Consider the following 72,089-nt stretch of genomic DNA (forward strand, 5'->3'; position numbering starts at 1 on the left):
AGCACAGGAAAGGAATTCGTGGCGGGCCGCATCAAACCAGTCAGTAGACAGAAGGAAAAAAAAAAAAAAAACGACGGAAGCTATTCCAAAAAAGGAGACAAGTGACATTGGTCCTATTAAGAATATGAAGTGTAAGATGGAAAGAAACAAAATATAGTTATTGATTGCATGGGACTATGCCCATTATGCTGCATTGTAGGAGTAGGAGACAATTAACAATGTCTGCTTCCAAAGACGTATTGTAAAAATATCTAAAATTATGCGATTGTATTCTTTCTCAGCGTATTCCAATGATGAATTCATCTCGGGTTATCAGCAGAGTGATGGCGTCGTCTTGTCGCAACGTTTCGATGAGTTTCGTACTCATCATCTTCTGGTGAAATGTCGGGATGTGGTGCTGAACACCGCCCGCCATAAACCAAGGTGTTCTACAGATACTTGTAGCCCGATGGCAAGGAAAAACTACAGGAGTTCCTATGCCGTCTCAGTGGCATACATGACAGCATCAGATTCACCATGGAGGTTGAAGAGAATGGCTACCTTCACTTCTTGGATATTTTGATCAAGAAAAATTCGGAGGATATTTGAGGCATTCGGTGTACAGAAAGAGGACGCACACGGACTTATATCTCAATGCTCGGAGCTGCCACCATCCAGCACAACGTAACTCGGTACTAAACATCTGAGAACAAAGAGCCAGGTCGATCTGTAACAGCGAGAGTTTGCCGTGTGAGTTAGCGCATCTGCGGGAAACCTTCCGCAAGAACGACTACACCGAGACTCAAATAAAATGCGCCTTGCAGACAAGAGGCGGAAGGAAAAACCAGAAGAAGACAGAGCAAAACCTGTGGTGTTTCTGCTATTTGCTGGACCACCGACAGCCAAGATCGCAAGAATACTAAAGAAGCACGAAATAACGACCTTTTTTCGCGCACCGCAAAAAGTTGTAGATATATTTGGCTCAACCACAGACCATCTGCGGTTGCACACGCTGGACATTTACAGTACTGAGTGCAAATGTGGGATGGAATATATCGGGCAGACACAACGATGTATCTGCCAGCGCTTTACTCAACACATCGGGAACGTACGACTAGCTTCTCGCAGCCCTATTACTCGGCATCGTTCAAACTCAGAGGTGTTGTTAATGACGTCATTGCCGCCTTAAAGGCATTTTTCACCAAGATCAATATACCACTTCTATTGTCTAAGGTAACTAACACTCACGACCGTTACAGCGCATATATAAAGCATGTAGTGTCGGCTGCTTTGGGGGTAAGCACCAACGCGAACAAGGAAGGAAAAAGCTGCGATGGCCTGAGGCAGGAATACAAAATGATTATTACACACAGCTCCAAATTAAAGGAATTTTTTATTTCGGGGGGGAAAAGAAACCTTACTGATCTTGTTATGTAGTGGCTTCCTGTGCCTCTTACATGCAATAACTTTTCATCATCACTACTCGCAGAACGGAGGCTAGGTATCCGCTTCCTAGTACTGACCATTACTGACCTGTGATGGGCGGCTGGTTAAGTCAGCGTTGACAGGATGCACTGCAATTTGTTTTCTTAGAGATGTGGCGCTGCCTACTCTTTGCAATGGCGCACGGGGCAGCACCTTCTTGATGCTGATTCGCTGTGCTACACTGGTTGGTGCGCAGTCCATGGTTTAGGACCGCACGATCTCCTCCTTCCCTCCCCCCCCCCCCCCCCCGGCCCAAAATGCAGCACCTTTGTCGTGTATTGACCCGTCTCACAATAGCGGGTGGGGGGGTGGGGGGGGGGGGGGCCGGAAACTGGCTGGCGCAACTCTTACTGACGCCGACCTCCTGGCATCGTTGCGACATCCGTCTTGCACTCCGAGGGCAGTCGCTTGGATAACTCCCGAAAAAGCGCCTATCCTCTTCCTCAGCTGGTCCGCTGAAAAACGGAAAGGTCGGCGGTGACGATGATGACGAAGACGACAGCGGCTCGGGATCCGTGGCGGGCGCCGGGACGAACGCCAGGAAATGAACCTGCTGCAGCGGCAAGGCGAGAGGTCCTGCTCCATCGGGTCCGCAGGCGGTGCCGGCCACAAGCTCTCGGGAGGATGTGAATCTGTGAACAGAAAATCTATCGAAGAATCTCGCAATCGACAAGCACGATTCTGGTTCTGATAGCGGCGCAGCAATCCAGCAGGACCTTGAATTAGATGCATGGAAGTTCCCAAACTTCAAAGAATCGTTCCTCTGTCCCAGCGTCAGGTTCGAACAAAAATTCTGAAAGGAACAGAATCATTAGGCACAAAGCGGTATTTGCTCAACGTCTGAGGCGCCATGCATTGCGGTGGCACCGGCCATATAGAAGCTCAACCGGCGACGCACCGTCGCGGCGGTGGGAGCGGTACGTTGCGAGAAAGAGCAGCAGCGATTGGTCTCGTATGTGGGAGGCACGTAGTTCGTCCATTTGTTGCTTGAATTTCAACACAAAGCATCCAATTTCTCTGTTCGACTGGAGATGAATCACAGCACTGGTAAGGTGAGTCATATCACTGAATGTACAAAACGGTAGAAATTATTGAGCCATTAACTGTGGACCGTTGTCTGTTCCGGCATACCTTCCAAGCAGAAGTAAATGATAAAGCCTGAATAGCAATACGCAACGTAGTTGAGTTCATGGGCACTGCAAACAGATTTTCGCTACATGAGTCCACTACAATTAGCAAACAAGTGTTCTGCAAGCAACCAGAAAACTCTGTATGCCCTCGTTTCCACGGCGTTTGAGACTTTGGCCAAGCTGAAAACGCTTGCGATGAGACCGATAGATATTCAGCCTAAGCGTGACAGTGTGATGTCATCCGTTCAATGTGGGCGTCCATGCCCGGCCACGTAGAGTGCCGACGTGCAAACTGCTTTGTGTATACAATGTAGAGCAATCGAAACACACCTTTTTGTAACACTTTCGTAATAAGCACACGTGAATATCCAAAGTCATTTCACAATATAATTCATGGTCATGGATGGAGAGGCTAAGGCTACGAGAAAAATATCAGTGCAAAAAAGAGTTTTCACTGAACGAGACCTAACCTTACGGATGTAGTGCAGCAAATGGTTCAAGTCTGGATCTGCTTCTGTGGCCCGTGCAATTTTCCTATAGTGCAGCGGAAAATTCTGTAAACGTTCAGTATCCTGCGCATCGATCTTACAACAAGATGTTGCATTAGGGTCGAATTCAGAAACAAGTCCAACAGGAACGAGAGAAAGGGCGTCAGCATTTGCATGCTTCGACGTGGGCCGGTACAGTATTTCGTTCTACTAGCAGCTTCTGAGGCGTGCGTGGTAGAACAGGTTTCACTTACGGTTCGTCACTAGGAAAAACTTAAGACCAAACACATAACAGCGATCACTTCTATCTCAATCTGGGAATAGTTGCACCGAGTCTTGGTCAAAAACTTGCAAGCAACAGCAATCGACTTGTCCTGTGGACCAAATCTGTGCGACGGTACAGCTCCGTCTCCGTACGGAGAAGCGACCACTGCCAAAACCACAGACTTAGTGAGATCGAAATAAACAAGGTGCTGTTCACTCAACGAGGCATTTTTTCACTTTCTGGGATGCATTCTTCTACTCTTTGGTCCCAACATAAGGCACATTCTACTAGCGCTACGATGCAACGGAGCCGCGGGATAGGCTACGTTGGGTATAAACCGGACACAGTACCTCATCTTCCCGAGAACTAACTGCAGGTCCCTCGCGTTCCACAGGGCAGGGAGGTCCCGAATGGCCTGAAAATCTAAGTGAATGGGATGAGTATCTTCGCTATAAAGAACACAGCATAAGTACTGCACTTCAGTGTGAAAAAGGCATTTTTGTCCAGGTGGCACTTCAAATCTTCTGATGAGTGTACTAGAAAAGCATAGGAACGTTACTTTTACGTCCCTCCGGTGTACGTGCTGACGTCACAATATCATCGTAATAAACTAAACAGAATGGAACTTTTTGAAATGAATATCTCCAACCCGGCTGGAAATCGAACCAGGGCCCGCTGCAGTCAGCTAACCTGGCGTCAGCTACAGTCAACAACCACTTCCCTACGGTCGACCATCACGCGAGAGAGTCATCGGCGCTTCCCTGCACCTTTTCGCGACTAGAAGTGCAGACATGGCACATACTCCAACTTCTCCCTGCCCTTTCATGTCAGCCATCGATGAAGCTCCCGTAATCGCCCAGAGGACCCGGTTTTCTCTGCAAGAGGTGAGCTCTAATCTGTTTGCAAGTTAACTGTAACTTACTCACTTATTTACTCCTCGGCTCTACAGCCCGTGAAGGGCCTTGGCCTGCATCACAATATCCTGGCATTCGGTTCGATCCATGGCTTTCCGTCTCCATCCTCTTACACCCAGCTTTTTCATGTCTTCTTCAAATCCATCCACCCATCTCTTTCTGGGGCGTTGCCTCCGCCGTCTGCCTCCAGCCTTGCCATCAGAAATCCTCTTACATGCTCCGTCTTCTTCCATTCTGCCCACGTGCCCTGCCCACCGCGGTCTTCTTAGTTTAATGGTAGTAACAAATTCTGGCTCTTCAAAATGGTGTTGTAATTCTGCGCCAACCGTCTTGCTCATATAATTGGCCATATATTTTATGTATCACCTTTCTCTCCCATATGTTAAGGATCTTTTTCTCATTTACAGTCATGGTCCACGTTTCAGCACAATACATAAAAACTGGTCTCATAATTATTTAGTAAATAAGGATTTTGTATTTTCGTGATAGAAGCGAATTCCTAAACATGGGTAATGCGGCAAAGTAGCATCTGTTACCTGCTGCTACTCTGGCTTTCACCTCACTGCCAATGTATTTTGTCTCGTTGATAGTCTACCAAAGGCACTTGAATTCTCTCACCCTTTCTAACTCCCTGTCAGCTATCCTGAGATTTAGTAGGTTTCGTTGGTTCGTCATTGCCATATACTTGATCTTTTCGATGTTGACTGTCAGGCCAAGTTGCCTTGGACCTTTTTCCAGTAGTTGATAGGCTTCACCTAGCACAGCAGTGTTTCGTGCGAGTAATGCCAAATCATCAGTGTAGAATAGGTACTGTAGTTATCGATTTAAGAAGGTTCCCCCTTTATTTAACTCTGACATATGACTTTTTCTAGGCAAAGGTTGAATAGCAAAGTGGAGATATTGCAACCCTGTCTAATTCCCTTCTTCACTTCCACTTCTCTGGAGATTTCACCCTGTATTTTTTACTTTACAGTTGGTTTCGCTGAGGGTCATCATCATAGAAAGTTTAATGAGCGTCTTAGGTATTCCAGCCTCTTCCATTACATTCTGCAATGCCACTTTTGGGATGCTATCATAGGCTTGTTAAAGTTCATATAAAGCTGGTGTATGAGTTAACTGTAACAGGTATAAGAAATCCTATGACTTCCATGGGTCCCTTGACACACAACCGCAACTTTTTAGAGATACTCTGCAATGCCTTACTGATTCCTTGACAGTTCTTAATGAACACGTGTTCCCAAATTTGGTACGCCCATCTCAGAATGAACGGAAGTTCTGTAGCTATGTAGAGATGAGAAGGGTAGATTAATGTGGAGAGTTGCACCAAACCAGTCTTCTGACTGAAATCCATAACACACGTGTAATTAACAAGTTTGAGGCATGTGGCTGTAACTTAACGAACCAGAACATTTTGTTGTTCAGAAGCACTGATCATGCGGCAGTGCAGGACTGGAACACATCAATGACGTCATTAAGTTCACGGATGCTTTCTCAACAGCCGAGGCCCGCTGAACAGGGAACGCATTGCCATCAGCTGGGTTAGAAGGGGGGTGAAACCTGGGGGACTGCGAGACTCACGTTCTCCCTTGACGTATATCTCGGCTCCCAGGCGATACCAGCCGACGTTCGTCATCCGTTAAGCGGCGCGCCTGCGGCCTTCCTTGCTTCCCCCTCCCTGTTTATCTGCCGCAGGAAAGTTGGAAGGGCGGTGAGGGACGGGGGAGGAGACGACTGAAATAAGGCTGCTGCGACCTCTGGCGGTGGTCGCCTTGTCGCGACGGCAGGAATGCCAGATTTAGTGCGACGTTAACGGAGTCACGGCCGCCTTTACGGGCGCTGCTGGTTTACGACTGGGCTCGGTGCGCGCGCCTCTTGACCGTCATTGTTTGCGCTCTGTCTGCTGCGCGACTGGGGAACGAGGCAGCGATATGGCGAAATGTCCCGTAAGCGACCGCTGAAGTATTATTGTCCTAGAAATGGAAAGGAACCCGTTTTGACAGATCGCCTTTTCTTTTCCCATTTCATTCAAGGTCTCATATCAAAGTTAGAGCGTTGTACCACACGTCGGGCCGTGTCTGGGGCGCCTTGTAATGGTCTGCACGGTTTCCCGTCGGAGGTTCGTGTCCTCCATGGGGCATGGGTGTCTGTGTTGTCCTTAGCATAAGCTAGTTTCAGTTTCATTAAGTAGTGTGTAAGCTTAGGGACCGATGACCTCAGCAGTTTCGTCCCATAAGACCTTACCACAGGTTTCCTAATTTCCCCACGTCGGCAGTGGGAGCGAGAACTGTGTTAATAAGGTGGATAATGATTGTATAACATTCATCAATTAAAGATACTGCAATTGCAAGGAAGTCGTAATTTAAATAATCATCTGTCACAAAAATTGGCACTGCCGCTGTGGCCGAGCGGTTCTAGGCGCTTCAGTCAGGAACTGCACTTCTGCTACGGTCCCAGGTTCGAATCCTGACTCGGGCGTGTATATGTGTGATGTACTTGCTTAGTTAGGGTTAAGTAGTTCTAAGTCTAGGGGACTGATGAAATGGCTCTGAGCACTATGAGACTTACCAGATGAGGTCATCACTCCCCAACAACTTAGAACTACTTAAACCTGATTAACCTAAGGACATCACACACATCCATGGCCGAGGCAGGATTCGAACCTGCGACCGTAGCTGTCGCGCGGTTCCAGACCGAAGCGCCTAGAACCGCTCGGCCACACCGGCTGACGGGACTGATGACCACAGATGTTAAGTCTCATAGTGCTTAGAGGCAGTTGAACCATTTGAACAAAAATTGAACTTTTTTACAATTTACAATAGTGGCTTGATAAATTCCTTTGAAACAACGTTCCTTCACCAGTTGTAGGCAGCCAATACTAAAGGTGCTTTGCAACCACTCCCAAAATGTTGTATACAACAGATACTCTGATGATCTGCAAAATAATTCACACGGGCAGACGGATGATTTGGGAATGGACATAAGTCAGAAACTAGTCACCAACAGTACATATAAGGAGACTTTCTAAATCAATTTACGACAGTATTGCCACCACTTATTTCATTAAATCACATTAGGATTGGGCCTACACAAGAAGTTAGAACCCGGGCATGTGACATTAAAATTCTTTCTGTCTACATAATCAAAGTGCTAGGAATTTATAATTAAGCTGCCAGTGTCACAAGCGCTGCAGTACGGGCTGTATAAATTGCAACGGAGCTGGAATGTAGTAAGTATATTCATTAATCAGTACACTCGCAGAGATTTCTGATAAAAATAACAGTTCTATTTTCTGCCACCAGGTGAAAACAAGGCACTGTAGGTAGTCAGATTGTAAATTGGATGCAGGAAAAGTGGAGAAATGCGGTCAATATGGACTTCCAACTCTGCAAAATTTTGCACCTCTAACGCGGCATGGTCGATAGTTGCTAATAGCATATCCTGTGAAATCAGGACTATATCTCGTCGTATGATATCCTTCAAATCAGGAAGAGTTCAGATGCATTCCTGACAGATACGATTTTTCAGATATCACCAGAAGTCACATTGATTTGGGCTTGGGGATCTGGAAGGCAGATTGAAATTACCCAGAGATGATATGTTCGTATAGAAGAAACACAGTTGCGTTCTCAAGTGTTGCACAGGGAAGTCATCATAACTTATAGATGTCGCTGTACACCAAGGGGCTCAAAGAAAAACAGACTGTGAGTGAAGGAGCTTGTGGAACCGCACCACACAATCACATGAGCTGAAAGCAATGGATGTTCCTGAAACGTGTGTCCTGGTAGACTCCACAGTTCTGTGCGTGCATGGCACAATGTAGAATAAACTCTGCCTCTTCTTCACTTAGAACTTTCGTACTGATAGGCCTCCCCCCCCCCCCCCCTCCACCTGAAGTTTCTTCTCCGACTGCGAGAGACATCCTCCGAAGTGAAGCGGCGAGGTCCAAAGAGAAGCCGAGGAAGCGCTGATTATACAGGCACGGCAGAGGGCGCCGGCTTTGAAATCCTACATTATATTATCAGCCTCTTCTGGCCACAGAAGATTCCCAGGCCACAAGCCCTCCATTTCCACCCGTGTTAAAAAAGGAAAGGTAAAGTCACGGATTTGTAGCCCATCAGCTGGCCTCATTTTATGCACATTCCGTAACTTGTGGGCGAGGCAAAATCTTTGGACTGTTGACCAGGCACTGGCTACTGAATGTGAGGCATGTGGTGCGCGGACGGCTGTAGCAAACTTCGCGATCGCACCGATAAATGTACGTACCTAAGATGTATAACGTCCATGATGCAGCACTCGAAACTACGTCACTTTAATTATAACCACCCCGTAGTTTGTATCTTAATAGCATACTTCAGGCTCGAAGTTTTAAGGAAACACTGCACGCTAGGGAGCAACCAAATAACTCATCATAAAATGATTAGCATTTGCAGACGAACATGGCTTTGAAAAACACCCTTCTAGCTCAGAGTTAACGTTTATCTGGCGCAGAGAAGTAAAACATAAAATATAAAAAATACCGCTACATAAAATAACTAACATGTGGATCTTCACCTTTATTTCAAAACCCACAACACATCTACTTTTTAAAAAAGCTAATGAGAGACTGAAGACTAATATAACGGTTCCTAGTCACCCTCTGTGGCTCAGAATTTTAGAAAAGTTTCATACAGGAAGCTGTTGGTTACATTTTCGAGAAACAGACCTCTTCTTACTTGTCGACCACGTCCCACTCAGGCACTAGGCCTACAACAGCAACAGAATCCATCAGTATTGACTCCGCCGCTGTTTAACTGCGTACTTAAGGACTATAACCAGATGGGAATGGCGCCAGATGCATTCCGATATAATTCAGTCGCCCATGCATTCTATACTTGTGTGTAGTGTATATCCACCCACAACCCATCCTCTCCTGGAAATTCGAGTGTTCGCAAAGAGATGGGCCAGGATTTCGCCAACAAGCTTCTTTGTAATATCCACAGCGCCGGGCGATAACTGCAATACAAGTGCAGATGAAAACCATTACCTGCTGCAAATGCCGTCCTCGGCATTCACGCCACAGTGTCGCTCCACTTCATGTACAGTACAATAACACCACTCCTCGCATATTACTTGGGATGAATATACCGTTTATCAGCAGTCCTTCACGAACAACAGAGACATTTAGACCATGAGAAATACTGTGATAAGCGGTAGTAATCATAATGTAACAATGGTGTACCATACTGGATCGTGCAATAAACCACCATCAATCTGTGATGACCTGAAGAAATAAGCTACAGTTTATTATGGCAGCCCCAACAATTATTTTGAGTTCTGTGCTAACTTCAAATCGACAAAAACAAGGCACTATTTTTCAAACTAGTCAAACAGGCTCCGTAAACAGCAGTCCTCAAGATCTACAAATCCAATCTGACCCTTAGGTTATTATCAGCGATTATTTGCTGATGACATCTATATCTATATGTGTATGGATACTCTCAAATCACACTTAAGTGCCTTACATAGGGTGAATCCAACCACCTTCACAATAATTTTCTATTATTCCAATCTTGAACAGCGCACGGAACAAAACGAACACCTATATCGTTCTGTGCGATCTCTGATATCCATTATTTTACAATGATGATCGTTTCTCCTTGTGTAGGTCGGTGTTAACAAAATGCTTTCGCTTTCGAAGGAGAATATTAGTGATTGAAACTTCGTGTGAAGATTCCGTCGCTACGAAAAACCCCTAGTTTTAATTATGTACACTCCAAATCCCGTATCATGTCAATAACACTCTCTGTCCTATTTCTGCATCATACAAAACGTGCTACTCTTCTTCAAAGTTGCTCAATTTACTCCGTTAAATCTCTCTGGCAAGGATCACAGTCCGCGCAGCGGTTGCGCAAAGAAGGGTAGCAATCGTGGCGTAGGCAGTCTCTGTAGTCTCTCTTTTCGAAGTGTTCTGCCAGTAAAACGCAGTCTTTGGTTTGCCTTCCCCACAACATTTTCTATGTGTTCTATTTCCAGTTTAAGTTAATCGTAACTGTTATTCCTAGGTATTTAATTGAATATACGACCTTCAGATTTGAACGATTTATCGTGTAACTCAAGTTTAACGGATTCGTTCTGGTACCCATTTGGATGACCTCACACCTTTTATTATTTGCGACCAGTTTCCAAGTTTATCACCACACAGATATTTTTTCTAGATCGTTTTACAATTTGTTCTGATCTTCTGATGAATTTAATGGTAATAAACAATGTTTTCTAAATGAGTGTCCACCTCTTCGAGGTAATTAGAACTGTTTGAATACAGTACATGTACCCCTAGAGCCCGTGGTCTAGAGGTAACGTCTTTGATTCATAATCAAAACGTCTTCGGTACCGGGTTCGATCCCCGCCACTGCCTAAATTTTGATAAATAATCAGCATTGGCGGCCGAAGACTGCCAACGGCCTTGTCAAAGAGGGCGGAGGAGCGAATAGAGGTTCAGGGCACTCTCTTGTCCTAGGGGTGAGAAATTGCCACTAAAGGTGGAAGAATCAGCAATGATCAACGACACGAGGATGCAGAAGGCAATGGAAACCACTGCATTAAAGAGACGTAACATGTATCCACAGGACATGTGGCCTGTAGTTGAAGAAGTGTCATGATGATCTCTCAATTGGCAAAAGATTCTGGGATAGTCCCCCATTCGGATCTCCCGGAGGGGACTGCCTAGGGGGAGGTTACCGTGAGAAAAAGATTGAATAATCAACGAAAGGATAATGTTCTACAAGTCGGGGCGTGGAATGTCAGAAGCTTGAACGTAGTAGAGAAACTAGAAAATCTGAAAAGGGAAATGCAAAGGCTCAATCTAGATATAGTAGGGGTCAGTGAAGTGAAGTGGAAGGAAGACAAGGATTCCTGGTCAGATGAGTATCGGGTAATATCAACACCAGCAGAAAATGGTATAACATATGTAGGATTCGTTATGAATAGGAAGGTAGGGCAGAGGGTGTGTTATTGTGAACAGTTCAATGACCGGGTTGTTCTAATACGAATCGACAGCAGACCAGCACCGACAACGATAGTTCAGGTATACATGCCGACGTCGCAAGCTGCAGATGAACAGATAGAGAAAGTGTGTGAGGATATTGAAAGGGTAATGCAGTATGTAAAGGGGGACGAAAATCTAATAGTCATGGGCGACTGGAATGCAGTTGTAGGGGAAGTAGTAGAAGAAAAGGTTACAGGAGAATATGGGCGTGGGACAAGGAATGAAAGAAGAGAAAGACTAATTGAGTTCTGTAACAAGTTTCTGTTAATAATAGTGAATGCCCTGTTCAAGTATCACAAGAGGAGGAGGTATACTTGGAAAAGGCCGGGAGATACGGGACGATTTCAATTAGATCATGATCAGACAGAGATTCCGAAATCAGATACTGGATTGTGAGGCGTACCCAGAAGCAGATATAGACTCAGATCATAATACAGTTGTGATGAAGAGTAGGCTGAAGTTCAAGACATTAGTCAGGAAGAATCAATACGCTAAGAAGTGGAATACGGAAGTTCTAAGGAATGACGAGATACGTTTGCAGTTCTCTAACGCTATAGATACAGCAATAAGGAATAGCGCAGTAGTCAACACAGTTGAAGAGGAATGGACGTCTCTAAAAAGAGCCATCACAGAAGTTGGGAATGAAAACAAAAATTCAAAGAAGGTAGCTGCGAAGAAACCATGGGTAACAGAAGAAATACTTCAGTTGATTGATGAAAGGAGGAATTACAAACATATTCCGGGAAAATCAGGAATACAAAAATACAAGTCGCTGAGGAATAAAATAAATACGAAGTGCAGGGAAGCTAAGACGAAATGGCTGCAGGAAAAATGTGAAGACATCGAAAAAGATATGATAGTCGGAAGGACAGGCTCAGCATACACGAAAGTCAAAACAACCTTTGGTGACATAAAAGCAACGGTGGTAACATTAAGAGTGCCACGGGAATTCCACTGTTAAATGCCGAGGAGAGAGCAGATAGGTGGAAAGAATACATTGAAAGCCTCAATGAGGGTGAAGATTTGTCTGATGTAATAGAAGCAGAAACAGGAGTCGATTTAGAAGAAATAGGGGATCCAGTAATAGAATCGGAATTTAAAAGAGCTTTGGAGGACTTACCGTCAAATAAGGCAAACGGGATAGATAACATTCCATTAGAATTTCTAAAATCATTAGGGGAAGTGGCAACAAAACGACTATTCAAGTTGGTGTGTAGAATATATGTGTCTGGCGACATACCATCTGACTTTCGGAAAAGCATCATCCACACAATTCCAAAGACGGCAAGAGCTGACAAGTGCGAGAATTATCGCACAATCAGCTTAACAGCTCATGCATCGAAGCTGCTTACAAGAATAATATACAGAAGAATGGAAAAGAAAATTGAGAATGCGCTAGGTGACGATCAGTTTGGCTTTAGGAAAAGTAAAGGTACGAGAGAGGCAATTCTGACGTTACGGCTAATAATGGAAGCAAGGCTAAAGAAAAATCAAGATACGTTCATAGCATTTGTCGACCTGGAAAAAGCGGTCGACAATATAAAATGGTGCAAGCTGTTCAAGATTCTGAAAAATGTTGGAGTAAGCTATAGGGAGAGACGAGTCATATACAATATGTACAACAACCAAGGGGGAATAATAAGAGTGGACGATCAAGAACGAAGTGCTCGTATTAAGAAGGGAGTAAGACAAGGCTGTAGCCTTTCGCCCCTACTCTTCAATCTGTACATCGAGGAAGCAATAATGGAAATAAAAGAAAGGTTCAGGAGTGGAATTAAAATACAAGGTGAAAGGATATCAATCATACGATTCGCTGATGACATTGTTATCCTGAGTAAAAGTGAAGAAGAACTAAATGATCTGCTGAACGGAATGTACAGTCTAATGAGTACACAGTATGGTTTGAGAGTAAATCGGAGAAAGACGAAGGTAATGAGAAGTAGTAGAAATGAGAACAGCGAGAATCTTAACATCAGGATTGATGGTCATGAAGTCAATGAAGTTAAGGAATTCTGCTACCTAGGCAGTAAAATAACCAAGGACTGATGGAGCAAGGAGGGCATGAAAAGCAGATTCGCTATGGCAAAATAGGCATTTATGGCCAAGAGAAGTCTACTAATATCCAATACCGGCCTTAATTTGAGGAAGAAATTTCTGAGGATGTACGTCTGGAGTACAGCATTGTATGGTAGTGAAACATGGACTGAGGGAATACCGGAACAGAAGAGAATCGAAGCATTTGAGATGTGGTGCTATAGACGAATGTTGAAAATTAGGTGGACTGATAAGGTAAGGAATGAGGAGGTTCTGCGCAGAATCGGAGAGGAAAGGAATATGTGGAAAAACACTGATAAGGAGAAGGGACAGGATGATAGGACATCTGCTAAGACATGAGGGAATGACTTCCATGGTACTAGAGGGAGCTGTAGAGGGCAAAAACTGTAGAGGAAGACAGAGATTGGAATACGTCAAGCAAATAATTGAGGACGTAGGTTGCAAGTGCTACTCTGAAACGAAGAGGTTAGCACAGGAAACGAATTCGTGGCTGGCAGCATCAAACCAGTCAGTAGACTGAAGACAAAAAAAAAAAAAGAATATTTAGCAGACTCTCCCTACTTGCTGACGGTAGTGATGTAAGCCTGTAATTAGGGCATTTCTCCTACTACCTTTCTTGAATATTGATGTCATTTGTGAAACTTTCCTGTGTTTGGGCATGGACCTTGCGTCTACCTAGCGGTTGTGTTTGATGGTAAAGTATGGAGCTACTGTATCCGTATACTCAGAAACGAACCTAGTAGGTATACAGTCTGGACCGGAAGACTTGCCTTTACTAAGTGATTCAAGTTGCTTCACTAATCCGAGCATATCAACTTCTAACTTATTCATGCTCGCAGCTATTTTTGATTCGAATTGCTGAATATTTACTTCACTTTATTTATTAAGAGAATTTCAAAAGACTGTAGTTATTAATTACACTTTAGTCCCACTGTCATCGATAGTATATCCATTGCTATCGCGCTGAGTAGGCATCGATTTTGTCTTGCCTCTAGCATACTTTACATATGACCAGAATCTGTTTGGATTTTCTGCCAGGTTTCGAGAAAAAGTTTCGTTGTGAAAGCCAATACAAGCATCTCGCATTTAAGTCCGCGCTAAATTTCGAGTTTGTGTAAAAAGTCGCCTGTCTTGGATATTTTGCGTTCGTTTAAATTGGGCAAGAATTTTTCGTTGTTTCTGCAACAGTGTTCTGACCCGTTTTCTGTACCATAGGGTATCAGTTTCGTCGTTTGTTAATCTATGTGAAATAAGTCTCTCAATTACTGTCCACACTATGTCTTTGAATTAAAACTTTACCAGGTCTTCATTTCCACTGCTAATTTGGAAGGGGTGGAGATGGTCTCTCAGGAAGCCGTCAGGTGAGTTTTTATCTGGTTTTTTGAATAGGTATATTTTTCCTTTATTTTTGGGGTTACTCTACTCAGTCTCGGTATGTCAACGCTGTGTTCATTAATTCCTGTATCCAATTTGAAGCTCGCTTTTAGGTCAGGGTTATTTGTTGCTTAGAGGTCAAGTGTTTTTTGACCGTTTACTATTCGCATGAACTCACAAACTAATTGTTCAAGATAATGTGCCAGAATGTGTTTAACACAATTTCCGTTGATGTATTATCCATACCTCGGGATTTAAATATGTATTCCCGCCAACATACCAATGGTAAATAAGAGTTACCACCAACTATAATTTATGAGTGGCGTACGTTTCTGAAATTAAACTCAACTTTTCTTTGAACCTTTCAGCAGTTTTATCATCGGAGTTGGAAAGTCGGTAAAAGAATCCAAATATCTGAATATTTTTATCATGATGCAGCAGAGTCAGTAACTGTTAAATGTAATTATATTAAATTTCAGCCTCCAGTCGTAACTGCTACAGTTACGACTCAGGGTCCGTGCCCGCCTGTCTCGCCTGTTGGTGTAACCTATCAGCAAAACGTTAGTAGAACTGACGCAGTCTTATGACTGTGTAATGTCGTATTAACGTTTAAGATTAAAAAGGCCAATGTCTTTTATGTTTTAATTTAATTTTATATTGTGACATTTCTTAAGAAGGCTACATTAGCATAGCCGAAACCTAGGTAAAGTTTCTTTGCTAATGCAACTGGAAGCTGAAATGTAATATAATCGAATTACTATTTTATTCCGTTTGCAGGAACGACCCCTGCCCGTATTAATTCATAGGAAGTGTCTACTTCAATTTCGCTACAAGCTAAATTACTTCTAACAGCAACCAACACACCACCGCAAACCATGTTTAGCCCATCCTTTCTGAACTCCGTTAGTTCATTGGTTAAAATTTTGGCTGAACTCAACTCCGGATTTAGCCAACGAATTGAGCATCAATGCTTTCTATTAACGTGTGGAGCTCTCGTACTTTCCCAACACAGGTACGAGAATTTAGAACTGTTATACCATTGGTTCCTTTATCTACGTTCTTCCTGTGTTTGACCTGCTCTCTTTGAGACAGAAGCTCTCTTTGTGTTACCCAGAGACCCTCTAATCTAAAACACCTCCCCGTACACGCCATAGAGCCCCTGCTACCAGTGTAGCTGCCGCCTCCTCCATACCATACGAGAAAGTATCGGCGTTGAATGAAGTGCGGAAGGATCATGATGATTCAGATAGAATTCCTTTTTAGTATGATTAATGGAGCTCACTCTGAATATACACTCCATGAAATGGAAAAAAGAACACATTGACACCGGTGTGTCAGACCCACCATACCTGCTCCGGACACTGCGAGAGGGCTGTACAAGCAATGATCACACGCACGGCACAGCGGACACACCAGGAACCGCGGTGTTGGCCGTCGAATGGCGCTAGCTGCGCAGCATTTGTGCACCGCCGCCGTCAGTGTCAGCCAGTTTGCCGTGGCATACGGAGCTCCATCGCAGTCTTTAACACTGGTAGCATGCTGCGACAGCGTGGACGTGAACCGTATGTGCAGTTGACGGACATTGAGCGAGGGCGTATAGTGGGCATGCGGGAGGCCGGGTGGACGTACCGCCGAATTGCTCAACACGTGGGGCTTGAGGTCTCCACAGTACATCGATGTTGTCGCCAGTGGTCGGCGGAAGGTGCATGTGCCCATCGACCTGGGACCGGACCGCAGCGACGCACGGATGCACGCCAAGACCGTAGGATCCTAATCAGTGCCATAGGGGACCGCACCGCCACTTCCCAGCAAATTAGGGACACTGTTGCTAATGGGGTATCGGCGAGGACCATTCACAACCGTCTCCATGAAGCTGGGCTACGGTCCAGCACACCGTTAGGCCGTCTTCCGCTAACGCCCCAACATCGTGCAGCCCGCCTCCAGTGGTGTCGCGAGAGGCGTGAATGGAGGGACGAATGGAGACGTGTCGCCTTCAGCGATGAGAGTCGCTTCTGCCTTGGTGCCAATGATGGTCGTATGCGTGTTTGGTGCCGTGCAGGTGAGCGCCACAATCAGGACTGCATACGACCGAGGCACACAGGGCCAACACCCGGCATCATGGTGTGGGGAGCGATCTCCTACACTGGCCGTACACCTCTGGTGATCGTCGAGGGGACACTGAATAGTGCACGATACATCCAAACAGTCATCGAACTCATCGTTCTACCATTCCTAGACCGGCAAGGGGAACTTGCTGTTCCAACAGGACAGTGCACGTCCGCATGTATCCCGTGCCACCCAACGTGCTCTAGAAAGTGTAAGTCAACTACCCTGGCCAGCAAGATCTCCGGATCTGTCCCCCATTGAGCATGTTTGGGACTGGAAGAAGCGTCGTCTCACGTGGTCTGCACGTCCAGCACGAACGCTGGTCCAACTGAGGCGCCATGTGGAAATGGCATGGCAAGCTGTTCCACAGGACTACATCCAGCATCTCTACGATCGTCTCCAAGGGAGAATAGCAGCCTGCATTGCTGCGAAAGGTGGATATACACTGTATTAGTGTCGACATTGTGCATGCTCTGTTGCCTGTGTCTATGTGCCTGTGGTTCTGTCAGTGTGATCATGTGATGTATCTGACCCCAGGAATGTGTCAAAAAAGTTTCCCCTTCCTGGGACAATGAATTCACGGTGTTCTTATTTCAATTTCCACGAGTGTATAAATATGTACGTTTTGTACATTAGTAGGGAAAAAATCCTTTAACGATTGAATAAGCTACTTGTGGTATGTTCTTGACACAATCGTGTAGATTGAAATCCAGGCGTGACATTGCAAAGCGGTATAAAATGTAAGGAGCACATAAGGACGGCAGTAGGAAAAGCGAATTGTTTATTGGGAGAGTTTTAGGAAAGTGTAGATATCTATAAAGGAGGCCGCGTACTGGGCATTCGTATTTTACATTATTCCGTACTGCTGGAATCCTCACCAGGTTGTATTGCAGGAAGACATTGAACCAACTCAGAAGCGTGAATCAACCCGCAGGTGTTACGAAGATGCTTCGTTAACTCAGAGGGATATCCGTTGAGGGAGGACGGCGGTCTTTACGTGCAAGACTACTGAGAAAGTTTCGAGAATCAGGACTTGCAGATGACTGCTTAACAATTCTGCTGCCGCTAAGGACAGCGAAGATAAAACGGAAATTATGAATCATGCGGAGGTGAATGCTCCGTCTGTGAGTGGATAGAGAAAGGAAATGTGGTACCCTCCACCCTACACCTTTCTGTGGCTCCCGGGGCTCTTTTGCACATCAACATGTAGATTCATCGTTTCTATAAATATGCTCGTTCGTCATGGAGCAGTTCGGTAACCACTGTGAGAATGCCATCATAGTTGAAAATCTTTCCCCCAGTTTCTCTATCAGCTTGTGCAAAATCGTGACCTTGCATCTGGTCCATTTTAAAAAGTACTTTGAAAAACGCTGCGATTTTTTATGAATGTCAGAGTAGCTATTGTGTCAAAGTTGGTGCTGCTAAGCGCTGGTTGTTTATTTTTCTCTCTGCTACAGTTAATTTGTTGCGGAATTCTCATCAAAAAGAAGATGGTTCTAGAAGATTTACTCTGGCCTGGTAAATCGTTGTAGCAGGATGTGTATTTCAATGAGACACAGAAAACGCCATTTTATCGCATATCATATATTGACGGATTTAATTATTTGCGGGGAACAATAAACTTCATCGTTATATTCTGGGAACGGTTGAACAACTATCCGACCGTGTTACGGACTTACCTCTTCATCAATAAGAAAAATGGCTAGAAACCATGTGCAGTATGTAAAGGTCATGACAATATATTCAGTGGAAAATATAATGCTGGAAGAGGTTTTAAACAGGGATTACAAAAGAAATAAAGTGTATTGTAGTCCCCCCATCAGCGTAATGCATGTGGAGAAAGGAACTGGCCAAGGTCAAGGAAATGTACTAATAGAAGGAAGACTGATTGTGATTGAACACTGACAATTTCATATTTCATCACCCAGCATCAAAACCAATCATGAGGTCATTTCCGTGTGTACATTATGTGATGGACTATTCCTATCGTGGAGTGCAGTATAAAAAAATAACACATGTCAGTGAATGTTTCCATGGTTATCTCGCTCTATGGCCAGAGGAAGCAACCAAATTATGCGATGCTTGTGAGGAATTTGGAAGACGATTTTTAGCTAAATATTCGTCTAGTGGCATTCAAAAACATCTCAGAAAGGACGTCTTGAACCCTGAGATGTTTAACTTCAGACATTGAGGATATATAAGTAAAACACGATACTGGGAAGAACCAATGTGGCAGCGAGCCTAATGAGAACTTCTATCGCAAAATGCCAATTGAGTTTTGGTGTAAAAGTAATACAAATGTAGAAGATAATCTCGAAGAGATTATGTCACTTCTTGACTCGTTATTTGTTAAACATAATATATTAAGACGTCTCAGGCGCCTTGTCTCGATTCGCAGGGCTCACTCCCCACCCCACGCCGCCGCCACCCTCATCCCTGTCGGAGGTTCGAGTCCTCCCTTGGGCATGGCTGTGTGTGTTGTCCTTAGCGTAAGTTAGTTTAAGTTAGACTAAGCAGTGTTAAGCCTAGGGACGGATGACCTCAACAGTTTGTTCCCATAGAAACTTACCAGAAATTTCCGAGAACAGCACAGCGTCGAATCAGGGATTTGCATCTGTTGACTGTTGCAAGCAACTATCGTGGACTTAAAGGATCAGGTTATTATCGCTGTGTTCATAAGGACATGCCACAAAATTTATACAAAAATCGTAGAGGTATTAGCTATGGAAACAACAGTAATAACAACAAACAGAGGCATAACAGACTGGAATGTCAGTATAATTAAAGGAGAATCGGCATCGGTTTCTGTCAAATGACACAAACTGGCAAAATCAACCAGCGATGATTACAGAAGTGACTGACGAGCAATCAGGGCTCGGACAATCCCAACATGCTGGTCGCAGGTTGGGAAAACGGCTGTGTAGTAACGGCAAAAATATCGAGTTACAACGACAGAATGTACAGGAATAGTTATCATCAGACATTGATATCGATCATACAAATACCGCGCCTCAGTCAGTAGTCAACGCAAGCATTTTGGGTGTATAGGCAACAGTTATTTTCGACACAAACTCAGCTGTTAATGCTTTCTCTACCCACTTACTCACGAGCATAATGACAAACATACTTTCATCTCAAGAGGTAGCTGTACTATTAGCCGAAAGATGGAGTGGTGTGATATTAATGACTGGAGTGGAGAGAAGCCGGTCAATAAATATAAGAGTGCCAACGTGGCTCAGTACAGAATTAGGAAATGTAGCGAATTGAGGCATACTCTTGCTCGTAAATATTCTAATCGTGGAATGCCTTGGAATGCGTTGTTGACCTTGAGCTTTTGTGTGAGGGTGCCTCTTTACTGTTGACTGTGTCCAGGTTTTGGCGGATTTGTTAAGCAAGGAAGGAGTAGATGAAGTGACACAGCATATTAACTACTTGGGAAATTGCAGGAGCATGTTCCCAGAAGTCTCCCAGTCATGAAGGAAGATAGATGTCAGATGGCTTCAAGTCAGAGACTATGACAATACCACATGTGGTGCCCTCCAACATAAGGCAGTAGAAGGAATGAGAAAAGGCAATGTGTGCCAATCATCCACAAATTATTACGCACTGTGGTGCTGCTTCTTATTGCAGAATGGCCAGGGTAGCGCCTCTGGATGACTTCATGTAGGGATTAAACATCAGGAAATTGGAAGAAAGGCGAAGTGTTTTGATTGCAGCAAATATTCAGATCGGCGGTTTGTTGCACAGTGCAACTTAATAAACAGCAGCTCCATACAACAATTATCACTTGTAGTTGGGTACAAATCAAATATAATGTTTTCCAATCAAACTATCTGACAGAATTTCTATTACTTGTTCTGAACACTGGTGGAATTCACCGTTAGTAAATTAAGTATTGTTCGTCTCAGAGATTCACTAATCTGATTAGGTGCAGATATAGCTAATCAAGTAGGTTCTACGAAACTCGTCTCATTATACTCCATAATAAACGATATACAATGTACCTGGTTTTGAATGAGATGACCATAGAGACATTTATTTTGCTACGTAAATTTGCCTTAAATAAGTTGCGAAATGTTGCGGAGGACCCTTCGCTCAAGGTGAGGCATTGTATAACATCACGGCTTTGATACAAGTCTGGTGGGTCATGGGAATAAGTGGTGATGTGTTGTCATTCTTCAATTTCTCCAGGCGTATATTATGACGAAATAAATCTCGGGTGAACAGCTTTTTATGAGTGGGCATAGGACATAATATTTCGGCAATAGACCACGTTGCCATCATCAGGTGCCCTGATGTACAGTACATCTCAATGGCAACGTGGTCGATTGCCGAAATATTGTGTCCTATGCACACTCATACGAGGCTGTTCGCCCGAGATTTATTTCGTCAAGTGGTGATGTACTGCTACACTCTGCAGAAGCCAATCCCTCTTGAGAAGCAACTGTGCTTGTGTGAACAGCTGATAATCATGGGTGTGTTCTGAAACATACATTAGAACCATAGTTTCTCTTATGTTCATTCGAGATTACGTATGTATACTAGTTCGACAGAAACCATTAAACTTAAAATCTTCATAGACTAAGTGAATTCGTGTGTAATTTGGGAGCAGTCAAGATTGAATTTTAGTAGGTCATGCAACGTTTACAGAATTTGAACATACGGGCCAAGTTGACTTCTTAAACGTAGTAGGTCATGAAATAGTGAAATAACTTGAACATCTGGGCCAAGTAATTACATTCACTTGCATGCCAACTTATTGAATTAGTGATGCACATACTGTGACTTGTGTTGAAGTGATCGAGACGAATCCAGGAACATGAAATTTCACGTACCTTGGACGGCAGATGCTGTGATGGGAACCCATGACCTCTCTGCCTGTAATGGATTATGAATCATGAATACTATGTAAAGAAGTCTCGTGGAAGCAATAGACGTAATACGCGCACGAACTGTGGGCAGGCTGACGCACCTCATCATCGATCGATTCGCACGGAACAGTATTTCCAAGGAAGCAGCTTTACGATGTCATCGAGCCTGTAAAAAGTTTACTTGACAAATCTAGGTACCGTGCTCGGTAGACACTGCTGTATGTGCACATCCAGAATTCCAAGCCACAAAAGGGATATGAAATAACATTCCCGTAACGTGTTGGCTGTAATAGAACAGTGCCATGAATCATTTTGGTTACCGTCCCAATGCTTAAACTAAACTGCTCACACGTCAATCACCAAAAGCATAAGTGGCACACGTCTGTTGCAATCGCATCAAAGTTTTTCGTCAACTTTACATTGTATCCATAAATTTCATTGTATAAACAGCTACAGGTAAGAGTCACATAGGACGGAGCCAGCTAGCAGCGCGGTCTAATGCGCTGATTTCCGAACAGGAAGGCGTGCTGGTCCCCGACACGAATTCGCCCGGTGGCCATGTGTCTTAGTCTGGTGTGCCAGCCAGCCTGTGGATGGTTTTTAAGGCGGTTTTCCGTCTACCACAGCGAATGCGGGATTGTTCCTCTTATTGCGCCTCAGTTACACTACGTCGGCGATTGCTGCGTAAAAACCGTTCCACTTACGCGTACTCCATAATTATTCTACCGCGCGAACATCTGAGGTTACACTCGTCTGGTATGAGACGTTCCCCGGTGTAGGGCGGAGAGTGCACTGGGGACCGAGTAGCACAATAACCCTGGGATCGGTGTGGGGCGGTGGTGGGGTGAGTGAACTGCTGTGGTCTGTTGTGTGGTTTCGAAGCACTGAGAGCTACTGTGGGACGAAGCCTCTCCGTCGTTTCTAAGTCCCCTGTTGATTACATACATACATACATACATACAAGAGGCGCATTTCAAGGTAATTATCTCTGTAACGTGAACTCACGAATTCATGTTACTTGCGAGAATAATTTTCGCCATTGGGGTTGATCAGTACAATGTGCAGGCGACTGTGATTTGTCAGCAGTGCTAGACAAGGAAGGAAACATCCCTCCTCTCAAGACCTCGCACATCACAACGGTCGTGCTACTTTCCCCCTTCACCTTGTACTCCACTGAGGTAATCCGTCAGCTTCTCACGGGCTATCTGTAAGACAGAGACCGATAGAGTGCAGTCGATTATACTACTGTCAGTGTAACAGATTGGTGTTACCTAATGGCAATGAACACTCTTATTGCTGGTGATTTGTAAGGATTATAACTTTGTGGCCTTAAAATCAACATATTCGAAGTACATTAATTATACGGCGTTTGACAAATTGCCTAGGAACAAGGACATTATTGGATTGAAATAATCACAGGCAATGATGGACTCTATAAAACATATTACTTAGGTAATAAAGGTTGAGTGGTACATTTCTAACGAAAAATGGTACAGATATTCAAGAAATGGTGCAAACGGCTCTGCGCACTATGGGACTTAGCAGCTGAGGTCATCAGTCCCCTAGAATGTAGAACTATTTGAACCTAAGTAACCTAAAGGACATCACACACTTCCATGTCCAAGGCAGGATTCGAACCTGCGACCGTAGCGGTAGTGCGGCTCTAGACTGAAGCGCCTAGAAAAGCTCAGTCACTCCAGTGGTACAGATGTCACCAGATGCGAAAACAGGTTAACATACATAAACTACATTCATGTTTGACGTGGGTCAGACTCCCAGCATGGAGGTCGATAACGCACTCTCGGTAGTGAATGTGCCCTCCTTCGGCATTAATGCTTTTTGCACATGTTATTCACACTGTCGATCAAGCTGTTGAGGAGTCCTTCGGGAATATTTTCCCACTGGAGGCGGTATTCATTTCAAGCATGATTCGAGAAGAAGGTGTTCATTGAGAAACACGACTGCCAAGAGTAAATAAGTTATACTCTACAGGATTTAGGTCCAGAGAGTATGTAGACCATCCTATGGGTTCAATATCTTCTGTTTCCATTGTGTCCAACATCTCAGTGGTCCTGTGTGGGCTGGAGTTGTCTGTTGGTAGAAAATCGTAATCTATCGCACTCCTGAATAGACGGACGTGATCGAGAATAATATCCCTGCAATACCGCTGTACTGTAACGGTACTTTGCGCAAATACATGCAGCGATGTTCGGCCGTTGTGCAGTTGCCACGCCATTAAATTTGTAAACTATGATGCAGTTCAATAACTAATGCAACACATTTTTTCTCAGTCCGTTTTGGTTGAAACAATGCGTTATTTGCTGTGGGACATTCTGGAATATTACCGCTCCAACCCCTATAGTCTCATGAAATTCCCACAGATTGAGACGCTATACGTTGACTTCAAGATGGCGTATGTAACGGAAGAAAGCTCCAAGCAGAGAGCTGTCATTCAGTTTCATTTGGCGGAAAACTAGAGCATCGCAGATATACATAGGCGCTTGCAGAATGTGAAGAGCTAGCTGTGAACAGAAGCACGGTGAGACGTTTGGGCAACTGTAGCCAACGTAACAAGGTCGTGCAAATCCATCCGGAATGTTAAGTGTCGGCCGGTGCAAGCAGCTGTGACTCCTTCAGTGTTGGACCGAGCGGATATTCTCATTCGAACTGACAAACGGATCAACATCAAAGACCTTCCTGCATAACTGGACCTTTCTGTTGGTTCCGCTGATAGCGAAACTGTTGTTGCGCTGTAAATTAGATCCCACTGGCTCTCATTGTCATCACTGGGGATGATAAATTCAGCTTCCCTATCTTTTGCGCTTCAGTAATTGAACTGTTGCTGATGCTATTAAGAATTAATATATTTAATCAATAGGATTATCCAGTTGCAAATTACGCAACTACAGCGTTTCAGTGTTTGCTGATAAAAGAGTATTTTCTTTAAAACGTTCACAAAAACTTAAAGCCGGGTGAGACCAACTAAAATATAGCGGCAGGTATACTCTCTATACAAAATTTGATAAACTGAAGAACTGGTGCAAAGCATTAACTTTCTTCACTGCTAATCTTTAAAGGAGAATAAACCCCAGACTAACTCCCATCTAACTGGAGTTGAACTGACACACGAAGGTAAATCTAAGTGCCGATTTCAAGCAATACTGCCAGAAGTCCTTACAGGTGGAACTGAGACGAATTCCAGCTTTACTGTTCAGACGGTCACCAGGAAGAAGTTAATGAAACACCTGATCAGACCCTGAGTTTTTTAAGTCCAGCTATTGAACTAACGACCGCTCAGGCTGACCAAGATGTTGCTTCAACGAGTTCGCAGAGAACACTCCCTGATCAGAACAGATCCGACCCAAAGCAGGTCGCACCGAATTCTCCCCACATCACTATGGCAGTCGTCCTTACATAGCCTCTGTCCATCTCCTCCATGGAATCCCATATAGGTCACTTAATGTAGTTCGTACTTTCATCAGCCTCACTTACACCTTTTTGTTCGGAGTACTTACTAACAATTCGGCTATGCAATTAGCGTTTCAGTTATAAGAACGGTGTATTCCAGTTTATACCGTTAAATATCACAACAATTATAAATTTAGTACAACTTCCATAAAGATGTTTTACTGCTCTTTCCGTTGCATTACTCAAAATTAACAATAGTTTAATATATCGTTAGTTACGGATTAAGCTTCGCAGAATTATAAACAAAGAAAGTAAGAAAAAATATTATAACTCTTGAAAACTAAAGATTTTGGAGTGCGTCTTACGACCTTCGGCAATGCATACTGCTTTGCTAGGTTTATTATGTGAACTGGTCATCGACATCGAGTGTGAAAAATGAAAAACTGTCACTAGTTATACGTGTCGTAATCACCATAGTCCCTTCCATTATGAAAAACTCCGTTAGTATTAACGTGCTGTTATTAAATAACTCAATCACCTCTTTTATTGATGATATTTAACTCACCTAATCAGTTTCGATTTTACACAATTTGAACTTAAGATATATTTGTGGCAGCCCAGTCCATCAGAAATATTAAAGTACATGATATGTACCGAAGTGTAACACATCGACAATCGATGTAAAATGTTTGTCACAGAACCACTGGCACAATTCAACCTCGAAAATTGCGCATGTGCTTTACGGAGTATTTTGTACCAGAAAGGTCAAGGGTAAAGAAGAGAATCTCATTTGACATACCATTAGCAATGGAGGGCCCCTGTGTACATGATCACGTTACGTCAGATCATCGTTCTTACGAAACTAACTTCGTTATTACGAAACTAACCGGTGACTGGGCTACAAAATTTTTTCCAAGCGACACCCTAACGCTGATTGACACGATCAGGACACGTATTGCCTCGGGTTTTCAGATTTGAAGACAATAATAGTGAAATGTGCATATAAGACTGCACTCCATCTGCCTGAAAACTTGCAGAGAAGGAAACTTGCTTTGGAACTTAGTCTTCAGTGTTCGAGGTGCCAACAGTCTGATATTTTAGGGCTGAGACGAAGTACTTTATGGCGAATGCTTAAAAATATCATACTTGATACTTAAAAATTGCAAACAGAACTATGACGCTGGTCAAAGCTGACTGTCGTTACACCATTTCCTCATTACTCCCCACGAGTGCTAATGAGATATGTATTAACTTTAAGTGGTTTGTAGCCAGTTGATTGTTATTAAATTCTATGAAATGCGCTACACACAGTTGTTTATGTAACTTTTATTATTACCTCTACTTTATGTTGGAAAGCACCACAGTGTCTCTACTAAGAAAATAATGAATATACAACTGGTGATACAACAAAATACTTGCAAGAGTTCTGGCCACACTTGTACTTAAGAATGGAAATAAGAGTGCTCCACTGCATTACAGACACGAAACACTGATCAAAATTTCCAGTACTACTTTGGAACATATTAATTATGTTAAAGAAAAAGCCTCATTGAACGCAACACTCATTCATAAAATATCGTTCTTGTGAAACACAACCAGCTCTTTATTCACATGAAGTGATGACTATTAATGGTATGAAACTTCAGATTCATTCCTTATTTGTAGATTGCCAGAGTGCTCTGAACACCGTTTCCACAAGTGATATATAATAAAATTACGTGCCTGGGTATGTCATTTCCTGTCAGATATGTAACAGTCGTGGTTATCGATGAATATCATCGATTAGAACAGAAGTAACCTCTGGTGTTTCTGAAAGAGGTATTGTAGGCCCACCCGCTGCTGTTCCTGATCTATATAAAAAATTTAGGGGATAATGTGAGAAGCTCCCACTGATTGTTTGCAGATAATTCTGTCATTCTGTGTCTAGAAAAGCCATTAGAAAACCAAAAATGCTAGTAAAATCCTTTATGTAAAATAGCTGTGAACACTGAGTACATGTAACAGGTTTACTGGAAAGACTGCCTACACTAACATGGTCTGTTCGTGAATATTGCTCTATCGTATTGGATCCGTACCATACAGGATTGACAGAAGATATCAAGTTCATTGAAGGGCAGCTCATTTTATACTATCGCTGAAGAGAGGATACAGTGTCACGTGGGTTGGGTGCCAATGACTAAAACATAGGCATTTTCCGCTGTGGCTAGGACATTTCACAACATTTAAATCAGCCACTTCCTCCTCTGAATGCAGCAATATTTTGTTAACACCAGCATACGTAGGGAGATATTATCATTGTAATAAAATATGAGAAATCATAGCTGCCGCAGATAGATATAAGTATTGTTTTTCGTGTACGTTATTGGAGTATGCAACGTTAGAGAAACCCTCAAGGTGGTTCGATGAACCCTTTGCCAGACAATAAGAGTCAATTACTGAGTAGACATATACATGTGGATGTGGATGTATTATTTGTATTGTAATCTTATATCTGCATGAGAGTGTAATTGATGTAACCCTATTTGAATTGCTGAACACTTAAGAATAAATAGCGGTCTGCATTCAAGATGTGATGTATCTGAAGTAAAAGTACAGGTATGACTAATCATCACCGAATTTTAAACAAATACAAGACTGAACGAACATGATGTTTTATGAACAATAAACTAAAGGAAAGATATAGCTACTACTACTTCATGCAGTCAGTCTTGAAAGTTACTGAAACATCTTCCAAAAATTAATTGTAATCTATGAAATAGAACACATAAATACGATAAACGTACAAAATGGTTATATAAGAGTGTAATGGAAAATAAGAAAACAATTGCAACCTCTAACGAGTACTATTGTGAAAACATTAATGGATTAAAATATAAATCGATATGTAGTAATGACAGTTTATTGTGCTGATGTTTAATAGTTCTGATGGGCTTACATTAATAACAATGCCATGTAGATGTGACATTTCATGATACCATAATATATTTCCTCTTATCTGTAATCATTTACATAAGTGCCACAGTCCAACCGGTTAAATAAAATAATCATGTTTTGTACTCTGTTGGAAATACAGGACGTGTAAATTTATAAAACAATTCAGTGATAAAACTGACTTACCGTTAATGGTTGGCGAAATGTCTGGGTCGTATTTCGAACAGTGAATGAAACACTGACTCTCAGCTTGTGTAATCTCGTTTTCTCTCAGCTTCGAACACAGCATATCAACAACATCTCAACTCAGTAGATACCATTTACAACTACTATCAGTACACAGTCTCCAACGTACTCTCACTTGACATTGCACTGAATCGTATATCAAAAAGTGACAATTAGCGCATTCTTTTACATCATTTGTATGAACACTTTCGTAAGACTGTAATGAGAAATTACATATTTAAAAGAACCTCAAGTTCGTCAATAAGCTGAACATAAATCAACTAAATAATTGGATCAGTTCCTTCGCTTGTATATAAACTGATCTTATTCAAAACTTCGTAAAACATTGGTTGTCAGCAATTACTTCGGAAATACAGTCATTGTAGCTACAGTAGTTAACTGTTTTGACTGTTCATTTACTGAAGTTCTAATGTTAAATTTAAATGATTTCGTGCGTAAAACTGCCTTTATGATCGTTGAAAAGATTGTTAATGGCCGAATTATTGATATTTCCTTATCGCTCACACAGGGATAGTGAGAAGAAGATTGCAGTAATTACTGCACGCACAGAGGCATTCTAACAATGAATCTTCCCGAACTTCATACGTGAATGGAACGGGAAGAAACCATGATAACTGGTACAATGGAACGTACCATCTGACATGCACCTCATGGTAGTTGGCAGAGTATAGTTGTAGTTGTAGATTTCTGTTGCAGAACTTGTAGAGGTGCGTTTCACATGCGCTTCTACAGTCTGCAGTACCGGAAAAGACAACCCATGTACAGAGAAATGTGTCTTAACAGACAACCAGCAAATACTCCTCAGCGCCTCCGGTTTTGTGTATTTCTGTTCACTGACATAACAGCGAAGAACTTGGACATGGATCTGTTCTTTATGTTTGATAAAGCCGGGTTTTACCTGAGTCGTTATGTATGCTCACAGAATCACAGTTTCTGGGCAGATGAGAATCCTCATAACTTCGACGAAACACCACTGTACGATCGGTAGGTTAAGATTTTGTTTGCAGTGTCTGCACGCCACATTGTTGGTCCCATCTTCTTTCATCAGACGCTGACTTCTGCGCGTTACGTTGCCAAAATTTTGAAACCATTTGTTGCAGCATTAACTAAGGAAGGAAAGACCTATAGTTTATTCCAACAGGATAGAGCAACTGGTCCATAAAGCCGGCCGAACCTTGGTGCACATTTGCAAAATCTTCGCACCTGACAGAGTTGTTAGCAGAGATCAGTCTGGTGGCAGTCCCAGCCGACCACACAGGTCACCTGATCTGTCAGTGTGAGATTACTTCGTGTGAGGATCCCTTAATACGAAGGTGTAACTCCACAACTCTCATATTTTTGCAGAGCTGTAGCGAAACATCTCGGATGAGATTACAGTAATTCCAGCAATCCAACTTCGATCCGCCTTCAGGAACTGGCTGACAAGAGCCCAAAAGAGCCGGGAGATTAATGATGGTCACTTTTAGCATCTACTGTAGTTCGGTTACTACTATATTTCCTTTTCCTCTGCTGTTCTTCTTACACCTTTAACTCTATTCTCCTGCCCACTTTTATTTGCCCCACAGTGTACAAGTCTGAGCACCTCAACGAGAGCTACAAATTTTAAGTTAAATAGTTAATAAATTATTTTCTAAATGGCGGTTAAAGGAAAATTTCTCAATGCTGTTTTTTTTATATACAATTATTAGAAATAAGATGTACACACTGTCAGAATCCTGATGCTCCCCTCTTTCATATGATGTACCGTTCATCGTTTTATGATTAGCCGTCTGCTTTGTACGAGCGGAAACGCGAACAATAGTCAGCTGCCATTGTGCGTTCAACAGCTGAGCTGACGTCACGGCCGTATTATTTTCACTTTGACAGAAACGCGTGGCGCACCCACCGGCTAGTGGTCAGCGCGCGTGATAACGGACCCGACACAAGGTAGCGCATGGATCCAATCCAGCTACGTACACAATCCCAGCAGCCACCGCGGCCAGCCTCCGCAATACGGAGCGCACGCCATTTAAACGCCGCTCACAATCAAACCCTCTCTTTAACGCACAAATACAGCCCGTGGTGTCACAGTACCTCCGTTTACATAATATTTCCATCAGTGATCACGATAAGAGAGCAGCGCCAAGAATTAAAACATTTATACAAGTTATTCATATAACAGTCTACAAGTAATATATCAATAAATAAAAAATAGATTTCTAAAATTTGTCCATTGTCAGGGCCAGTATGGACAGTGCAGTTTTGTCATCTTAATCTACATGTACATCACTTTGCCAGAGTAACGTCTTAAACCTCGACAAAACAATACATTTACACTATCAACTTAGTCGATAAAACGGTTGTGTGTGTGTTATGGTTCTAGTGTGGATGTAACACTGTCTGCAATGCAAAAATACTTACGTACTATGTCACTGTGTCAGAGTTAATTACTCAGTACTTGTACATTTTTTTGGATTATGTGCGCCTTTCATTGTCCTACGTTGTTTGGGGTACTCTGCAATATGTTATGATTCAACGTTTCTATTAAATATGTAGCACACTTTAAATATCAGTCCACTCAACGTAGTGCTTGTAGAGACGAACATCACGTGTTTTAAGTCCTTCATGCTGTGACAGGAAGTTCTTTAGAGGCAGCATTGCCGTAATTCCCCTTGCAACAAGTGAGCCACCATTTCCTACCAATGCAAAAATGCAGCCCATTAGCCCTTTTATCGTTTAATACAAACGCGCCCCCATAGGTGAGGGAATCAAAATACCCCTCCCCAGGCAGAGCGAATTCACAAAGCAGAAAACTCATTAAGACAACGACAGACAAATACCTCCACAGCACCAAGAACAAAACAACCGACTGCAGTTTTTTTACTGCTCCTGCTGTGATCAGTGCTTTCACACAGAAAGAACACCAACTACAACATTGCACACGTCAGACAACGAGATCTTTGCCTCAACTTAAGCACTCTCAGTTCACCGCTCGGGGTCCCGCGGGGTCTAAGGCGTCTTGTCACGGTCCGTGCGACTTTCCCCGTCGGAGGTTCGAGTCCTCCCTCGGACATTAATGTCTGTGTATTGACTTTAGAGTAAGTTACACTAAGTTAAATTAAGTAGTGCCTAAGCTTCGGGACCGATGACCTCCGCAGTTTGGTCCCATAATACCTTACCAAGTACTCTATGTGCAAACAAGCAACCAGACAAATAAATCCACACATCTTCTCCATTCTAAATTTAATCACTACAAAGAAATGTCAAAATCCGCATTATCAAACACCTTAAACCCACAAAAAAACCATTTAATCTAGGACCACCTCGGTACACCAACAATTAATGCACAGGATTAATCTGAATACCATTTCCCCCACAACAACCACGTGTACAAAATCAAAAGCCCAAAACTTAACTCCTGTCTGTAGACCAATCTAATGTAATTACAATGAACACATGATCAGAGTATCAGCCACTGCTCCTGCTCAGTTCTGAAACTACGATCGTAATTCAGCTATTTTTCTTAGTCCCTGGAGTTTCTCTGAAACTGGATAAGCTAAGCGGTACGCATTGGAATGTTATCTCTCTGTAATCATAAAAGGTCGGTAGTACAACACCGATAGTTTCTTCATTTCTCTTCCGTCAATGCTTTTGTATCGTTCAACTTATCTCTAACGCTACCAACTGCATGTAATTCACAAATACTATTATCTATATACGCACTAGTCACTAATCTTCACCGCCAAGCGAAATATTAAACTTAATGCGCTTCCAATGTGCGCTACCGTTCAGCTCTATGTATCTATCTTTCTAACTGGTCTCAACAGCATATATGGCCAAAAAGTCTGTTCGTAACGAAATATTGGTGCACGGATTTAGCACCACAAAAACCCTATGCCCATACGTCAGTCCATCAAGATCTACCTTAAAGATGGCTTCACTTTCAACCGGCTTATTGGGACCGCCAGTAGCTGTATTAATTTTCACTTTGCTGACAGGATAACAACATCTTCGCTATTTACGTGATCCGACAGTGACTCTGAAACATAACTCACATCGCTTTCAGCGTCGAACAGGCAGTCTACAACTGCTTCATTCGCTACAACCCTTATGGTCGGCTGAAATTTTCTAACTATTCCTTCCTCAGTTCAGTCTCTGCCAGTAAATCGCTCTCAATCTTCTTAAAGCTGTCAATGGTGTCAATTACGTCGCTTGGAGGTTCAGCGTCAGTATTGCAATTAAAGACGTCATCGAGAACAGCACAAAACTGCAGCTGAATTTCACATTATATGCATAATTTCCCTGCCACTTTATACTTCTCGGTTGCCCACCTTTGTGGCAACAATCGACTTACAAATTTGGCCTGCTAAAAGTAATCATTCGGCTTGAAATCATTCTCCTCCCTGATGAGCCAATCAGTACACATACCGTAAACGGTCAGGCGCTCTATCATTTCACTATAAATCATGATAGCCTCATATCGGCTATCTTCACTGGTTGAATTACTACCAAACAGCACTCTTCAGATCCCAGTGTGGGCTCACTGTGTCTGTAACAGCATTTGCTGCATCATTGCAGTTCAATAAATAAACTGTCAGCACACAGAAGGCTCTTTGGGTGCCTGATCACTACTTCATCTGCCGCGACAGGTTCCTTTTTCTGTAGGCTAGTAGCACAGAAATCTAACACTGACACTATCTCAGCCAACTCCACACTAAAATTATTCTATCCTTACACGTTTGTACCTGTTAATGCTTCCTTGCTCGGATTCTCCCGCTCTAGAACTGTCAGATTTACATGTTCATCATCCTCACCAGTTTCCGCTCCGATAGCTGAGTGGTCAGCGTGACGATTGCCGTCCTACGGGCTCGGTTTCGATTCCCGTTCCCGGTTGGGTCGGGAATTTTCTCAGCTCAGGGACTGTGTGTTGTGCTGTCTTCATCATCGTTTCATCCCCATCCGGTGCGCATGTCTCCCAATGTGACGTTGAATGTAATAAGACCTGCACGAAGGCGGCCGGATCTGTCCCACATGGGGCCTCCCGGCCAATGACGCGAAACGCTCATTTCCATTCCATTATCCTCGCAAGATTTAATATTGGATAATACCTTGAAAACGAAGCCTACAGATTCAAAGCTCTGCTTCTGCCTGTTCCCAAATTTACTATAATGCTGCTTCCAGGCTCTTCACAATCATTCGTTCTCTCGCCTCCATGTTGAACACTCCGGTTTTTCGATGACCATCACTATTACTGATCCTTATCCTTAACCCGTTCTCTGTTCTGTTTCGGCCATATTTTGTCCTTCCTTTGCGAACCACAGTCGGGAGAAAACGTTTTCCAACCCCTGTCACTAATTATTCCCATTTTGTTGCCATTAGCGCATTGACTATTATTTTCGGGCGCATCTATGCCCAGCTGATTCCCACGGTTGTATAAATTTGGCTGAAAATTATTAATATTGCACTGGAAGCTCTCAAGGTCAACGTCTTGCCATATCCTATCTCCTCGACTATTTCTATAATTTTTTAGATTACCGGCACCTATGTTCCGGTAACTCATTACGCCATCCATTCGTTGCACAAGTTCAAGAAAGCTCTCCATCATTTCCGTGGGCCTATGGACGAAATTCCAGCGCATCTTTTCAGAGTTGAAGTCTTTGTCACCGAACACTACAGTCCGTTACGATGCAACAATTTTTGTAGCACTTACTTCCCTTACTTCCACGGCTACTGCTGTAGCATTACCCGTTCAGAAAATCGTCCTGCTTCCCTACACCCCAATACTTATTTGGCAGTAGCATCTAAGAAGCAGCTACATTTTGATTTAGCCACGTCTGCACACGGCGTGCCGTTTTCATGAACTTTACTTCCTCCTCATCGGACATGCCATCCACAAACGAAACCTTACGAGAGGCCAAGAGATGTACCACGTGATATTTTCCGTCCCCACATAAATACTTTATTTTCTGACTTGGCAAGAAAGGCGTTACTTAATGCTGTATTAAAAGACACGATTTTTCTCTTTCTTCTGCTTCATAAAAGACAGTAGTCTGTAGGTTTCTTGTCTCAGATTTTACCGAGTGTAGCTCTGTCTTCGCCTCCATCTGGCACTGAACCATTTGGTCTATGACATCGATTTCAGGGCAATCTATCTGTCCCGAATCTTTCTCGACAGAAACTATTCGATTTGAAAGCTTCTTCTCTATATCGCTAATTTGGTAACTAATCCCCTCTAAAATATTCTGTATTTCCTCATTTAGATCTTTTAAATCTTTTCTAAGTTCTGCATTTTCAGCTTTTAAGTCATTAAACCCCATATGTCGGTTTTTAATCTCGTCGGTTACTCCCAGATGCTGCTAAAAGCTTTCAAAACAGCATGTGACCCTCCTGATGCCAATGTACTATGCCCGTCACCGAAAAATTTAATCTCATCTTCCTTAGGTATAGTGGGGCTCCTCATGTTGGTTTCTACTCGGTTTTAACCACACTCTGTGGCAGATTGCATCATACCATCAGCCATGGCTAACAAGCTGCGAACGACGAAGCAACTAGCGAATGCTGCTCAACTTCAACATTGATCTGCGACCGCAGAGCAGGTGGTGGTGTGAAACTGATGGCTGTGACGTCATGTCGGCTGCCTGGCGTGCAGACAGCAATCACGTGGTGCGTTGGAAGGAGGGCCTGTATACGGAGCTGCTCTGCAGTGTACTGGTGCCCTGGCGCAATGGAGCCCAGACCCCCCGGAGCGTAATGCTGCGATGTCTCTGACAGCTTGACGTGAAAGCGACAACGACAGTGACGGACCCGCGTTCACGACGAAAACGAATCGAAAACTCGTTACTGGCGGTTCGTGCGTAGTAATCACAGTCTCCAGTGTAGTTACCCAACAGACTAGATCCCGGACGGGCACCCACTTGCAACGGTATGGGAAAAAAACGCAAAAATATTGTTGGGCTGTAAATTACGATCTGTTGCCTCAAGTTGTCAATTGAATGGACAAATAAAATTTATGCTCGTGGTATTACCCAGTAAGAGAATTAATCACTAGGATTATCCAGGTGCAAATTGCATGAAATGATGATCCGCAGCTACAATCGTTCAGTTCGCACTAATAAAAGTTTATTGACTTTAAAATGTTCACACAATCTCAAAAGATGCTGATCTCAGCTATTTCTGTAACTGTCTGAAAGTAACTCGACCTCTTAATATACAGGAAGGTAAGGTCGCTGTATAAAATTTAATAAATCGAAAAACTGCACCTGTGTGCACTGCCAATCATTAAAGGAGAATAAACTGCAGACTAACCACAACTAATTAGAGACAAACCGACACCCAACGGTAAATTATAAGTGTCGATTTGCAGCAAAAATCCTTCCCAACGGTAAAACAGATAGTGTCCATCTTTAGTGTTCAGAAACAGTCAGAAACCCACTTCAACGAGAATCACAAGCCCAGGCGTTCACTTGGCTGATTTTAGACACCTAATCATGCCCTGAGTTTTCCAAGTCCAGCTACTGAACTAACCATAAGACTTTTTCCGTCCCATAGCATGCGCGGCAGAAATCACCGTTCAGCCTGACCAAGACGTTGCTTCGTCGAGCTCGCACTGAACACTTACCGGCGAGCATAGCCCCAGCCCCAACCACGTCGTACCGAACTCTCCCCACATCACGATAGCCATCGCCCTTACATAGACTCGGTCCTCCACCACCCCTACCCCCATCAAAATCTGTACACGTCATTTAATGAGGTTAACAGTTTTACCAGCTTCACTTACATCCTTTATGCAGAGAACTTACAAACGATTCGACTGCGTCATTAGCAGAAATTCAAAATTCTAACGTAAAATAATATATATATATATATATATATATATATATATATATATATATATATATATATATGTGTGTGTGTGTGTGTGTGTGTGTGTGTGTGTGTGTAACATTTCGCCCAACAACTAAAACTCAGCAATTGTAAACTTCGTTTCTATGCTCAAAAGCGGTTCTTACACTTTTGGCTGTTTAATATGATTACAACTAATAACTTGGCAACACTTCCTTAACGGATTTTTAATGCCTCGTATTACTCGGAATTTACATACCTTTAACTGTTCCTTACGTATATACGAAAATATGCAAAACTATAAGCAAACAAGGAAAAATGTAACAAAAATTATTCACACTGGACTCGCATTCGGGAGTACGACGGTTCAATCCTGTCTCCGGCCATCCTGATTTAGTTTTTCCATGATTTCCCTAAATCGTTTCAGGCAAATGCCCTGATAGTTCCTTTGAAAGGGCATGACCGATTTCCTTTCCAATCCTTCCCTAACCAGAGCTTTCACTCCTTCTCTAATGACCTCGTTGTCGACGGGACGTTAAACGCTAACCACCACCACCACCACAAAAATTATAAATCACAGGAAATAACGATTGTAAATTGCGTGTTACGACTTCCGCCAACGAATATAGCCTCTTGCTGCGTGTACTTGTTTGGCAGCAGATTTTATATCAGCTTTGAATTAAAGACCAATTAAAATTTGTCTCACTGTTGATTTAATAACACCATAATTCTTGTGAATGTACCAATCTAATCAGCTTGCCGAGAGTTACAAACTGATTCTCTGATCTTCGTTGTACATTAATTAATACCGAAATTATTATACTTTAGCTGTTTAGTGGCTACAGAGAAACTCCGTGATGCTGTAAATGTTTATATACAATGATTACAAATAAGATGTGCACATTGCCAGAATCGTGGGGCTCCCCTCTTTCTTACTACTTACAGTTCCTCATTCTATGATTAACCATTTTTTTTGCTTCAACGGCTGAGCTGATGCCACGTCCATATTATTTTAGTTTTGACAGATAAGCATGGTGCAGCCACTGGACAGTAGCCAGCGTGGCCGGAAACGGGTAAACATATGATAGCGCGTGGACGAGATCCCGCGCTGCAGCCGACAGAACAAGCAAAACCGGCATCTCGGCCAGCCTCTAGGTCATGGAGCACATGCTATTCAAACGCCGCTCGCAACAGAACCCTCTGTTTCACATATAAACACAGTATCTTGTGTCACATACACTCACTCGTCCACCAGTTGGGGTTTTTCCCTACTGGGTACCTCGCCAGCTAACAGAAGACCATAAAGAGAAATGAAAGACCATCTGCGCGAAATCGTATGCGTGTTACGAGTCTGATCCTGACAATTTTCTGTCAAACATCGTCATAGACGATGAAATATGGGTTTATCGCTTCCAACCGGAAACTGAACAACCGTCCTTGTTTTGGGGTCACACCATCTTTCCTTCGAAGAAACAGTTCAATGTTGCAACTACAGCTAATAAAGTAAAGGCGGCAGTATTATGGGGTACTGAATAAGCTCTTCTGTTTGATGTCCTCCCTCGTGTTGCAACGATCAGTTTGAAAGTGTACTGTAATACCCTTAACAAACTGAAAAAAGGACTTCATCGCGTTCGTCACCACCAAAATGCCAGCGTACTTTACCTTCTTCAGAACAATGCTCCCTACAGAAATCTGGGCACCCGAGAGGATGTCACAAAACGTAATAGGACCGACCTTACTTACCCAAACTACAGCTCGGATATCACAAAGTTCAACTTCAGTCTGTTTGACCAATTAAGGATTCACTTCGCGGGTAGCAGTACATGGATGATTGAGAAGTTATTGATTTAGCAAGAAATTGGGTCTGACGGTGACAAGCAGAGTGGTATCATTCGAGCATACAAGCCGTACCATTAAGGTCGTGTAAGGCCATTGCACTGAACGGAGATGATGTAGAAATATAGGAGGTATATTGGAATCCCCTCCCCCCTTATGAATCAAGGACCTTCCCGTTGGTGGGGGGCTTACACGCCCCAACAGTACAGGTAACTGTACCGTAGATGCAACGATAATGGAAGGGTATCTGTTGAGAACCCTGACAAACATGTGGTTTCTTGTTATGTACATAGTTCCACGTAGTCAGCGCATACACAACTTTCCCACTAGAGCGCGCCCCGCTAAGCACAACAGCGCAGGCGTAGCACTAGTCCGTCTCTGCACTACGAGATGTTGCTGCCTTAGAGACGGACCAAATTCTGCAAATGAGATTGCTGCTAACGTAGAACCTTTTCTCCTCGCGGATCACACTTGCGCATTGACACCTGAATCCGCGAGGTATTATAACGAGTTTACAGACCTCCGATTAGCCAGTCAGCATTAGTCTGTACAAGTCTGCATTAGTCTGTAACAGTCTGCATTAGTCTGAACCAGTCTATAGTCAAGTTTCAGTCTGCGCCTAACAAGATTACTATATTCGTGTACATAGCCATGAAGATAAATGTATAGACGCTTTTGTCAAGTATCAGAGATATATGTGAGAATAAGATTAACGTACCAATACCAAAGGAACTTCAGATTGTCAATTTTGGTCACCGTCAATCTGCTACTCTAAGCGTGCAAGTGGCATTTCTATCGTCTGACCTAACGGCAGAAGGTAAACACGTCACGATAAGACCAGGAGACATATTGCTGAAACTCGCCTGCTTCGTTAGAGCGACAAGTCAAATAATCTGATTGTGTGTGTACTGAAGGTCTTACAGTACGCACACCACATTCCTAAAGAGGGACAGCAGGCTTTACAATAGTTGCAGGTGCAACAGTTAAATGGCGATGGCGCCCACTAGGGTAAAATATTTCGGATGCATAATAGTCCTACATTCGGCTCTCCTGGCGGGAGCTACTAAAGAGGACGTCGTTATCACGAGAAAGAAAACTGTCGACCCACGGATTGGAGGGTGGAATGTCAGATCTCTTAATCAGGTAGGTAGGTTGGAAATTTAGAAAGCGAATTGTATAGGTTAAAGATAGATGTAGTGGGAATTAGTAAGATTCGGTGGAAAGAGGAATTCCGGTAAAGACAGGGTTATAAATGCAAAATCATATAGGGGTAATGCAAGAGTAGATTTCATGAAGAATAAAATAAATAGGAGCGCGGGTAAGTTACTACGAAAAGCATAATGAATGCATTAGTGTAGCCAAGACAGACACCAAGCCCACGCTTACCACAGTAGTACAAGTTTATTTGTCAACTAGCTCCACAGATGACGAAGAGATTCAAGAAATGTATGATCAGCTAAAAGAAATTCTTCAGACAGAGAAGGTAGACGAAAATTTAATAGTCATGGGGACTGAAATTCAATAGTAGGAGAAGAGAAAGAAAAGTAGTAGTTGAATATGGAATGGGGCTAAGGAATGAAAGCCGCCTGGTAGAATTTTGTGCAGAGCATAATTTAATCATAGCTAACACTGGGCTAAGGAATCATATGAGACGATGTATATGTAAGACATTGGAAGGTTTTAGATAGATTATATAATGGATTGAGGAATCAGTTCTTAAACTGAAAGACATTTCCAGGGACAGATGGGGACTCTGACTACAATCTATTGGTTATGAACTGTAGATTAAAAGTGAAGAAACTGCAAAAAGCTGGGAATTTAAGAAGATAGGACCTGCATAAACTGAAAGAACCAGAGGTTGTCGACAGAGTCTGAGAGAGCATTAGGGAGCCATTGACAAGAATCAGGGAAATAAATACAGTAGAAGAAGAGTCGGTAACTTTGAGATATGAAATAGAAAGGCAATAGAGGATCAAGTGGATAAAAAGACAAGGGTTGGTAGAAATCCTTGGGTAACAGAAGGTATATTGAACTTCATTGTTAAAAGGACAAAATAAAATAAAACAGTAAATGAAGCAGCCAAAAACTAATACAAAAGTCTCAAAAATAGACTGGTACAGACTAATGCAGTCAAATGCAGACTGACTAATCAGAGGTCTGTACACTTGATGTAATACCTTGCACGAGTGTGATCCGCGAGGAGAAAATGTTCTACGTTAGCAGCAATCTCATTGGCTGCATTACATATTAATACGCGATCGGCGGAAGCATAATTAGGTCCGTCTCTATGGCAGCGCCATCTCGTAATGCGGAGATGGACGAGTGCTGCAGCTGCGCTGTTGTGCTCGGCGGACCGCAAAGTTATGTACGTGCTGACTATGCGGAACTATGCACACAACAGTAAATTTGTTACCTGTTCCTATATATCTGATTTCACATACCTCCGGAAACCTACAACGGATGTGTCATATCTCTGTCACTCATAATCGCTGTTTTATTGTGTTCTGATTGTGAACCAAACCACTTTTAAGAAGGTGGTTATTACGTTGTTGCTTCTCAGGGTTTGTTGCCCAGGCGTGGCAGCGGTCGAGGTCTGGTAAAACACAGCTTAAAATTAAATTTCTTTAGTCACGTTTGTGCAATGATTTTAGTTATGGTAAAGTGCTAGTGGTCTGAAAAGTATGTGATTTTGGTGGGTAACGGTGACGTACGTGGAAGGCAATGCGGGTAACAAGACTTTCGATAAAACAACGAAGTTCTGATACTGGCGAAGAGTGTAAGATTTAGAAAAAGCTGGCAGTGCGTTAGTTTGGATAAGGCTTTTGTAGTAATGACTAAGGTGAAAGTATGTTCAGGTTATGTTTACTAATAGTGCTAGTTTTAGTTCACAATGCACTTCCTATCTGGCAGATTGTAAGTTTTTTTCAAAAAGGATGGGGCCCCTCCACGCCCGCCCCAACGTGGTGACCAAACCAAAAGTTCTACTGTCACCTCCGTATAACACGTTAGTTTTAGAATCAGGAGTCACAGGATGCAGGCTGTGATGTTATCCATGCGTCTGGGTAAGATTACTCATTTATATGGTCCATCATGGGATAGATGTGGTCGAAAACGGTCGAAGGGTAGCGGTTGTAAGGGCAGAAGAAAAAAAGTGCCAAGGCAAGCGCCCAGGGAAAAAAACCTCTGCGATAGTAGGACGGGTAGTAAGGGCAGTAGCGGATTGCTAGCTGCGACAGCGCATGCAAGGTGTGGTTATGTTAGCGTTGTCGTTGCTGGCGCTCGTTCCAGGATCTGCTGCTGCTGCGTCCCTGAAACATTTCATTGTCGTCATATATTAGTGGGCGATCGGTCATAGATCAGCTCACAGTGTGGGGGGTGTGTGTGGCTGGTTTGCGTGCTGTGTACAATACGGTTTCCTTGCGATTGCCGGTTTTTCGGCGGGTTAAGCATCTGGGGTTGCCAGTGGTAGCTGAGTTGCCTGGGCTCGCCAGTACTGTCATGTTAGCGTGCTATGGACCATAGATGTTCAGTTTCGTGCTAATAGTGTTTTTGGTCTATCATGTTTCAATCTATGGTTGTGGTCGTAGTTACCCAGAGAAAGGATAAACGGGTTACGCGAGTGTCCCGTGTTTCTGTATAGTCGTGTGGAGAGTTTTTGGAATACCTGCAAGATGGTATCTAGCCGATATTCCCGGTAAAGGTCCGCGGTGCGCGTGTAGCGTGGAGCGTTGCTTATGATTCTGAGTACATTGTTCTGTATGAGCTGCAGACGGCGCACACGTGTGGGCGCAGCTTATCCCCAAACGGGAGCAGCATACGTCATCAGAGGTCTGATAAGTATGGTGTACATGGACCTGGACACCCTCCTATTCAGTGTGCTATGCCTGTTAAGCATAGGGTAGAGTTGTTTGAGCCTCGCGTTTGCTTTGTTGGTCACGTGTTGGATGTGGTCCCCCCAGAGTAGTTTCCGGTTCAGCCAGACACCGAGGTATTTGACCTTCTCTCGGAAACATATTGGGCGTGCGTGTAGTGTTATTTGATTGCAGTGTTGATGTTTGCGCAGTAGTTTCGGTCTTCTGGTGAACAGAACGGCTTCGCACTTGTCGACGTTTACTCTAACACGCCACTTCACCAGCCAAGGCTCTGCCGTTCTGAGTGCAGTCTGTAGTCGTGAGTTAATGTTAGACGGCTTCCAGTCTTGCGCTAGGATGGCAGTGTCATCCGCGTAGATTGCCATCGTCGTGTTATGTGTAGCTGGGAGGTCGTTAACGTAGAGGTTGAACAGTAAGGGCCCTAGGATGCTTCCTTGGGGTACCCTGCCTGTATACCATGTCGTGTTGATTGTTTGCCCTGCACGTCAGTGTTTAAACTCCTGTCCGTGAGATATGAGTGTATGAGACGTATGAGCCCGTCGGGGAACCCTGCGTCATTTAGTTTGCGTATGAGGCCGTTGTGTCATAGACGATCGAAAGCCTTCTCGATGTCCAGAAACACCGCACCAGTTGCTTTGTTCATGTTGTATCCGTGTGTGATGTATTCAACGACGCGGAGGAGTGGTGATTCCTGAAGCCGAATTGCTTCGCCCTCAGGGTGTCATTTGTAATGCAGTGCCTAGTGAGTCGTTTTAGTATTACCTTCTCAACAATCTTGCTGAGCGCGCTCGGCAGGCTGATGGGTCGGTAATTTTGTGGGAGGGAGTGGTCTTTCCCCGGCTTCCTGAACATCAGGACCTTGGCCGTCTTCCAAAAGGCGGGGAAGTGTTGGTGTTTGAGTATGGCATTCGTGATGTGCGTGAGATATTCTATTGCTTTATCCGTGAACTGCTGGAGGACACGGTTTTGAATGCCATCATGACCAGGGGCCTTCCTAGCAGTGGTATGCATGATGGCCCATTTCACTTCAGCTGTGCTAGCCTGGCGGATGTTGTTGCGCGCTGGTTGGGCCAGGATGCGAGTGACCTCCTGGTTACTTGCAAGTGTGAACGCTGGATCTGAAGGGTCCATGTTCGGTGTGAGCAGATTGTAAGTGGAGTTTTTATTGTTTTTATAGTAGAACGTACACACAGATACTTTAGTGTGTTAGGGAAATAGAATGGTTCGTTGTATAATAAGATGGAATTGAACATGGGAGAAATATAAGATGGTTTATCCCAAGATTACTATATTTTTTGACTGAATGCACCAGAAGACACAAAAAATATTTTATTCTACTGTAGGTGAACTGTTCATTGTAAAATATTAAGGGACAGGATGAAGGCCAAGACAGACAAAATTGTTTGCATTCTAGAATAGGTGCTTTGGCAGGGTGGCTTGTGCTTACAGCTGCATTAAGCAAGAAAGTAATAAACGCAGGAAAGATGGGACTAATGTGGACGGGTAGTGGATACGAAATTGTTATGGCTTTGAATTTTATTGGCTAATAAAACGAAAGAGAAAGCAGTTACGATGATATTACTGAATGTTTACAGGTTTGACTTTGAATAGGAAAGGAAAGCGCCTTATGCTATCGAGATATTCGTTAATGTCTTAGGAATTAAGAATGGTACAGTGGTGTTTGTTCAATTGTTACTGTTGATGATATGTTAACAACATGTCCTGAAAAATATAACAACCGTACGGTACAGTGGGTTTGGGGAAGGAGTATGTACTATTAAAGAGGCTTATGAATGCTGAAGCCAGGGAGTGAATGAGTTAAAAAGCTGTATGAGAATCTATCGACAGCTAGATATTTTCTCCTACGTTATGTACGAGAGGCGTCCAGTAAGTAATTCAACACATTTATTAATCCGTCATCTGCGATTGAAAAAATCATAAATTGGTTTTGGAACATCGTGGAATATTCCGTCATCAGCACCTATAGTTTCATGACGTTATGATAGATAGCGACTCTATGTGATAGCCTTCGGACTGCCTGTTCAAAATGGTTCAAATGGCTCTGAGCACTATGGGACTTAACATCTATGGTCATCAGTCCCTTAGAACTTAGAACTACTTAAAAATAACTAATCTAAGGACATCACACAACACCCAGTCATCACGAGGCAGAGAAAATCCCTAACCACGCCGGGAATCGAACCCGGGAACCCGGGTGCGGGAAGCGAGAACATGCTGCCTGTAACTGAAGTTCATTCCAAGCGCTGAGCAGTCATTGAGATTATTTTGGCGGACAACCAGAGCACAGGTATTCACAGGCATTTGCAAAATGTGTGGGGAGACCTGGCAATGAACAAAAGGACGGAGAATCGTTGGGTGAAGCGTCTTTCTTCATCGCGGTAAGTCGCGTAAGCCTGACCAATCTTCCACGTGCTGCGGACTGGACGCAGCTGTGACTCCTGGAATGTTGGAACGTACAGACACTCTCATTCGAGGTGGTCGACGGATCAGAATCGCAAACCTTGATGCTCAACTGGATATCCCTCTTGATAGTACTGACACACTCGTCCAGCAGTTACGGTACTCAAAGATGTGTGACCGCAGTGTTCTCACTGCCTAACTGAGGATCGCAAAGACGGACCATCTGTGCAGAATTGCCTGCTCGTCAGGAGGCTGATCATGAATTTTTTTGTCAAACAGTGCAACAGGCAATGGAGGTTAAGTTCCTCACATCGGACTGCAAACGGAAGTGCATGGAATGGCGCCACGGAGGAAAAAGTTTGAAGACTTCCACTCAGTTGCTAAAGTCATGTCGACGGTCTTTTGGGACTCTGAGAATTATTCTGTTTGTTGACCTCCCTCGGGGTGCAGCAGTCAACTCGGAAGGGTATTGATCTACGTTCAGAAAACAGAAGAAACGACTGCACCGCGTTCATTGCGACAGAAACGCCAAAGAAAAAAAGACATCTACTTCAGCATGAAAATACAAAGTCTCATACACATCAGCGCACCAGAAAGGAAATCAAAACAGTTCACTGGACTGTTCCCCTTATCCACGCAACATCCCGGGTCTTGCAAAATCTGACTTCCATCTGTTTGCGTCCCAAGGAAGGATGCACTCAGCCCAAAGCAGTACGTGGATGATAGGGAGGTTATTTATGCAGACGGACGTTCTTTGCGACGTCGAGCTCCAGAGTGGTAAGACGTTGACATACGGCCCTACCAGTAAGGTGGCGAACATCTTGCCGTTGATCGATTACGCTGTAAAATAGGGTTTTGCTGGGACAAGAGGTGGAAAAACTCGATGTACTGGAATCCTGAATAAGACCAACCCCTTTTCAGTGTGTTTCATTACTTATTGAACGCACCTCGGAGACAAATAAAGCGAGGAAGGTATAATCAGTGTGTATGATGACAAAAGCGTAATGCTTACAGAGGAATGGTCTACACAGCTCAATTCCAGTGAGTTACGGCCTTTCTGCTTACTGCAGTGAAACCCTTCCGAGTCGTTAGAGGGCCCATCACGTCTCCCATTCCCTCAGTAAACCCCGCTAGTGGAAGTGTTCTGTTTGGGAGAGGGAAACACATCGCTTACATCCCCCACTGAAGGGTTTTTAATGGCCAGTGTTATAGCAGACAGCAATTTTTATTAGGATCGCATTCGATTTTACGGGAGTCAGCTAATGCCGCTGTGCCAGGGGGAGAAATAATAGTAACGAGGGCAGCCTCGGTTGCCTAACGTGTAGTTGCTGTATTTGCTTGTGGTTTACGTAGTTGCACTTACTCCAGCACTCATATTTAAGTGAACGCGAAACATTACCTGACGTTGTTTACAGCGCCGTAGAGTTTAAATAATTATAGTAAGACATCAGAGATGCAACTTCACTGAACTCACGGACGATCACATCATATAATGTTTTCAAGTGCACCACCGAGCTCTTACATTTATTCAACAAATCTGCTCTTTATTTTGAGAGTGCCTAAAGAGCCAATACAAATTAAAATATTTATCTAACGTCTGTGGGCACCAGCAACTCCAGTTTGTATTGGAAAGAGCGAGAAGTGTTTAAAATTGATCCTATGAGTATGTGTAGTCTAGCGAGCTTCCGCATTTTCACTTACCAAATGATTTTACTTTTAAATTACTAGACAGAAGAATATTGTCCGTCATTCAGATTCATTCTACATCTACATCTACATAGATACACCGAAAGCCACGGTAAGGTGTGTAGTGGAGAGTACCCCGTATATCTATTTGTCATCTCCCCTCCTGTTACACTCGCAAAGAGAGCAAGCGAAAAACGACTGTCTTTATGCCTCCGTATAAGCCCTAATTTCTCGTATCTTATCTTCGTGGTCCTTACGCTCAATATATGTTAGCAGGATCAGAATCATTCGGCAACCAGCTTCAAATGCTGGTTCTCTAAATTTTCTCAATAGTGTTTCCCGAAAACAATGCCGCCTTCCATCCAAGATTTAGCATTTGAGTTCACAAAGCATCTCCATAACACTTAAACTACGTTCGAACCTGCCGCTAAAAAATCCAGCAGCCCTTTTCTGAACTGCTTCGATGTCTTACTTCAATCCGACATGCAACGGATCCCAAACACTCCAACAGTACTCAAAAATATGTCGCACGTGCTTCCAGTATGCGGTCTCCTTTGCAGGTGAACCATTCATTTCCAAAATTATCCCAATAAATCGAAGTCGACTATTTTCCTTCCCTACCTCAATTTTCACATGCTCCTTTACCTCACATCGCTTTGCAACATTATCCCCAGCAATTTAAACGACTTGATTATGTCAAGCAGGGCACTAGTAATACTGTTTACGAACGTTACAGCTTTGTTCTTCCTACTTATCCGCATTAATTTACATTTTTCCACATTTAGGGCTAGCTGCCATTCATCACACCAACTGGAATTTCAAAGCAGTGCGTTCAATTAACAATATAAATATTGCAAACTTTAGGGAAAGCCTAAAGCAGCTAGACTGGGATGAAGTGTATAAGGAACCTGATGCAAACTTGAAATAGAACTTATTTCACGATACATTTTTAAGGGTATTTGAAAATTGTTTCCCAAAAATATAGTTAAACATAATTCCAAGAAAACATATAAAAGTCCTTGGCTAACTAAAGGGATAAGAATATCTTGCAACCGTAAAAGAGAACTGTATCTAACAGCAAGAGGGAGTACTGACCCCCGAAATTCTTCAATATTATAAAAACTATTGTGCAGTACCAAAAAAAGTCATTAAAAAGTGCAGAAGCATGTGTATCATGTCTGAGATCAGCAACTCTGATAAAAAAATTAAAGCACTTTGGAATATTATTGAAAGGGAAACAGGGCAACCAAGAGCACAGGAGGACTTTAGTGCCATAAAACTGAAAGACGAGTGTACTAACAAACAATCAGAAATTGAAAATATCTTCAATAATCATTTTTTAAATGTTGTGAAGAAAACAGGATCTAGATCTTCACTAGAAGAAGCAAGGCTTGTAATAGAACAGGCCATACCTGTGAAATTTGAAACAACTGTATTTCCACCTCTGAAACCAGTAAAATAATGAACTCAATGAAAAGGAAAAGCTCTTACGGAATTGATGGCATTTCCAGCAAAATACTTAAAGCTTGTTCCCCACAGATAAGTAGGATTCTCAGCCACGTATGTAATAGCTCTTTGTAGCAGTGTGTTTTTCCCGATAGACTGAAATATGGCATTGTAAAACCATGAAAAGGGAGATACGTTGGATGTCAACAACTATCGCCCAATCTATCTTCTGACAGCACTATCAAAATTTTTTGAAAAAGTAATGTATTCAAGAGTAGCCTCCCATATTTGTAAAAATAAAGTACTTACCAAATGTCAGTTTGGTTTTCAGAAAGGCTTTTCAACAGAAAATGCTATATACGCTTTCACTGATCTAATATTAAATGCTCTGAATAACTGGACATGACCCATTGGTATTTGTTGTGATCTCCCAAAGGCCTTTGATTGTGTAAATCATGGAATTCTTTTAGATAAGCTAAATCATTATGGTTTGAGGGGGGCAGCGCAAAAATGTTTAATCCATACTTAACTGGAAGAATGCAGAAAGTTGAAATAAGTGTTTCATTCCTCAAACTGGGGGGCTATCAAGTCTGGGGTCCCACAGGGTTCGGTCTTAGGTCCTTTACTTTTATTGATGTACATTAGTGACTTACCATTCCACATTGATGAAGATGCAAAGTTAGTTCTTTTTGTTGATGATACAAGTATAGTAATAACAGCCAAAAACCAAGAACTAAGTGATGTAATTGTAAATGGTGTTTTTCACTAACTTATTAAGTGGCTCTCAAGAAACAGACTCTCTTTAAATTTGATAACACAGTATATACAGTTCTGTACAGTAAATGGCATAACTCCAGTAATAAATATAGACTTTGAACAGAAGTCTGTAGTTAAGGTAGAATTTTAAAATTTTTTAGGTGTGGCCATTGATGAGGGGTTAAACAGGAAGCCACACATTGATGGTTGGCTGAACCATCTGAGTTCAGCTACGTATGCTATTAGGGTTATTGCAAATTTTGGTGACAAGAATCTCAGTAAATTACCTTACTATGCCTACTTTCATTCACTGCTTTCGTATGACATCATATTCTGGGGTAATTAATCGTTGAGTAGAAAAGTATTCATTGCTGAAAAACGTGTAATCAGAATAATTGCTGGAGTCCAAACACGGTCATCCTGCAGACATCTATTTAAGGATCTAGGTATCCTCACAGTAACCTCACAGTATATATATTAACTTATGAAATTTGTTGTTAATAATTCAACCCAGTTCAAAAGTAATAGCAGTGTGCATAGCTGTAACACCAGAAGTAAGGATGATCTTTACTATGCAGGGTCAAATCTGACTTTGGCACACAAAGGGATAAATTATGCTGCCACAAAAGTCTTTGGTCACCTACCAAACAGCATCAAAAGCCTAACAGATAGTCAACCAACATTTAAAAATAAATTAAAACAATTTCTAGATGACGACTCCTTCCACTCATTGGCTGAATTTTTAGATATAATTTAAGGGAGAGGAAGAAAAAAAAAAGCTTAAACATTAGTGTCATGCTAATTTTTGTGTAATGTAATATCTTGTACAGACATATTCTATTAACTTGACACGTACCAATCATTACGAAGTGTCGTATTCATGATCTACGGAACAAGTATTAATCTAATCTAATCTAATCTAATCTAATCTGGAAATTTTGTCCACGTCGTCTTGTATCTTCCTACAGTCACTCAACTGCGAAACCTTACTATACACCACGATATCATCAGCAAACCACAAACTACTGCCGACCCGATCCGTCAAATCATTGTAAATATGGGGAACGATAACGCTCCTATCACACTTTCCTGGGGCACTCCTGACGATACCTTTATCTCTGCTGAACATTCATCGTCGAGGACAACATAGTGGTTATATTTTTCAAGAAGTCTTCGAGGCACTTTCATATGTTTTCAAGGGTTCTGCAGCAAACATAAGCTAGGGATTTTGGTGTGTAATTTAGCGGGTCCGTTCTTTTACCTTTCTTATATGCTGGAGTCACATGCGCTTTTTTTCAATCGCTTAGAACATTGTGCTGGGCGAGAGTTTCATGATAAATGGAAGCTACGTAAGGGGCCAGTGCCATAGAGTACTCCTTGTAAAATCGAACGGGGATTTCTTCCAGACTTCGTGATTTCTTTGTATTAAAATCTATAATTTGCTTCTCTACGACAGGTATGTTTATTTCTATGTCATCCATACGGGATTCTGTCCGATGGTCAAATAACAATATGTTTGTACGATTTCTTGAACGTGAAATTTAAAACTTCGGCTTTCGTTCTGCTATCTACATGTGCCACACAAGATTGGTTAACAAGGGACTGAATAGACCCGCTTAGCGATTTTACATACGGCCAGAATTTTCTCCGGTTGTCTGCCAGATTTTTTGCGAAGGTGTGAAGGTGGTAGTTTTTTTATGCTTCGCGCATAGATCTTTTCACAGACGCATGAATCTGTAGTAACCTTAGCGTGTCGTCGTTTGTCCGTCTCCTTTTGAACATAGTGTACAACAGCCTCTGCTTCCTTAGCATCTTACAAATTTCGCTATTAAACCTTGGTGGGACTTTTCGATTTCTTATCCACTTACTACGTACTCTCCAGACCACGATTAACAATCTGCTTTAACTTTGCCCACAATTCCTCTACATCCATCTTACTGGAATCAAGGGATGCGAATTCAGTGTCTACGTAGATGTTATTAACTGCTTATCTGCTCTATCAAGCCGAAACACTGTCCTAGCCCTCTTGACTGACTCATTAACTTTCGTAATCATAGTTGCTCAGATGACATCATGATCGCTAATCCCTGGCTATTTATAAGATATTTCCATTGCCTTGGGGCTGCCGAACTAGCTACACCAGACAATGTTTATAAAACGTGTTCAGAAGTACTTCATTATGAACTATTAAATCTACTAAAGTTATTGAGACTTTGAAGTATTAACACACGACAAGTATTTCTACAATATTCTTGCTTTGCGAACACACATCAGCAATACGATTGGACACGCTTTAAGAAAAATAGTGTGTCAGATCTGCTTACTAATGAAAAATTTGCCGCAAATCAAAATCTGTGTCAGCCCTCTCTCAGACGACAACAGTAAATTTACCAGGAATTTCAAAGGGTCAGCCCATAGTGAAAAGCATTACGTTTAATAACCCCAAAAATAACCAAAAAGTGGAAGCCACACCTATAATTGTAGGTTTGTAGCGTTCTATATTCAAAGGAATCTGGCTTTACGAAGCATTATTCTATACAATTCAGTATCAAATGCGAAGAATTTAGGAAAGAGTCAGCTGACCCTCAGCAAAATGCTGTTACTGCTAGAACCTTCAAATGATTTTTCTACTATTTCTGATTACAGACGGAAGTATATTCCTACAAAATTCAGTGAGAAACATCAACTCCCCACTAACAAGACAGTCAATATCGCTTCTCACTCACCAAAGATGTTTCCTTGTTTCAAAGTTTCACAGTCTTTACCTCAAGCCAATATAAATGATAATTAAGATTTTTCCTTACTTTTCGACATTTTCATCCTGATATCCACAAAGCGTCCGTATTAGCTGCTTAAGTGAATAAGATGTAGTGTCTTGGCGGCGGCACTTGAACTAAACTGGGCAACAAGATTAATCGGTCGCCATGTGCAAAGAACTTTCTCTCACTGTGATGCAAAAGTTCAGAATGACGCTCGAAGGCCACTACAAACCTCCTCTGTAATGATGCGAAAACGTGGCGTTCCGCGACGTCTCCTCAGATATGGTGACGCTTCAAACCGCAAGTTGTCAACAACTGCACAAAGAAGGCCTGCCAGATCTCAGGACATCATGTGTGACGTTAGATGTGTTGATGATGTCATATTGACACTACAACTTTATCTATTTTTGGTAAGGACGCTGTAATTCTGCACTGGGGCATGATCATCGATATTACAATGAGTTCGAGAAAGTATAAACAGCAACCAATTACCATTACTATTGCTGTTTAGTAGAAACAAGTAACACAGTTTTTTTTTTGGGTCACTCACAGTACATGTGCCCTGCAGTCAATGTCACGATATCTTTCCATTGGCAAAACATCTGGAATATTCCCGTATTCGAATCTCCGGGAGGGAATATCTGGCCGGATGCATGTAGAGTAATGCCTACATAATCAAAAAAGTAGCATAATGGGAGTAGGATTCGCTATGAATAGAAAGGTAGGGCAAGGGGTGTGTTAAAGTGAACACTTCAGTGATAGATTTTTTTGTCAGAATCAACACAAACCAACAGACTAGGTTAGTTCAGGTATACCTGCCGACATAGCAAGCTGATGATGAAGAGATATAGAAAGTATATGAGAGTTTTGAAAGGGTAATACAGCACGAAGCGAACTGCAATATTAAATGCAGAGGAGAGAGCGACTAGGTGGAAAGAGCAAACTGAGCGCCTCTATGAGAGGGAAGATTTGTCTGATGTGACAGAAAAAGAAACAGTAGTCGATTTAGAAGAGACAGGGGATCGAGTAATAGAACCAGAATTTCAAAGAGCTTTGGATGACTTAACATCAAATAAGGCACAAGGGATAGATAACATTCTACCAGGAACTCTAAAATCATTGGGGGAACTAACAACAAATCGATTATTCACGTGAGTCTGGGAACATACAATCTGACTTTCGGAAACATACCATACACAGAAATCCGAAGGCTGCAAGAGCTGACAAGTGCTGGATTTATCACACAATCCACTTAACAGCTCATGCATCCATGTTGCTGACTAGGGATTACGGAAGAATGGAAAAGAAAAGAGGGCGTCCTAGCTGACGATCAGTTCGGCTTTAGGAAAGGTAAAGGCAATTCTGATGTTGCCGTTGATAATCGAAGTAAGACTAAAGAAAAGTCAAGAGAGGTTCATAGGATTTGTCGACCTGGAAAAATCGTTCGACAGTGTCACACGGGCAAGCTGTTCAAAATTATGAGAAAAATATGGATAAGAGAGATAGAGTGAAGTGTAATATACAATATGTAGGAGAGCAAAGCGGGAATAATAATAGTGAACAACCAAAAACTAAACACTCGGATTAAAAAGGGATTGTTCAGTCTTTTCATCAAAGAAGCACTGACGGAAGTAAAAGAAAGTTTCAGGAGTGTAATAAAAAATGCAATGAGAAAGGCCATCAGTGATACGATTCGCTAATGACAGTGATATCCTGAGCGAATGTGAAGAAGAGTTACAGGTTCCGCTGAATGGAATGAACAAGCTAATAATTCCAGAATATGGATCTAGAGTAAATCGAAGAAAGACGAAAGTAATGTGAAGTAGCAGAAATGTGAACAACGAGAAACTTATTAGGATTGATGGTCAAGATGTAGATGAAGTTAAGGAATTCTACTGCCTAGACAGTAAAATAGCCAATGAAAGACGGAGCAAGGAGGAGATCAGAATCAGACTAGCACTGGGTTCAAATGGCTCTGAGCACTATGGGACTTTTAACATCTGAGGTCATCAGTCCCCTAGATCTTAGATCTACTTAAACCTAACTAACCTAAGGACACCACACACATCCATGCCCGAGGCAGGATTCGAACCTGCAACCGTAACAGCAGCACGGTTGCGCACTGAAGCGCCTAGAACCGCTCGGTAACAAAGGCCGGCAGACTAGCGTTGGGAAAAAGGACATTCTTGGTCAAGAGAATTATACTAGCATCACAGATAGACCTTAATTTGAGAAAGAAATTTCTGAGAATGTGCGTCTGGAGCACAGTATTGCATGGTATGAATCATGGACTGTGGGAAAATCAGAACACAAAAGATTCGAAGCACTTGAGATGTGATGCTACAGTTGAATGTTGAAAATTAGGTGCACTGGGAAGGTAACGAACGAGGAGATTCTTCGCAGAATCAGATGTCAAATGAATATGTAGAAAACACTGAAAAGGAGAAGGGACGTCTGCTAAGACATGAGGGAATGACTTCCATGGTACTAGAGGGAACTGTAGAGGGCAAAAACTGTGAAGGAAAACTGATTGGAAATCATCTAGTGCAGGAAATGACTGAGGACGTAGGTTTCAAGTGCTACTCTGAGATGAAGAGGTTGGCACTGGAGGGGAATTAGCGGCGGGCCGCATCAAATGCCGCTGTTTCCATTGCCTTCTTCATCCTCCAGTATCGTTATCGGTTTAAAATCGATAGGTACGTTCTCATGCTGCTGTTCTGGTTTACAAGTACATTGTACTTTACATGTGATGTTCGTTAAATTATTTCCACAGTTTCTTCGGTTGATGATGTCCTACAACACAACAATTCATTATAATAAACCTGGAAATTTTTGTGTTACCAGCACCTATAGTTAATTATTACAACTACACGAGTTCTTAACTTAAGAAGTGAATTACTTTTGCAGCCAACGGCCTTGCCTCTTTGAATGTACCGTTTCTCGTTAGGTATCCGAAGTTAGTCAACGTCTGGTGTAGTCAGATGGGTAACGGGTAACCGTCTGGGATCGTCATGAGCTACAGGCTGCTTCCCCTTTTTCACAAGTATCCACAGTGCCCAAAGAAACGGGGGCATGGTACATTGTTGATGGTGATTCACCCGTCGTATGGGGACGTCAATCTCGGCGGTGCCCTTAGTTTCCGTCTCTTGCGATCGTCCAACACACACGACACCGCACTACACAAACATATTAAAGTCATTTACACAAAGTTCTCACACCATACAAGTCGGAACTTTCATTATGTACAGAGGAAATAAATACTTTTCCAGTTAGGTGACTGAATGTACCCTTTCGGGGTCCCACAAAAAACATGTCATAGAGGTTAATTTTTTAAAATTGTTTCTGTGTTACTCACTTCGAAAATTCGGTGTGTTATTTCCAAATAAATGCATGTATCGTTGAATGGTAGGAAGGATTCAGCAGATTCCTGAACTCTGAAACCACAGTGTAGCGCAACACACACACATAACTATTTCAACCACATGAACGGTTGTATATAAAGGTGGCGATTCCGAAAGACAAAACTGAGACAGACCGCGACTACGAAAAAGTTATATTATCAACACTCTTTGACATAAAATCCAGCTGGCTGCCGGCCGCAGCAGAGTCTGTCTGCACCGATAGCGACATGAGACAAAAAAAATTGACAGACTGATATATTCTTTAAGTCCGGTATCTGCACAACCCGTCTACAATGTAAGCTGCGGCAGTTCCTGGAGGAAATCTTGTGTTCAGTTCTAGGAGCTATGCTACGTTTACGTCCGTGGTCTACCTAGAAACCACGGAATGTTTGGAGACAGTGTCTCCGGGTGAAACCGATCGTTGCTTTCGTCTGAACCCTGAAGTACTGAGCGTAATAGCAGAATAGCTACGATGTATTTCACTTTTCTACACGCCGGCACTAAAAGTTCCGCGCAATAAAATTTCTGCGAAACATTTCTTGGCAGACTAACTGTCTTTGAAGTTCACACGCTCTCTGGAGCATGTTTGATGGCGCCCAGTTGCCACATCCCCATTGGCTCTGTACTTCTTCGCCTGTTGTCGAAAGCGTCGGCCATTGTTAAGCGCTTTAGAAAGTATAAAGTTATTGAGTGAATCTCCACAAAAATTTCAACGATTTCTATACCACGCACGTTAGGAACGGAGGCAGACGACCCTTTTTATATAGTGATTACTGTATCACACTAATATGAACGTCATGAATATGTCGCGAAATAAATAATATTCTTTGTGATCCAATCAGAATGCCACGGTATGTTGGTTAATGTTGTTATTAATACTTAGTACCTCGTTTCTTTTCCTTTTGGAAACGATTCTTCGCGGAATATTTCCGTTGTGATTCCGCATACTTCAGTTAAGCCACAGGGTGAGTAACTGTCTTCCGGTAAATGTGTAGGACAATAGGAAAATATGTGTGACTACCTGCAAGTTTATGAAATATACAAGCGGAAACTGATATTTAAACCATAAAATTAGATTTTGAAACAATAAATTTGCCCATTTTTGAAGGTACCTAGTGGGAAAGAAATTGCTAACGCTGGTGACAGCAAGCAACTGTAGCAATTATAGCAAGCAACAGCCTTAGCACAGAGGTTCTGTGTTCACTTTATTACTATTCCCCTGCCATATGTATCCTTCGGGCTGAACAAAACTAATTTTTTTTTTTTGGGTGACGGCTGAGTAGATCCGTCAGAGATGTATGTGTAGAGAGCGAGCTGGGAATTTATCAAGCATGTACTTATGACCATTAACGCAGCTTACTGAATCGAACTTGTGTGAAGACCTAACGTGTGAGGTTTTCATCAGAGTTCGTTAAGGAATTTGATCTACCAGTTTGCAGCTCTATTAAATAAAACAGAAAATAATAACCTAAAGTAAGCCGATCGACACACTGACTAGAAGTGAGCTCGCACCGCCGTTGCATCAGCAATCTGGTGCGGAACAACCATCCGAACAGAACGCTACTGATAGCGCGGCTCTCTCTCATCGCAACATTGGTAGCTTAACCTCATAACACAAAGCTAAAAAGAGGAATGCATATTACTTAAGTGAAGTGCGGCATTCCTGGAGTCCAAAACTGGTATTTTCTGTTTCAGTGTCTCGTCTTCCCTGAGAATTAAGTAGTATGAGCCATCAAAGCGAACAAAGGAGTGCCAAGAGGATTTAGCGGAACAATTGACGACCACATGCGTAAGTAAATACAGTATCAATGAGCTGCCAAATATTTGTAACGATTCTGCCAGTTCACATCTGTGCTAGGGGAAGGAAGGTAGCCAAATGCTCATGTTTCAGGGGTTCGATTTTATCCAGCGTTATCCCGTGATACTTTCCTACGTCGTCTTTCAGGCTATTTATATTTAAAGCATTCATTCAGTTTTGGCCCAGGGACGACAAATTTAGTAATACTGGCCTCCGCTCATGCAGCATAAGACTTGTGAAAGAATGAGGTACATAATTTTCCAGCACGATTACGATTTATCCAAAAGGCAAAGTCATAAAATACTTACTCTGATAGTTTGCAACAAAAATGACTTCATTTTATTAGAATGTTACTGTAAATAAAAGTTTCCCACACTCGTCAGGAAAAAGTAAGACATGCAACACTTTGCACCTCATTATAGCTTGTATCAACGTATAGTATTGTGGCAAATACAAATTGAATTTCACGGATACTACTAGGATGCAGAAACACGTTGGTAGGGACGGAAGCAAGAAGAAACGCAGTTAAATAATCAGTACCACAAAGAACCGTTCAAATGTTGATTCGTAAGAGGGAAAACTGAATATTACGTCCAGTAACACAAAACTATACAGTAAACGTGAGCAATGTGGAATTCTTCATATTTTTTTCAACTTATGATCAATACATACAATGCATACCAACTAGTCTGCTCAGTGCTTTCGTACTGTTCCCTTCTTGTTTGGTCCCTAAATGATTAAATGAATCTACGTCCAAGCCATTGATGGTTCCTTCGAAACTCACCAGTAAATTTTTGTGTTTTATTGCTTGATACTCATAAAACAGATAGTGGCGCAATCCACGCTGCATACTCAATTGTAGAGTAATAAACTGTTCCCCCTACTACCCTGGAAGTCATTCCCTCATGTCGCAGATGTCCTACCATCATGTTCCTCTTCCTTATCTGTGTTTTCCACATATCTCTTTCCTCTCCGATTCTCCACAGAACCTCCTCATTCCACCTAATTTTCAAGGTTCGTCTGTAGTACCACATCTAAAATGCTTCGATTCTATTCTGTTCCGATCTTCCCACAGTCCGTTTCAGTACCATACAATGATGTACTCCAGACGTACATTCTCAAAAATGTCTTCCACAAATTAAGGGCTATGTTTGATACTTGTACACTTATCTCGGCCAGGAATCCCCTTTTTACCGTTGCTAGTCGGCTTTTGACGTCCTCCTTGCTCCGTCCGTCATTGGTTATTTTACTACCTATATAGCTGAATTACTTAACATCATCTACTTCGTGACCATCAATCCTAATGTTATCTTTCTCTGTGTTCTCATTTCTGCTACTTCTCATTACTTTCATCTTCCTTCGATTTACTTTCAGTTCGCATTCAGCACTCACTAGATTGTTCATCTGTTTAGTAGATCATGTAATTTTTCTTCAATTTCACTCAGGATAGCAATTTCATCAGTGATCTTATCATTGATATCCTTTCTCCTTGAATTTTAATTCCATTCCTGAACATTTCTTTTATTTCCATCATTGCTTCTTCGATGTACGGGGGAAGGACTACATCCCTGTCTTACACACACTTTCAATGAGGGCACTTCGTTCTTTGTCGAACAAGCGCCGTATAAACCACTTCCTTTTAGGATGACTTACGTTTCCCTAAGATTCATCCTGTGTGTCCCAGTCTGGCATTTGGATTTCCTACTATTTGTTTTATGTGATCATTCTACTTGACGTCGCTACCGATAGTTACTCCCAGATATTTTACCACACGTGCGCAGTGTGTTTAATTTCTTTACGTTCAGAGTCAACTGCCAGAGTCGGCACCGTTCATCATTTCTCTGCAGGTCATGCTGCAAAACAGTACTGTCTTTCAGCGTTGCTACTTTCTTACCGACCCCTCTCAAAGAGAACGTGTTGAATTCTGTCTGCAAAGAATTCGTGAATGCAGTCCTAAATCTGCTTCAGTACTAGGTAATCAGGTATTTAACGATAGTGTGGGATTGTGTTAAATGCCGTCCTGAAGTCAAGGAAAACATCAGCTTAGCCTAAGCGCCGCTGTCTACAGCGATGTGGATCTCATAGAAGAACGGAGCGAACTAAGGTCCACAGGATCTCTGCTTCCGGAATCCAAGCTAATTTTTACAGACAAGATTTTCTTTCTCTAAAATCGTCATAATTCTTCATCATAAAACATGTTCCACAATTCTACAAAGGACTGCTGTCAACAACGATACAGATTTATAAATATATATGCATCTGTCCTAAGACATTTCTTGAAAATGAGAATGTCATGCGTCTTTTTCCAGTTACTAGGTACCTTTCGCTACTCCAACGATCTAAAATAAATTTTTGTTAGAAATCGAGAAATTTCTTTACCATAATTTTTGTAGAATCTTAAGCTATCTCATCTGGTTCTGATGCCCTTGTACTACTAAGCGACTATAATATTTTTTTCTTTATCTGCAATCGCTTATTTCTTTACCTGACATTTAGACTTTCCCACGATGACTGAAACGAGAGACTTTCTTACGCTTTTCCGCTGTGAAACAATTTCATAAGACTGAATTCAGTATTCGGGCTTCTGTTATATTCCGTTTCAGTGGCAGTATGGTCACTCAGTAAGTGAATAGACGATTTCGAACCGGTTAGTGATTTAACACTGGATCAAAATCTGTTTTGTTTTTCAACCTGATTGGTTGATAAAATTTTACTTTCAAAGTCTTTAAAAGCTCTCATTACACTCTTTGTCGCTTCCTTCAGATTTTATCACCTAGGTTTTGATTTGCTTGCATCTGATGAAGCTCGTTTCCGTCAGAGGAGAGTCTGAGGCAACATGTGGAATTCGTATAGTGTAGCTAACCACGCAATCAGTTGAATTACTTGTGATAAAATGAGAGTAGAGCGAACATTTTGTCGATATATATTAAATCACGTCAGTGAGAGATATATTCCATTAGCACAAAATAAATGGAAACTGAAGTAATAAATTACCTCGAAACAACGATATTACATTAGCTAAACCGAAATTGTCAGCAGTATCGATTGAAAACTGACGATTTGCTGATCATGTTACAGAATTATTCGACACTCTTTAAAGCGGTATAATATTTTCAGTTTCATGTTATTCTGGCGTTTTCAAACACATGCCACAACGTATAACAGTCATAGGCTTGACGAGTTCGGTATTTGTTGCCCACGTGGGACCTACAAGAATAGAAGAAAGATCAACCATTAGTTGCTAATGGGTAGTGTGTAATTCAGGCTTTCATCAATGTGCGAGACATGTATCGAATCAGTGATGTGTAGCGGCAACCATTGGTGTAGCGCTGCAGCCATTGCCAGCAAGCTTTTTCAAACAGTTTCCCGCACTAGTCTGGTCAAACACCTCACCTCTGAAAAATGTGAAGCACAACAGTGAAAATACAAACACAAGGAAAAAAAATCATATGATTAACAGCTGTTGGGGAACAAATCCTGTTTGGCTGACACAGATGAGCTTAATAAGAACTGTGATTCTTTAATTTATTCCGGCGTGTTGCACAGTCCATGGGTGGACTGACGTCCACAGTGTCCAACGGGCGCCATATTTTCGCGACCAGCGAAGTCGCCGTCGTCAGGTGCATGGACGATCTGAGGTCCTGAGGCCACGCGGTCGACTTATATCCCGTCTCTCCGCAAGCAGTTCTCTCTGCGGTCAGCGCCCGATTGCGCGCATCGGCACTCGCGGAGACTATTGATTCGGTGTCTGTGGTAGCGTCGATGTAGTTGCTCTCTTCGCGTTAGTAGTCGGATCGGTGAGTTTGCTGAGTGTCTTCTTAACTGGGCACAGTCCTGTTCCCAGACTTTGCTAAGATTTACCCGTAGTCTTGATTGATAAGATTATCCTTGGTGCAAATTCAGTTGGCTTTTCTAACGACACTGCCCCGGTATTTGGAAGTCTGAGTTAAAATCTCGGCATGTTCGCATTTCATCACACGATTGTCTGACAAGCAGTGGTCTGCGACAGCCGACTTTTTAGGGTACAGTAGTCGAGTGTGGCGCTGGTGTTTTCGGCATCGATCTTGGATTGTGTGCATTGTGTGTGTAATATATGACTTGCGTCATTCTCACAGAATCTGATGTAACCCGACCTTCCGCAAGCCGAGGTCACTGTTGAGACTTCGCAACAATTACCATGTTTTATTGGGCGTGCGAAAGGCTGTGGCTACCTCTTTATCCGTGTTTTCTTCCGTCCCCACAAGTTGTACTGTTGTGATGGGGCAAAGAACGGGCTAAATCTGCCATTCTGAGTATCATTTTTCCCAGAACACAGATCTGAGTTGTTACAGTTGCTGGTGGCAGACTGTCTGCTTCTGAGACTAGTGTTTTTAGCAGAGGGGATCAACAAGAAATTGTCATCACAATTATTTGTACCGACAATACTTTATGGATTCTCCAAGGACTACAAGGATGGGGTGCCTCTATGCCCCATTAATAGTAACATCAGAACACCTACTTATTTGTTACCAAATATCTGACAGAGCTAAATCCCTTTGTCGGTAAATACCCTCATCATAACCGAAACACTGTGGAATTAGTGAGCTGACTTTGCAACTTCAACCTGAAGGACTCAAGTGTCATGATGCACTTTGACGTTATTTCATTATTCACCAGGTAGCCTCTATGCGAGTCGCTAGAACTCATTGGTCAGAAATTTGACGAGAAAACCATCGACCATTTCAGGTATGCCATAACCTCTACGTATTTTCTATTTAATGGCGAATACTATGGGCAAACGGAGGGAATGGCAATAAGCCCACTCTCGCCAGTGGAGAAATTTCTGTGTGAGAAACTTCGAGGAAGATGCCCATACATCATCCAGATGGAAACCCACCAGATTTTTCTGTTATCTGGGTGACATGATCATCTTTTGGCTCCATGGAAGGGACAAATTCAATAAATCACAACGTCATAATCACTATGGAGACCGACTTTATCTACAAGAGAAGGGCCGATGGCATCCAAATCCACAGTGTGTATCGGAAGAAAACGTACCATGACCTGCATTTGGACGTAGACAGTTGCCACCACGCTTCGCAACGAATGGGGTACCAAAAACACTAACACACAGCGTGCACACCATCTTAGAAGCAGAGTGTCTACCCTAGCAGCTAGTACAATTCAGAACTGTGTTTCGAAGAAATGGATACTCAGACCGACGAATTAAGCGCACTTTTCTTCCCACCTTTACAGTACAACCTGTCGATATGGAATAAACCACGGAGTGACAGCCTTTATGTGATATGCCGGAGCGCTATCAGAAAAATTCTGGTACACATTGGATAAGCACAGCGTAAGATCTGTCTTTAGACTGCCCATTAATTATTGGAGACTGTCAGAGTTGACCTCTGCTTGTGGAAGGCTAGGGTACATCAGATACCTACCAATATGGCAAGAGGCGTATTGGACAAATAGTCGACACCATTGAAAATCGACACAAGCGTCTGCGTTCATGTGACATGAAACAAATAAGTTGTTTATGTGCACCAATCGTCTGAATCGAACTTACTATAGGCTCTCAAACAGCACTTTTAACCATCTCAGGATGAATAAAAAAAAGGAAAGAAAAAGGGAGAAGCCTCAGAAGCCAAGTTCCTCAAAGCGCTTGACGATACCGACGAGTTTGATTACGCTCCGAAATGTTGTGTCTGTTGGATTGTATAGATCGGCAGTACACCCGCGAACTGTTCGATCATAGAAATTAATTATAAACAGTATCAGTGTGATTATTCGTTAAGAAATGTCTCTGCCACGGCCGGACAAACGCTGAGAAATAAGAAGAGAGTGCTTTCCTACAGCATACCATTCTGTTGTTGCATTCTTGTTTCAGCGGCGTGATTTGTTGTTGCTTTATTAGTTAGTGTATTCTGTCGAAATCCTTTAGTTACTGCCGCTTATATGCACACGAAAACACACACACACACACACACACACACACACACACACACACACACACGCGCGCGCGCGCGCGCGCGCGCGCGCGAGCGCGCGCACGGTGTGCCAACACAGCGTGGACACTAGTTAGTCCTCGACACATACTCTTCTCTTTATAGTTTATTTTACGCGTGTAATTGTATTTAATTATAGGGCTGTGTATTTATATACTGTGTAAGAGCAGTGAAGGAATAGTTAGGGACTTCTTTTTAGTGGGGGAAGGAGATTCCATGGTTAGTATATAGTAATGTGATGAAGTGTGAGTTGGAGGAGAAGGTGAGGTCGAACAAGTGAAATGAAATTGTTAGGGGATTGGTTATGAGAGCGGTAGAGGGTGAGAGATGGTTCAAATGGCTCTGAGCACTACAGGACTTAACATCTGAGGTCATCAGCCACCTAGGACTCAGGACTACTTAAGCTTAACTAACCTAAGGACATCACACACATCCATGCCCGAGGCAGGATCCGTATCTGCGACCGCAGCAGTCGCGCTTTTCCGGACTCAAGCATCTAGAACCGCTCGGTCACGGCGGCTGGCGCGAAAGAAGGTTGAAACTCTTTCCCACAAAATTTCGTCAGTTAAGTTATATAGAGTCTGGTTTCCAGTATTTATTTGGCCATTGATCAACTGTCTATTTTGTGTTAATTTACAATATTGGTTGGTCTCTGGTGCTCTTCTTTTAGATGATCTGTAACTTCTGAAAGATCTGTACCGTATTTAAATGAAAACATCACAAAATACAATCAGAAAACAGAGACGTGTGAAGAACTGTGCTCTGTAAAACACAAAAAATTCATAGTTCTGCAGACTAAATAAAAATTAGACTACAGCTACCAGTGTCTTAAGAAGATGGCATTTCAGAAGTAGGCGAGAAATGAAATGGAAATCACCGTAATTAAACACCAAAATATTGTTAACGAACTGTTTCTCGATCTAAGAAATCTAAACTAAATAACTAAATTGCTCACCACAGATAATGCTTCACCTCAATAAAGCGTCTGGTGGAAAAAGCACAAATTTTTTGTATATAACCTCAAAGTCTTTAACAATTACTTGATTTACTTACGTAATTTTCGGCATTGTTCTCTGTCCTTAGAATGAAAATCCTTATTCCTGTCTTGTCAGTATTGTTAATTGTCCGAGTTTCATAGCCATAAAAACCTACACTCCAGGCTAATACTTATGGAACGGACATTCTGACAACTAAAATTATCTTCAAAGTGCTTCAGTTAATTGCTCCTTTCTTACTCTATTGCTTTCAGCACAGCCGCATATGGTTATTCCCTCGTTATACACTTCTAATATTGATACGTTTCTTGCAATATATATCCATTCAGGTTAACTGATCATTCAAAGACATGTTCGATAGATCGGATAACAATGAAGCTTTCGTATCTTCTCCTGGAACTTTAATTTCCTTCCCAAACTTCCACTTCATTTCCTTTACAGCTGAATACTGACAAACGTTATAAGTGGTAAGCTGCTGGAGGTTGTGGAGAAGCAAATAAATGTGAACGTTAATATTATTTCATAACAATAACCCAGCTAATCAAAGCGCATTAGTTGAAATGGAAAGGTCTATACATACACTACTGGCCATTAAAACTGCTACACCAAGAAGAAATGCAAATGATAAACGGGCATTCATTGGACAAATATATTATACGCACGCTGGGTGATACGCCAGTATGGCGATGACGAATACATGCTTCCAATGTGCGTTCACATCGATGTCACCAAACACGGATGCGACCATCATAATGCTGTAAACAGAACCTGAATTCATCTGAAAAAATGGCGTTTTACCATTCGCCGTTGAATACACCATCGCAGACGCACCTGTCTGTGATGCAGCGTAAAAGGTAACCGCAGCCTTGGTCTCCGAGCTGATAGCCCGTGCTGCTGAAAACGTCGTCGAACTGTTCGCGCAGATGGTTGTTGTCTTGCAAATGTCCCCATCTGTTGACTCGGGGATCGACACGTGACTGTACGTTCCGTTACAGCCATGCGGATAACATGCGTGTCATCTCGACTGCTAGTGATACGAGGCCGTTGGGGTCCTGTACGGCGTTCCGTATTACCCTCCTCAACCCACCGATTCCATAATTTGCTAACAGTAATTGAATCTCGACCAATGCGAGCAGCAATGTCGCGATACGATAAACCGCAATCACGATAGCCTACATTCCAACCTTTAACAAAGTCGGAAACGTGATGGTAGGCATTTCTCGTCCTTACACGAGACATCACAACAACGTTTCACCAGGTAACGCCGGCCGCGGTGGTCTCGCGGTTCTAGGCGCTCAGTCCGGAACAATGTGACTGCTACGGTCGCAGGTTCGAATCCTGCCTGTGGCGTGGATGTGTGTGACGTCCTTAGGTTAGTTTGGTTTAAGTAGTTCTAAGTTCCTGGGGGACTGATGACCACGGATGTTAAGTCCCATAGCGCTCAGAGCCATTTGAAGCAACCAGGCAACGCCGGACAACTGCTGTTAGTGTATGAGACATCGGTTGGAAACGTTCCTCATGTCAGCACGTTTTATGTGCCGCCACCGGCGACGACCTTGTGTGAATACTCTAAAGAGCTCATCATTTGCGTATCACAGCATCTTCTTGCTGTCGGTTACATTTCGCGTCTGTAGCACGTCATCTTCGTGATGTAGCAGTTTTAATGGCCTGTAATGCATTATAAAAATGGATGAATGTATGTGTGTGTAATACGTCTGTATGTTCCTCATCTTCTAGTCGGCCGGGGTGTCCGAGCGTTTCTAGGTGTTTCAGTCTGTAACCGCTCGACCGCTACGGTCGCAGGTTTGAATCCTGCCTTGGGCGTGGATGTGTGTGATGTCCTTAAGTTTCTTAGGTTTAAGAAGTTCTAAGTTCTAGGGGACTGATAACCTCAAACGTTAAGTCCCATAGTATTCAGAGCCATTTGAATCTCATCTTCTACCAAACCACCGGTCCGACTTCAACCCTGTTTTGTACTCATATCTCTTATTGTCAGACACCAATCTCTGTGAGTGTAAGAACTGCCTACCTTCCATAGTTAAGGAGGTAAGATGTCGTAGAAAATGAGAAACTGTAGCATCATCATGACATTTAAATATATTACTTCTGTGCCCTTAAATGCACTTAAAAATCTACACCAATATATCACACATAGATCAAGAAATATGATGTCGTCATGAAGACTGAAGTGTGTGAAAAAATTAATTTTTACTAGATTAATTCTTTACTACTAAGACACTCTTGCAGTGGAATCAACGTAAGAAATTCCGTGGCGACTGGCCGCCTTTCTGACGGCTTTCAACTGTGGGGCGCAAACGGCTGTAGGCAACAACAAAAAAAGAAAGAAACAAAATTTAAAATTTGCGGTAAGTTCGTTTGGGACCCAACTGTTTAGGTCTTCAGTCCCTAGGCTTACACACTACTTAACCGTGGCAAGGCATTTCAGACAACGCGGCTACCCTACGCGGCTGTAGGCGAAAACAATAGCCGTCTACAGAGCTAGAAAAAGGCGTTGTGATAGAAACGTTTTCCGCGTCCTCTTAACCCGCATATCAGAGGCGCTGTGTCTCACTTTAGAATCTAAGAGCCTACTTGCCTTAAGTTCAAAATTGCACGAAATCGAAAAAATTACAAGAGATTAGAAGAATATGCAGGTTATGTGGCCACATTTTTCATGCAAGAGTTTGTCTAGAATGACATTTTGCACTCTGCAGCGGAGTGTGCGCTGACATGAAACTTCCTGGCAGATTAAAACTGTGTGCCGGACGGAGACTCGAACTCGGTACCTTTGCCTGTCGTGGGCAGGTGCTCTACCAACTTTTTTTTGTTTTTATTCTCATTTTGTTCGCTTTTATTCGTTGCATCTGCTCGGGGCGGACGTCGTAAGACATCCGTTTAAGTTCATTGTTGATCGATTAACTCGGTTTTTCTTTTAATATACAGAGGGCAGCTAACCCTCTGACCGAACACGCTCAGCTACCGTGCCGGCATAAATACAACACAACACCCAGTCCCTAAGCGAAGTACATCCCCAACCCAGACGGGAATAGAACCCGGGCCCTACCGACGGAACTCCGTCACGCTCTAATTTTTTTTTTTTCGATATATTTCGTTGCATTTAGTCTGGGCAGACGTCGCAAGACTTCCATTCAAGGTGATCGTTGATTCCTTGACTCAGTTTTCTTTATTACAGAGAGCACGCAGCTCTCTGACCGAACACGCTGAGCTACCGTGCAGGCTTCCATTCAGCTATCGAAGTGGACAGTGACTGAGCTACCCAAGCACAACTCACGCCTGTCCTAACAGCTTTACTTCCGCCAGTACCTAGTCTCCTACTTTAAAACTTCACAGAAGCTCTCCTGCGAATCTTGCAGAACTAACACTACAGGAAGAAAGGATACTGCGGAGACATGGCTTAACCACAACCTGGGGGATGTTTCCAGAATAGGATGGTCACTCTACAGTGGAGTGTGCGCTGATATGAAACTTCTTGGCAGATTAAAACTGTGTGCTGGATCGAGATTAGATCTCGGGAACTTTTCCTTTCGCGGGCAAGTGCTCTATCAACTGAGCTACCCAAACACGACACACGCCCCGTCCTCACAGTTTTACTTCCGCCAATACCTCGTCTCCTACTTTCCAAACTTCACAGAAGCTCTCCTGCGAACCTTGCAGAACTGTTTTAATCTGACAGGAAGTTTCATATCAGTGCACACTCCGCTGCAGAGTGAAAATCTCATTCTGGAAACATCCCTCAGGCTGTGGCTAAGCCACGTCTCCGCAATATCCTTTCTTCCAGAAGTTCTAGTTCTGCAAGGTTCGTAGGAGAGCATCTGTGAGGTTTGGAAAGTAGGAGACGAGGTACTGGCGGCTGTAAAGCTGTGAGGACGGGGCGTGAGTCGTTCTTGGGTAGCTCAGCTGGTAGAGCACTTGCCCGCTAATGGCAAAGGTCCCGCGTTTGAGTCTCGGTCCGGCACACAGCTTTTATCTGCCAGGATGTTTCAGGAATTGGTCTGCTGAAAGCATCTCCAAATCTGAATTGTGATACAATAAAAGAAATGAGAGAAATTAAAACTCACATATAAGTATGAGGAGCCAACGATACTGGTCGTTATGTCTTCCAAAGTGATGGAGAGCAGGTTTTATTCTACTCAATATAAAAGTGTTGTGGGGAAGTAAGCCTGGTCGCGAAATTGTCTTTCGCCCAGGCCTTTATCTTTAACGCAGAAACTGTAGAAAACGTGGGAAACAATGCTCCAGGAGCGTCCCAGAAGCGCCTCAGACTCGGGCCGGGGCGAGGGACGCGATACGCGGGCCGTCACCGCCAGCGCAGGCGGACTAATTACCACGGCCTATCACCCAGCAGACAGCCGGACGGCCGCCTTAATTACAGCTGAGAACACTGCGCACAGCGCACCCTTGCCTGCAGAGGACGGGAATTCCGCGAGCGAAAAGGGTGGCCAGCGGTGCGGGTGAGCTGCATGCGGCGTACGTCCGCACCCCCTCCCTGTATCGGCAAACGACGAGCGCGCCACGAGAAACGTGCAATTAACGTCAGCGCCTGAGTGACGTGCCGCTTCCTGCCGCGCCGGTGGGCGGCCAAGACACTGTCGCCCCTGCTGGATAGGCTGCAGCTCTGCTACATCTTGTACGGCGGAGTGCGTTAACGGCTGCAGTAACTTCTAGCAGCCTCAACACCACTCTGTATTCTTATCTTTATGTGCTTATCTCTGTCTCTCGCACTGTGTGTGTGTGTGTGTGTGTGTGTGTGTGTGTGTGTGAGAGAGAGAGAGAGAGAGAGAGAGAGTGTGTGTGTGTGTGTGTGTGTGTGTGTGTGTGTGTGTACCACACTCTCTATGTAACTACCTTAATGCCATGTCCCTATTTCTATCTACCGGATTGGGTGTGTGTGTGTGTGTGTGTGAGTGTCTGCAAGCACTCCACGAACCATTAATGTTCTATGCATGTACACTACTGGTCATTAAAATTGCTAGAGTACGAATAATAGAAAACAAGAACAAAAAATGGCTCTGAGCACTATGGGACTTAACATCTCAAGTCATCAGTCCCCTAGAACTTAGAACTACTTAAACCTAACTAATCTAAGGACATCACACACATCCATGCCTGAGGCAGGATTCGAACCTGCGACCGTAGCGGTCGCGCGGTTCCAGACTGAAGCGCCTAGAACCGCTCGGCTACGAAAACAACAACATTTTGTTAATTATTGCAGAAAGAACACATAATTACAGTTCTGTGCGATGTGGGGTGTATATAAAGTGTGAAATTAAGTACGTACAGTTGCCACTTGTGACAGTAACAATGGCTCTAGCCTAGTGGGCATCGTCAAACAGAGTTCCGATGCCAAATCCGTTCACGACACAAAAGTTTTCTTGGCGTGTATGTATAAAACCACTGCTGCTGGAGGAAAACCAACGTTTCGCCCACAGCTGTAGCGGCATTCTTCTGGGTCTACTGGTGCGTTCTAGCTACGCACCCTTACATTTTGTTGTCACTGTTTACTATGCATGCCATTACGTCACACTTTTAAAAAGATAGTTCGTTGCATAAGTCACTTAAGGAAGAATGAGAGTGAACTTTATTTTAATAGGTTGATGCAGTGTAGGGAGAACATGACCTCTGTTGCCTTTTGGCTCTTGTGTTATGTGCTATGACTGGTGGTCACCGCCGATTGAGAAGTTGGCTGCTGTTTACCAAAAGCTGGACGTCGGCCGCGCGGCTGCAGTTACTCGCCGGTAGTGTTCGGGCGTCGTGTTGACAGTGCGGTCTGTTGGGCTGTTGTTGCTGGCAGCCAAGATGGGGCAAGCCTGAGTCTATCAAATGGTTCAAAGGCTCTAAGCGCTGTGGGGCTTAACATCTGACGTCATCAGTCCCCTGGTCCCGTTTAAGGTTCGAGTCCTCCCTCGGGCATGGGTATGTGTGTGTTTGTCCTTAGAATAATTTAGGTTAAGTAGTGTGTACGCTTTGGGACTGATGACCTTAGTAATTAAGTCCCATATGATTTCACACACATTTGAACGTACATCAGTCCCCTAAACTCACAAGGGAACGTCCCCATCGCACTCCCCTCAGATTTAGTTATAAGTTGGCACAGTGGATTGGCCTTGAAAAACTGAACACAGATCAATCGAGGAAGGTGTGTGGAAGAAGGAAAAAAATAAGCAAGATATACGAACTGAGTAGTCCATGCCCAAGATAGGCAACTTCAAGGATACTGTGAGCTCAGGAGCGCCGTGGTCCCGTGGTTAGCGTGAGCAACTGCCGAACGTGAGGTCCTTGTTTCAAGTCTTCCCTCGAGTGAAAAGTTTCGTTTCTTTATTTTCGCAAAGTTATGATCTGTCCGCTCATTCATTGACGTCTCAGTTCACTGTAATAAGTTTAGAGTCTGTGTTTTGCGACCGCACCCCAAAACGGTGCGATTAGTAGACGAAAGGACGTGCTCTCCAATGGGAACCGAAAACATCTGATCGCAAGGTCCTAGGTCAACCGATTCCTCCACAGAAAAACACGTCTGATATATTCTATACGACACTGGTGACAGATAATAATCGTCTGAAAATAAAAAATTAGGCTCTTCACCTACGGGAGGACTTTGACCCCTTGTTCTACAGCTGCTCACGCTAACCACGGGACCACAGCGTTCCTGTGCTCCCACTTTCCTTGATGTTGCGTATCTTAGGCATGGACTAATCAATTTGTATATTTTGCTAATTTTTCATAGTTCGACACAACTTCTTCCTGTTTTCTCGATAGATCTGTGTTCAGCTTTTCAAGGCCTATTCACTGTGCCAACTTTTAGCTAAATCTGAGGGGGTGCGTTGCGAAGGTTCCCTTCTTAGAACTACTTAAACCTAACTAAGGCCATCACACACAGTTATGCCCAAGGCAGGACTGGAACCTGAGACCGTATCAGCAGCGCGGTTTCAGACTGAAGCCCCTAAAACCGCTCGGGCACAGCGGCCGGCCTGAGTCCATTCTCCCTATTCATGTTATTAGGGTGTATAACTATTTCGATGGCCTCTCTGATTTTGCGCATCGTCATAACCGGAAGCTTGGCCAACACACAGGCTTTGCTGAATTTGATTTCTTTTCCGCAGTCTTGCTGATGTTCCGCCACTGCAGATTTGTTGTGATACCCTAGACGAATATAGAGCTGGTGTTCCCGAATGCGCGTTGCCATCGGCCTGCCAGTCTCGACGGTGTATGCCTCTGCACATTCGCATTCCACCTTGTACACGCCTGCAGTGTGTAATGCACCCACCTTGTCCTTAGTGGAGCTCACACGTCCTGGATCCTGCAGCTACTATAGAAGACAGTCTGCACCCCAATCCGGCGGAGGTGTTTGCCGATTCAATCAGTAACATTTTTCACATAAACTAAGCGAACCCGTGCACGTTATTCCAAGTGTATAATAGTGACATTTTGCACCGATTGATTATCGTGCGTATTTACATTTCAGTTAGCGACCGATTAAATCAATGAACTGTTGTATTCTGATGTGTGGAAGCTCTGTGTCACGCAAGTTGAAGAAAAAATATTAGCCATAATTAACTATCAATGTGTAACCCAGAAGTCCTTGGTCAGAAATTTCGCGGAGAGCAGCAGTGTATTTAGTGATCCTTCTTTTCTTGAATTTGCGCTATTGTTAAGAGCCGCCATCTTTCATTCAGAATCAGAAAGTTTATAGCAATATTACATGAGGAATACTAACGGAATTAGGAAGCTCTGTCCATTACCTGGAACCATTTCCAAAATGTACATATTTTCTACTGGTTAAAGGGTACTTTATCTGATCTCTTGCTAGATGCTGAGATTTAAAAAAAAAAAATTGTTCAAGTGGCTGTTAACACTATGGGACTTAACATCTTGGGTCATCAGTCCCCTAGAACTTAGAACTACTTAATCCTAACTAACCTAAGGACATCACACAACACCCAGCCATCACAAGGCTGAGAAAATACCTGACATAGCCGAGAATCGAACCCGAGATCCCGGGCGTGGGAAGCGAGAACGCTACCGCCCGACCACGAGATGCTGGCTGCTGAGATTTCATATTACGGCGAGTTGCGACGCTCTGTATACTCTCGGATTAGCAGTAAACTATTTCGATGCTACGAAAATGCACATGATCACATTCTTATCCACCGCGAAAATGAATTTCCTACTTTTCCAAAAATTTTTAGGTCGTATATTACCAGTTTCCAAGTGAAAGCTTTGTCACGGCAGAAGGGTTATCTCCAAATGAACCATAAGAGCTCTTTAGCAAGCATTTAAGTCATAAGTGAACGTAATATACACCGAGTTCGCTGAGCAACAGAAGATAGTCTCCATCAACTCATTACATTATTTTCGTAACAGATTTGCAGTCCCTTTTATGAGTGAGATATAGTAGTCTACAAAGTTGATGAAAGCATTTCCACATTTTTCGTAGCTGCCACGTTCCAGGAATTCGACGACGAAAATACACCTACACTCGAAGAAGATGATCATCATGACCTTAGTGGAATTTTTAATAGCTTTGGATTTCTTTGGCGGGCCTGATGTGGGATGTTTTTACTGTTGGCTTTACTGTTTGGCCTCAGGCTTTGACTGGTGGCATCACTTAATGTCATGTTGACCTTTCCGTTCGACTGCAGGGGCCGTCTGCTCGTCGTGTTCCACCACCTTGGAACCACTATCAAGGCTCAGTGCTTTGAAGAAACTTCGCAGTAACTGCGCCATGCCATAAAGTAAAAAAGCCGAGGAATGCTGCCCGATGGAATCGTCCTGTTGCATGATAATGCCTGCCGTCCACTGCCAATCGTATTAAGGCTATACTTCAGTGATTTGTTTGGGGAGCAGTGCAGCATCCTCTGTCAAGTCCGATTTTTCACAGTGCGATGTTGACATCTTTGGAGACCTGAAGAAAGACGCAAGTGGACGTCGGTCTCACTCGGTCGAGGAAGAGCAAGAGTGGGTGTAGACGTCGATCCGTCAGCGGCCGACCGTGTTGTAGGGAACAGGATTTTAAA

Source organism: Schistocerca gregaria, chromosome 6 (genome assembly GCF_023897955.1).
Source record: "Schistocerca gregaria isolate iqSchGreg1 chromosome 6, iqSchGreg1.2, whole genome shotgun sequence".
Lineage (NCBI taxonomy): Eukaryota > Metazoa > Arthropoda > Insecta > Orthoptera > Acrididae > Schistocerca > Schistocerca gregaria.